The following is a 72,089-nucleotide window of genomic DNA, read 5'->3' as shown; positions in this document are numbered from 1 at the left end:
TCATACTTATGGAGATACGGTCTTCAACTTCACATGCGTCTGAATCGTTTTTTACTTTTGAGGTTCGGTTCAACGATATATAATCTTCTTCTATGTCTAAATATGTCATTGCGTAAGAGCTATGGTCTTCAACTTCTTATATGTCTGAATCTCTCATTACTTCGGAGGTTCGGTCTTCAGCGACATACAATCTTCTTCTATGTTCGGATCTCTCATCGTCTGAAAGATACGGTCTTCGACTTCTAATGTGCCAGAATCTCTCATTACTTTGGAGGTTTGGTCTTCAACTTCTTCATTGTTATTTTCATATGCCCGGATCTCTAATTATTAAGGAGATGCGATCTTCAACTTCTTTATATAATATTTTACTTGCACTTTCAGATCTCTCGTCATTTTGGAGATACAATCTTCAACTTCTTTATATAATATTTTACTTGCACTTCCAGATCTCTCATCATTTTGGAGATACGGTCTTCAACTTTTCCATATAATATAATCTTGTATGTCTGGATCTCCTTTTATTTTAGAGATCTCGTCTTCACATAATATTTCTATACATGTTCGGATCTTTCATCATCTTGGAGATGTGGTCTTTAGATAATATTTTCTTTGTACATCTAAATCTCTCATCATTTTAGAGATCCGGTCATTGTGTAATATTTTTATATTAATTTTTTTATGGGCATGTGCCTTCCTCTATTTTGTTCTCGAATCTTGAGCTAAGAATTTCACTCTCCACCTGAGGGTCTAAATTGTGCAGATATTTATGTCTGGTTCTTCTATTCATGCGGTACTTTTTGTGGCATGTGTTTGTTCATTTTAGAGTTTTCTCTTGTGTTTGGACAGTGCCCATATGTAGCTTTTATCATTGTTCATCTTTTCTATTTTTTATATGCTCTTTTTTATAGGGATGTCTCTTGAATTCGGAGCGTTATCCGTTTTTAGCAAATGTATTTCTTCATGTGGCATTATGACTTTTTCTTGATCGGTTGTCGCTTGATTTTAGGAAGTGGCCCGTTTGTGGCATTATGCATTTATTTTGATTGGTTGTCGCTAGATTTCGGGATGTGGCCCGTTTGTGGCATTATGCCTTTTTCTTGATCGATCGATGCTTGATTTCGGGATGTGTCCCGTTTGTGTCATTATGCCTTTTTCTTGATGGATTGTCACTTGAGTCCGGGACGTGGCCCGTTTGTGGCATTATTCTTTTTTCTTAATCGGTTGTCGCTTGATTTCGGGATGTGACCCATTTGTGGCATTATGACTTTTTCTTGATCGGTTGTCGCTTGATTTTAGGAAGTGGCCCGTTTGTGGCATTATGCATTTATTTTGATTGGTTGTCGCTAGATTTCGGGATGTGGCCCGTTTGTGGCATTATGCCTTTTTCTTGATCGGTTGTCGCTTGATTTTGGGAAGTGACCCGTTTGTGTTATTATGCCTTTTCTTGATCGATTTTCGCTTAATTTCGGGATGTGGCCCGATTATGGCATTATGCCTTTTTTTATCGATTGTCGCATGATTTCGAGATGTGGCCCGTTTGTGGCATTATGCCTTTTTCTTGATCGATTTTCACTTGTATGTTGGTTGTTGCCCTTTGTTGTATATTTCTTATTAAGAAATATTTCTCAATAAGTTTGGTTGTTTTTTTTTTTTAGAAATGTTTCTCAATATGTTTGGACGTTTCTTTTGAGAAATATTTCTTAATAAATTACGAACGTTACCCGTTTGAAGAATTTTTATTTTTCTTCGTCGAGTGCCTCTTGTAAACGGGAGGTTGCCTGTTTGTAGAATTTATTTTTCTTCGCCGAGTGTCGCTTGTATACTGGACGTTGTCCGTTTGTAGATTTTTTCTTTTTCTTCGTTGAGTGTCGCTTGTATACAGGATGTTGCCCGTTTGTAGAATTTTTATTTTTTTCATGGAGTGTCGCTTGTATAGGGACATTGTCCGTTTGTATAATTGTTTTTTTCTTTATCGAGTGTCTCTCGTATACTTGATGTTGCCCATTTGTAAAAGTTTTCTTTTTTTTTATTGAGTGTTGCTTGTGAGAGGCGGCTTACTTTCCTTTCCAGTGTTATTTTGTATTTAATTTAATGAGTAATCGGAACTATGATTGGTCAACCTCTGCTTCATAAATGATTAGTTTGTGCAAAAATTCATGATATAACATTAAATAGTATTTGCAATTCTCAAAATGATCATCACAGACACATAACTCTAAAACAAGAATAATATATTCTTTAGGGTTAATGTAAAAAAAATCACAAATTTTACATGTTTTTTCATTTTAATCACGCAGTTCACATTTTGTCATTTTCATGCACGAACTACCACTTTTTTCCGAATTTATACACGACGCGGAAGTGACACTCATTCATTGGTGTAAAATGACCTCCACCTCAGCACTCTGAAGCTTGATTCAGTTTGGCCTAATGGTCAAAAAAACCCAAATCTTTACGATTTGTTGCAATTATATCCAAAACTTTTAATTTTTGCAATAATATCCAAATTGCATTTTTTTGTAGCAATAATAGTCAAATTGATGGATAAACTTGTTGTTTTCAATTAAGATATTACGCTATTATTATGTTTTGATATATAATAATATAGTAAAAGTCCCAAAAAATGACAAACCTCAAAAAAATTCACATAAAAAGTGCAATTTGGATATTATTGCAACAAAATAATGCAATTTGGATATTATTGCAAAAATTAAAAAGTTTGGATATAATTGCAACAAATTGTAAAGGTTTGAATTTTTTTTACCATTAAGTCATTCAGTTTTTATCTCCATATAAGAAAGTGCTATATAAAAGAGGTAATAAAGTTTAACTTGCTGTAGTAATAAGTTTATTTGCCTTTATATAGACTTGTTGAATGAGCTTTTTTTATAAACTAGCTATATGAGATTTTGGTATGAAGTGGTCATGTGAGGTTTTGTCTTATTTCATTATATGAGATTTTGTTTATTCCATCAAGACATAAAACGTCGCCGCTTCATTTTTACTAAAACAACGACGATTTTTGTAATTCCGTTTGTAAAAGGACTATAAGTATATAAAATAAAGAGTTAAAGGATTGTTTAAATGCACAATACAATTAACAATTAAGTGAAATAAAACTAATAGTATAAATATTTTACAATGGTTTTAGCCTTATATTTATTATTGTCATTTGTCACATAATGAGTCAATGGTTTATAATTACATGTGGCGAACTAGATTCATGTAAAAGTTTTTATTTTTATCAAAGAACAATAACGTCGTCTAATTTAGTAAATATAATACGCATGTTAAGTTATAAAATAAACATTTATGTGTAGTTAATTTAACATTAAAATACTTTTTACTAAAATTTAAAAAATTAGATTTAAAATATTTTCTATTACAGTAAGAATACAAAATAAAGACTAAAGGTACCTAATTGGTACACAAATTGTCCCTCATTTAAAAGCTGACAAAGTTATACGCATCGGATGATAATGCTCTTATGTACAAGTGACCTCGTGGCTCATGTTTCTTTTATATAACTTTATATTATTAAAATCATAAGAAGTGATAAAGTTTAAGGAACAAAGTTTCATTTCACCCTCTCAATTTGACAAGAAATATTAAAAAAAAGCTTAAATTCGTGAAAGTATGTTGATTTTATGTTGATCTTTGGTTGACATTTTATTAATTTTAACATTGGTAAAAAAGATAATATTATATGTGAAATAAAATTAATAATTAAAATTAATTTTAAGTTAATTTTTGGTTGATATATTTGGTTGATTTTAGCATTGGCGAAAAAAACGATGTTGTACATAAAATAAACTAAAATAATTAAAATGAAGTTGAGACAAAATAATGATATATCAATTTGTTTTATTGATCCTTGTCTCATACTTGGTTGACATTTGGTTGATTTCTTATTAGTTTTAAGTTAATTTTTTTATCTTTAAATTTATAAAAAAGACAGCAGTGCACATGAAAAAAATTAAGATAAAACATATGATAAATAGCAAATAAAAATTAAATATGAACAAAAAATAAACAAATAATGATTAAAAAAATGTGAAAATTAGTATAAAAATTTTAAACTATCCATTTTTGTTTATGAATAATATTTGAATTAACTCGCCCACAAATAGCGGATGGAAAAGAAACTAATACAATCAAGATTGGAAAAAGAAATCCAAACTACGGAAAACTTTCAAACTAGACAAAGGGAAAGTCGGGTGAAGCAACTTGTAGAAAAACATTGCCTTACTAATGCTATGAAAAATAAGGCTATCAATCCTACTAGTTTTGAACTGGAAAATCCGTCTATTTCTCGCTTTACGTAGAGTCTAAATGATGAGAAACAAAACAAATTCCAAAGAACTCTATACCGTTTCTTGCAAAGACTCGACCATTGATTGAACATGCTCTAAGGAATACGGCATAACTCAAATGATGTTACAGCTACCTTAAAAATGCGACCGAGTTCTCCAAGTAAAATGGCAATGAAAAATAAAATGCAAGGATGTATCTTCTTCCAAATACAAAAGGCAACCACTATTTTCTTGAAGAATAATGCCTCTCCGAACCAAAACCGAATTATAAGAAATATAATCTCAAACCAAAAGCCTTAAAAAGAATTGAATGCGAGGAGGAAGTTTAGTCCCCTAAATCATATGAATGGCAATAATTCTACCCAGCTGCAAATTATTTGAAGTTACTCAATGCTCTTTAAGAAGCCCAGACAAAAAATCTAATATAAAAGACTTGTTATGCTGCAAGAAGCAATCATCGTTCTGATTAGAAGGATGATGGAAGTCAGCTAGCAAATGTTGAAGACGCGGCAACTCAATAGCTTCAAAAACACAGGGCTGCCTGTTCCAGTAGTTTCTGGAAATAATCTGCAATTCAAGTCAATAAACTCAGTGGTAAAACATTTTGTAATGGTATAACCAAAAAGAAAGGGAAATTTCAGCTGGAAAGCATTAGACCCAACCATCTATCCTTCCAAAAACGGATCATATAACCATTTCCCACAGCATCAGAGATATGAGAAATAAATAAATTCCAAACTTTCGTGTTATCAAAGCAAGCTGAAATAATACCTTTCCAGAGATGGGACAGTCGAATACAGTTACCAGGAACAACATCAATACGGAAGACAATGTTTAAGCTATTAGAAATTACTGAGAACCAAAGAACGCCAATATCTGCTTTTAATAATTTCCACACCCATTTAAAAAGAAAACGGAAATTCTTCATCCCAGAAGGGGTTATGTTCAAACTACCCTTAGGAAAAGACAAACAAATATCCGACCAAGCAACATAAATAATTATCTTCTGAAGAGCCACTCCATAAAAAATGTTGCATTACTTTTTCAAGGCAAGAAACAACAGACTGGTGTATTTAAAGAGAGCACAAATAATAGATGGATAAACTGCTAAGAACCAACTTTATCGAAATGAGCCTTCCTGCAAGGGAAAGGAGGCTACCGCGCCAAGAATATAATTGAGAAGAGAAGTTATGAATGTCAGGATCCTAAATTGTTGCCTTAATATTTTTCAAAGACCAAGGAAGCCCAATCCAAGAACATTTTTGGAAGAGTCTAATCTTACAATTCAGAATAGAAGCAAGAAAAGACAGAGAAAAATATCAACATTAATTCCAATCAAAAAAGATTTTTGGAAGTTAATTTAAGGCCCTGAAACAAACTAAAAAAAAGGAGAATTCTCAAAAGATTTCTTAATTGATCCAAGTAATTTGAAACAAAAAGAAGAGTACCATCAACAAATTGCATGATAGAAACCGGAGTACCATAACCATCAATTGAAATACCAGAAAGCAAACCTTTAGAGTTTGATTTAACAAAAAAGGGCTATCAATCCTTCAATAGAGATAACAAAAAGCATTAGAGATCAAGTGTCGCCCCGTCGAAACCCCTTTTCCATTAAAAAAATTATTAGAAAGACAAACATTTACCAGAACCGACAGTTGGGAAGAGTTAAAGCAAGAAGATAAACAACCCACCATGGTTTGCCAAAGTTCATCCTGCCAAAAAACTTCAAAATGAATTCCCAAGAAATCAAATCAAAAGCTTTTTTGAAATCAAATCAAAAGCTTTTTTGAAATCAAGTTTAATCATTAAAGCTTTCTCTCAACGCCTATGAATAAGATGAATGGGCTCTAAAGCAATCATGTTGTAGTCATGAATGTTTCCGCCTCTGATAAAATCCAATTAGTTATCTGAAATGATAGAATAAAGAATATGGACTAATCTGGTTGCCAAAACCTTGAATACCAATTTGAGGATGTCATTGATCAAGCTAATGGGTCGGAAATTCAAAATATCAAAAACTCCTTGGCAATAGGACCAAAAAAATTGTATTTAAACCCCTAGAAAATTCACCACTATGATTAAAATTAGAGAATAACTCCATAATATCTTTTTTTAAATCTTCCAAGCTTTTCTATAAAAGAAAAAAAAATTGAACCCATTAAGACTCGGCGCCTTATTATCATCACGGCTTGATAAAAGCAGAGAAAACCTCATCATCTTAAAAGGGGGCGGAAAGAAAAGCAACTATTGAAGTCGATAACATCTCTATAGGCAGACAGTCAAGAGAATAAGGAGGGTTTGAACTCTTCTTAAACAGATTCTTAAAGTACAAATGCACATTGTGCTTGATTGCAGTTGGGTTACTTTATCTAACTCCATTAACCAATTATTCTAACAACATGTTTCTCCGAGAACGAATAGAAGCCAGAGAATGGAAATATTTTGTATTCTTATCCCCGAATAAGCTCCAATTCAGCCTAGATCTTTTAAGCCACGAAGATTGTAAGTGACTTGAAACCTTGATGAAATTGGCATGAAGAGAAGTAAGACGGACTAATTCCAAATCTGTCAATGATCGGATATCTAAAATAATCTCCAGCGCTACTATGCTCTGCTAGAAAGAATAACTCTTGGAGTTCAAGTCCTCAAAAATTGATTTGTTCTAAAGTTTGATATGATTGCATAGCTTCTTCAAACTAAGACTGCTCAATAAAAGAATAAAATAAGAATGCTCCTACCAAGCATTAATTGATTTAAAGGTTTCAGACCCTAATCCATTGCCACCTCGGAGCAAAAGAGAAGCGGAACATGATTAAAATAAGTTATTGAAAATGCTTTGAAGAGAAGATTATACCAAATATAAATGATAATAGTAAAAACAAATCATCTATCAAGCGTGAATTTAGAAATGTGATTATTCCATGTAAAGAAACTGTCATGAAAGTTACTTTTAATAAGATTCGAATTAGAAATGAAATTCAAAAATTGCCTTGTAGAGCTTGGAATCCAGTAGAGTTAACCTTTTAGAAGGATTTAAAATCTTTTTAAAGTCACTTGTTTTTTTTTTTTTGGATAAATGATGGGTATATTAGCACATCCACAAATGAATAGATGGTAAAAAGCTTCTAGGAGCTAAAGTTACAAAGAATCTCATCCGGATCAAGAGCCTTAGACTAGAACAATTACTAGCATAAATAATAAAGAATCTTAAATCGTGTGAAAACCAAGTGAAATGCAAACAAATCCACCTATTTGAAATCGAAATATTAGTTAGAAAAACTAAATATTTATTCCAAATACAAGCCAAGTCACCGAAACCCTTGCAAGGGGAAGTAACAATAATCGAAATCCACAAAAGGCCAACGCCTCCTAGCAATAAAATCATCCAAGACAGCTCTTTTGGTTTCCACTAAACGCAAAATAGAAATAATTTTTTTTGAGACCAACAAATGAACGTATCTCCGTTTTCGATTAAAGTAGTACAAAACACCCCGGCAATTCCAAAAAATAAAATTAAATGAACAAGACATAAAAAAGGATTTATAACCTGAGATTGAATACTCCTTAAAAGATATTCTGAATGCCTTGAGAAATAAGAGATATAATCTGATTCTCGTGCTCCTCTTCGAGAAATAAGAGATATAATATTATATTTGAATTGGAAATTTTCAATTTAAATATAAAAAAGAGATTTATTACAAGTTTAGGAATTTGATATATGAACAAATTTTCAATTTATATATATAAAAAAGAGATTTATTACAAATTTAGGAATTTGATATATGAAATTTAAAATTTAAATTTATACATCTAAACACATTCTTACGGCTTTGAATATCATGCCATTTTTTTAGAGAATGCAACTCTTTTTCAAGTTCCATATATTACATATGAATAATTTCAACTTAGTTCCAGGGTCATTGGCATCTACTAAGTTAGTTTCATGGGTGAATTAATTAATTTTGAGAAATTCTTATATAAACTCAGTCTATCACGTCATCTGTGAACTAAGCCAATCATATTATAACACCTCATTAAAATGAGGGTATTCTTTTAATTTTGTTTGTTATTTGCACACACTTTTTTTTTTTTTTTTTGGTAAGCCCATCCGGTTTCCAAAGCTTCGCCCTAACTAATCCGGATCCGACCCGCGTCGCGCACCTGGCATGGTGGGTGAATCTACCAATGGGAATTTTCTGCATTCACAAGGACTCGAACCCGAGACCTTGCTTAAGCGATATCAAGCCGCTTACCACTTGAACCAACCCCCATTGGTTTGCATAATGATATTATAAAAATACCCTCATTTTAATGAGGTGTTATGACATAATTGGCTTAGTCTACGGATAATATGGTGGACTTAGTCTACCTAAAAATTTCTTATTAATTTTTTTGCAAAATATATCATTTTGATCCCTATGTTACTGCATTTTATTGAATCAAATCCTTCTACTTTTATTTGTTAAGATTCAGTCATTATACTTATAGTAGTATAGACTTTAAGTCGTTCTGTCACAGAGATAAAGTGTGTGCACTCTACTCTCCGTTAATAAGACTTAGATAAATATATTTTTTATATTAACTTTTTCTTCGAAATGGATCTCTATACTTTTATTTTTGTTGAATATAAGTTTCTAAATTGGTTCTTTTTCAGTCAGACTTGACACTGTGAACACTTTTTATGACGGGGGATTTAGTGTCTACAAAATAAAAAAAAATATGAATATTCAATGTACACAAATTATTCGAGGTATCCAATTCAAAAAAACATAATAATGTAAGAACCCAAATATGTATGTCGCCTTTAATTTTTTTTTCATCAGCAACATCACCTTATTATTCAGAAGCACAAACCTGTAGTCTTAATTCGTAAACCTAGTAGGCTTAATTTTGTTCATGGGCTGAGCAATTAAATTTGGACAGAGAGAGATGGATAAAGAAAGATATTGCTCCTGGAACTGTGAAGTGAGCTCGTGAAATGGAACTTATTCCCATGCAATAGGCTAATAATCACCCACGGACCCTGATTTTAGCGGTACCTTACGATAAACCCCCTGATAAAAAAAACGATCAGTAAACACCCTATTCTTTGTGACGGCTGCACGTAAACCCCCTGAGCCCATTTCTCGCCGATATTTTGGCAAAATGATGACGTGGCACGATATATTCACTGACGGCTCTGCAAGTCACTCTGCATGTATGTCAGACATGTGTAAGAATGTGTAAGGCTGTGTAAGGTTGTGTCGGTTGACTTTTTTCAAAAAAAAAAAATCATTTTTACCGCTCGGTTAAAAATCACTTTCTCTCTCTAACATTTTTAACTTTTCCCTCTGTTCCCCTCATTCCCTTTTTTTGAATGAAGATTGAATGAGAAAAACCATCAGTAACGCACCTGGACATCCCAGCTAGGCTGGCACCTCCTTAGCGTCTCATCATTTGATTTCCCACCCTATAAAATAAATTAATAAAAAATTTGAATCAATTACAAAACCGATAATTTGCTATTCTATTGCCATTTAAGGCAATTACAGAAGATAAAAAATTGGGAGCTGTACTCCACCAATTTGAACTAGAAATCTCTAAAGCTTTCTTGGATAACATATCAGCAGCAACATTCCCTTCTCTATTGATATGAGTTATCACATAAGTCATGCTATCCAATTGAGTTAAACATCGATGCCAAGCTGCTTTCCATCGCAAGGGACATTGAAAATCCGGCGTCTGAAAGCTTGAACCGCCACCATTGAATCACATTCAATCCAAATTTGAAGCCAACCATTATTCCAAACTTCATCAACCGCAAAGAAAATAGCCGCCATCTCAGCTTCGTGAGCAAAGGAAATATCACATTCAATCCTGTCTTCGTCTTGTTCCTTTTTTTTCGTTCCTTGCCCTAGGTCTACTACTCCTGCACCCTTATCGCCGTCCATCGTCTTCATCTTCTTCTCTTCCATCTTGTGTGTTATTTCGCCCCTATTCAGTTCTTCGTTTTTCTTCGTTTGCTTGTGGCCCTTTCTTGTCTAAATTTTTTTCGAGCTCTCTGTTCTTTAACAGAAAATGGGATCCACAGAAATGAAAAAAATGGGAAAAGAAGACAGAAAAGGGAAGAAACGAAAAGGTATGTGTGTGTTTTTTCGCCGGAAGAAATTTTTTTTGAGTTGTGTTTGGTTCGTTGGTGATTTTTTTTGAATTTTGTTGGTATTTTATTTCTTGTTCGTCATTGCCTGTTGTTTTGGTTTGGTTTTCACTGGTTCATTAATTAAAAATTGGTCTTTGTTTATTTGTTTATTTGTTGGTTTGAGCAGCTTCTACTGAAGATTGTCTTTTTGAGGTCTTTGAAATTATTCTGAACTACAATGGACAGTTTGAAGACTTTGGTTATTTTAATGAAGATGTGGCTGTTAGAAAATTTCATATTGAGGATATAGGATTAAATAGTCTAGATAAGTGGTTACTTGAATTGAAGGTTGAGGGATTGTTAATGTATTATTGGAGGCGGGCTGGCATGTATACTGAAGAATTAATTCCCATGGAAAATGATGACCATGTCATGGACATGGCACTGACTGGGACGCAAGATGGTAGTGTTGATGTGTATGTTAGGAAGTTAAGCTGTGTTGACGTGTGCAACCTAAGGCCTGTATTTGGACACACATTATTTGAGTTGAAAGAATTTGAAGATGGGGATGATGCATTGGAGCTGCAGGGTGTTGGTGAGGCTGAACCAGTGGGGGTGCTGCAGATTGAAGGTCCTGTGGAAGCAGTGGAGGTGCTGCAGATTGAAGGTCCCGGTGAACCAGTGGAGGTCCTGCATATTGAAGGTCAAGAAGAAGGTGAACCACTGGATTTGCTGCAAATTGAAGCAGTTGAAGAACCCTCGGAGGAGCAGCAGCAGATTGGTGGGTCAGACTGAAGGCCGAGACACTAGATTGACCTATTTTTGGGCCATATGAAACAACATTTGTAACCTTTTAGGTTAATATGTATGTTGCATTTTATATTATTAGTGACAATTTGGATTTTAGATCAAAATGAATGTTGATTACAAACTTGGAATGTATTGTTTGCTTATGTTATTGCTGTTTTGTTTTTAATATTGGTTGTTATTGTTATTGAAATGGAGTAAAGTTTGTAGTTATCGTCGTTCGGTTCGTTTGAAACGACCTACGTGTTCCTTGAAACTGATAATTACATATGGACCCTATACTTTTATTTTATAATCCGCCATGGACCCTCAAGTATTCTTACTGATCATCTGTCGACCCTTCAATAAATACGCACTTTTGAAATTTATTAAAACATCATGTACGTCAATAATGAAAATTCGTCAACCATAAAGATACAACATATATCAATCAACCATAATATATAAAAATTTCCAAAAATAAAACAACTACGAATTACAACTATAATATTAATCAACCATATTACAATATTCATCAAGCAAAAAAATAAAACCTATACTAGAATATTTCAAATTACAACAGAAAACCAGAAAACATCTTGACTAAGGGCAGCGTTAAACATCATCTGCAGAACCAAGCTCCAACGATCGATATACCGAAATTTCCATCTTGATCAACCCGTCAGCAAAAAACTCTTGGTCGCTACTATCAAGAAGGAATCCTGTCAATGAACGGTAATACTTGTTGGTGTCTTGAAAATTCTTGGTAGAAGAATGAAACCTGTGCATTGACGATTCATCAAACTTCACTTTGATGTCATAAGGGCATCTTCCGTTTGACAATGGCCCGAGACAAAACACTGTTATAATATTCCCATAAGAGCACTTTGTGTTGTTCAGAACAAACACAATGTCTGATTGTTCTTCTTGGAGAAGCAAACCCCTATCATTCATGTCCACAGAAACTGCAAATTTACGTCCAAAGTTAAATGGTGTGAGAATATCTTTATGGTTTATCGCCTTTATCCCACCCGGTATTCGATTCCCTTCGGACACCAATGGTAATCAACAATGGCTTTTCCGCCGTATAGCCTCCTACACCATTTGTCAAGGTCGGACATTTCAATCTCACCAATATGGTATATCCTACTTTGAACTTCCCCACCATAATAGGCCAAGTCACCAAGATCCCCATGGTGATGTAAATTAATCTGGAATAATTTACCCCCTCCTGGTGAAACTGCAAAAAGAGAAAATAACCAATGCATTCATTTCTGAAGCAAACCAACAAACCACACAATTGGATACACCCACCAACATAACAACGACAATAAATTCTCTATATCCTAAACAACCAACACAGCAACAATATTTAATTTTAAACAGGAACAGACCAACAATAAACTATTCATAAAGCCAACACACCACAATAAAGTATTCACAAAGCCAACACAAAATCTAAATTTTCACCAAAAGCAAGCATATAAAGAAATATTATCACAAATGGACCCACAAAAATCATACTTCATTTTCAGCACACCAGTTCAACATAAGTGGTCCTAGAGGTTATGAGGTCAACATTTACAAAAGTTTCATACCTTCGACTACTTCGTCACTGCTTTCACTATCAGTATCATGGCACTGTAAAGGGTTATCTCGACTATTTGACCCCCTTTCCCATCTCTTGTCTCTTTCACTTTGCCTTTCCCGCTCCCTTCGCTCTCGTTTTCTTTTCCCCATTTTTTCCCTTTACACCTGCCAACCACAAGCCTGTTAAAGTTATACATTACACGAACCAACTAACATAAACACAAACCCATTTTCAAAAATTCAAAAAAATTTCCATTTTCAAGAAATTAAAAAATGTTACATACCCAGTCGCTAAGAAACGAAGAAAACCCAAAAAGACGATCAAGAAACCAAACCCTAACAGGAAGCTAAGAAGGCGACGAAGAAACGATCAAGGCGAAGAAGAAACGAAGTAGGTACACGAAAAGAACAGAAAGGACGTTTTTTTAGGACAGAAATAAAATCAAATAAAGTAAGAGAGAAGAAGATGAGAGTTAAAAATGTTAGAGAGAGAAAGTGATTATTAACCGAGCGGTAAAAATGATTTTTTTTTTGAAAAAAGTCAACCGACACAACCTTACACAGCCTTACACATTCTTACACATGTCTGACATGCATGCAGAGTGACTTGCAGAGCCGTCAGTGAATATATCGTGCCACGTCATCATTTTGCCAAAATATCGGCGAAAAATGGGCTCAGGGGGTTTACGTGCAGCCGTCACAAAGAATAGGGGGTTTTACTGATCGTTTTTTTTATCAGGGGGTTTATCGTAAGGTACCCCTAAAGTCAGGGTCCGTGGGTGATTATTAGCCCATGCAATATTCAACATTTATTTCCAACCAACCACCTCACTTGATATGGAATTATTTATTTCTATTAAAATTTTATTCTATATTAATTAATATTTTAAATATTCTTATTCCCTAAACAATAATTTGGAATTACAAAAATTCCTTTAAACTTTGAAAAACCACTCAAGCTAAACTACTTAAAGAAACAGAAAAACGACATTTCACGCCCATGTGCACTACTTCTGCCACTCTGCATGAAATTATATGAGATTCAGACCTCGCAAACCAATTAACCTGTCCAACTCATAACCCTAATGCAGACAAATCTCAACCAATCAACTTTAAACTCTCTTACACAGATTTGTACTAGTTCGTAGAAACCAATGCAAGCAATCCCAGTTTCCTCATCAGACCAATCTTTACTACTACCATAGCCATTTCTATCACATGCATGATCCATCGTAATGGACAAAAAAATCCACATGAAAAATGGCTTCAATTTCATTAAAAACAACTTGAGTTCTTGGCCTTTAATGGAAGTTTTTTGTTGGGTATGACTTAAATTCCTTCTGTATGTTCATAAGTTCACTCTCAGTTTCCCTGAAACTTGATTAAAGTCAAGGGCATGTTCTTTCAAATTTCCCATTAATGGAAGTTGATAAAATGACCGTGCCTTTTCCTTTATGATAATTCTTTGTAGGTTTTCCTTCTAGGTAATAGAGTCTAGGGTTAGGGTTTTGACAAGCGGGCTCAAAGTTTAATTGTTAATTGATACTCTCTATCTTTGTGCATTTTTTTTATTTATCCATCCATTATTAGATCACTGATATTCATATTTCTTGGAAAATAATTAGACATTTTTAATTTCTATTTTACGTATTATTTAGCTAATAATATAGACTAATTCCAATTTGAGTCGGACATGATTGCATGTGTGGTAGCAGTGGCGTAATCGAGATTTGTTTTCAGCCCAAACTAAATTTTATCTGATCATTTACCTTATTTATTCTCGGTAGTCGGGCTTAACTCTCATCTTGTCTTAGTTTCATTTTAAAATATATCTCCTTTTCTTTGAAAATTTTAAAAATAATTGGAAACTTCCAAAATCTCGAACAGCAGTCCAGACTGAAGCCTACTCCAGACTTAAGGTGGATATATGTTATTGTATACCCAGGACTGTAATTTGAAATCTCTAGTAAAACTAGAAAAACTATTTCCAAGTTAATCTAAGCGCTTCATAGTTATCTTTTGTGTTTATTTTAATAGTACTATATAATATGATTAATAAATTCCTTAATTATTTTGGCATACGGGGATATGTTATCAAGAGGATATATATATCTATAAACTATTCATAATGAGAAGAAAAAACCAAAAGATGCATAAACAATGTCCATGAATCATGATGAGATTATATTCTCTTTGTCAATAAAAAAATGCCTGAAATAATACAATATGCAATACTTAAATGAAGTGATTCTCGGAGTAGGTATACAAATTTTGGAGGGATTATGAAGAATTGGGAGAGAGAGTGTGAGTCACAAAAAGTGATTAAGTAGAACACAAGCAAGTGGAGTTATGTGGGGAATGAAACTGAATTGAAACTACACTGAAACAGATCTGATTGATAATAATATTAAAAATAATAGTACAAACAGAAAAGGGAATCGATGTTGTAATGTATCTGACTTAATCTGTGTGTGTTTTGTGGGTTAGTTTAGTTGAATAATTCTGATAGAATGTCAGTGAAAGTAGTACTGAGATGGGAAATAGTGCTGTTTTTCTACTCTTTTCCATGCAAATTTTATAGTCAGTTTCTTCAGTTTTAACCTAAAAGACATTAATGATCTCTCTCTCTATTTCTCTCACATGCAACTTATTACACAAGCGGACATATATTCCGTCAAGTTCTACCAGCAGGCCGAATAAAAAAAACATGTCCAATAAGAGTTCTTTTATTGAGAAACAAGCAGAATTTTCAAAGAAAATTCTAATTAGGTTAAAAATGAAAACCAGTTTGCTCCATAACAAAAATAAATGCCCTAGTTTTTCCATTTCATATATATTAAACCTTCAATTTTTATAAAGCTTTATTATATAAATAAACAAAAAACAAGCAGAAGAGAATAAAATAAAATTGGCAAAATTAGATCAATTTCGGAAAATTGAATAGATTTCTAACGAATTGGTCAAATTGCCATATATTTACAACTTTTAAAAGATTTGAATCGAGTTCTAAAAACTATAAATTTTTGGCTTTTTAACTCCATTAAACTACATAAATTTGTCGGCAACCCTTTTAGCTGTTAAGTGTGCATAATTTTAGAAATGATCGATGGAACCAATATGATGTATATATGTAGAAGTACTAATCTGAGCAAGTTATATGTTTTTTTTTTTGTCATTACATGCACGTTTTGTAGGAATTCGTAAGCACTCAAAAGAAAGATTTCAACATTAACAGCATTGAAAAGAGAATTGTAAGCAATATACGGCAATAATAATAATAATACCCATATGATAACTTCGAAGTACTCTGCAACTATTTTACCTTTGGCCTGTCGCCAAGCCTGAGTTCAAGATCCAATTCCTCTATAGAGAAAGGACTAATTCCGAATAACTCTGACCCGACATGATGTTTATCAGTTGATAAATTTGACTTCATGAAGAAGGGCACTGATGAAGTACTGATTCTCCTTCTTTTGCAGCTTATAGCGCCCTCATCGTCGTGTTCGTCATGACCGTTAGATATCGTTGGTCGAGTTCTTCGAACAACTAAGTTTAAACTCACAGATAGATCCGTCTTGACATAATTATCCACTTTAGCCCTACATCCTGATTCTAGAATTGTCAAATTCTTCTCTTTTTCACTCTCAGGATCCGAAACAACGTCGTAGTATCGATCCATAGTCGGAGATCTATAAGAGCTCTTATGGTTTTCTTCTTTAGTAGTAGAAGCAGAAAAACTAGGGAAGAAATTCATTTCATGGCAATTATCTTGAATAGGGGAGATTGATGAAACCTTACTAAAAGTAGGATCAGAATTAGGGTTAGGGTTACAAACCAAAGAACAAATCTGATGAGATGGGTATGGAAAACCCAAAGAAGTATAAGGATTTTGAAACAAATTGCTATGATTTTGAAGAGGAAGAATTTCATTTTCAGGTGGAGATTGTTTAAGTCTTGCTCTATCTCTTCTATGGACATTCATATGACCACCAAGAGCTTGAGCAGACCTAAATTCTCTCTTACAAAAGCTGCAAGAATAAGATCTTGGTGGCCATATACAACCTCCTAAAGGACCAGCTGCATCTTCTGCAAAAGCTTGTTCTTCCCATGAATCTTCATATGATGATGCTTGAAGATGAGAACTGCTCAATCTATTAGGGTTTTGCTTAGTCCACATCCAGCATCTTGCTTGCTCCATTAATACATGGAAAGATTGAGATTTGATTTGATAGTAGAAGGAGAGAATTTGATGAAGAAGAGAAAGACAAGAGAAAGTCTTATTTAGAAGATTGCTTAGAAAATGGTGAATGGTGGGTACTCTAACTTGTTTGTCTTTCTGTAACTACTTCATGGTAGGGCTAGCGTAGTCCACAGTAGTAAACGAAATTAACAGGTTAAGAATTTTAAATCAATTTTTTTGGTAAGCCCATCCGGTTTCCAAGATTTCGCCCTGACTAATCCGGATCTGACCCGTGTCGCGCACCTGGCATGGTGGGTGAGTCTTCCAGTGGGAATTTTCTGCATTCACAAGGACTCAAACCCGAGACCTTACTTAAGCGATAACAAGCCGCTTACCACTTGGACCAACTCCCATTGGTAATTTTAAATTAATTGTTAAAAGGCAAAATATATCTATCAACAATTTTAGCATGTCTGCCATATATACTATCATCTTTTCGACCGTTGTCAAATAAACTCACAACTCATTTACGGGTAACGCAGTATGAAATTATTCGTCTACATATATAAAACAATCTTATATGGCATATACAACATCAAATCGCATCAATTCTAAACAATGGTGCGTATATTGGCAAAAGTTGAAAAGATAATGATAATATACGGAAAGATTTAAGAATTATAGTATATTTAACAAACAAACTAAAATTATGAGTAAATACTAAATACATACATTTTAAAAACAAAGCTTCAAACAAAGAGGTGGGAGTTTTAACTGTTTTTCAAAGCCGGTTGTCTTTTCAAGTGTTGTAGTAGGGATTTCTTGGATGTGCCACTTTAAGAATTCTTATTGTATTTTATTTTTTTAATTGTGATCTTTTAGCCTTTTATCTTAGTCGTAATATCTAGTGTGCCATTATGAGTGTGTCTTATTTTGTGCGAAAATTATGAGTTAAGATTTTTTTTGTCACAACTTGAGAGTTTTAATATATATTTTATTCACTAAAAAAACTTTTCAAATGCAATTCTGAAGAAAAAAATTTAAAATTTACATGTTAGCATCTCCCAAGAAGGACAACAAAATATCCTCTTCCTCAAAAATTAATATGCGGTTTACCACAAAACTAAGACAAAATTATTTATTTATCCACCACTCTAATTTTAATCCGTTTGCCAAATAAATAATATTTAAAAAAAAAAATATATTTCATCGACTTTTTAACCTTTATCAAATATACAGATATTAAATTTACTAGGTTACTGAGTTATTTGTAAATTACAAAAAAAAATATTGAATTAATTTTTGTTAAAAACATGATATTTACCTATGATTTTATGACAACTGAAAATCACAGTCGTAAAAAAAACACCGAATTTACCGTGAATTATAAAAAGGGTACTAAGTGTACTATATTTTAAATATGTACAATATATCATATTCATGCGCATGAAATCTAGTTTTAGTGAACTATATTTTAAATATGTACAATATATCATATTCATGCGGTGTATATAATATATTGTACATCACTTTCAAACTGATTGTGGATATATTTGGTAAAAATATGAAAAGATAATCTATATATATATATATATATATAAGATTTTAAAATATGGAGTAATATATTTGGCAAACATATAAAATTATGAATAGGTAAATAAATTTTCCCTAAATTACACCCTAATTAACCTACCTGATTAAACCAAAAAATAAATTTTCCCTAAAAATGAATATTAATAGATTTTATTTGTTTAATTAAAATGAGTTACTTAATTAAAACAAACTATAATTATTCTTATTTAATCAAGTAGAAATTTGTGTTTTAGTGAGTTCTTACAGATATTTTTATTGATTGAGTAATAAGTATGGATATATAAAATTATTTTTCAAAGAAATAAAAATTACTAATGGCTATAATCAAATATATCAAATTCAAATTCTCGATATATAATAGCATTAAAATTTAATAAAGTTTCATTTCTACATAGTTTTATTTTGCTTGATTTAATTCAGTTTAGTGGACATAAATGTTAAGCTAGCTAAATAGATGATTAAAAAAATAATTGTCTTTATTCATAACTCATTAATAAAAATAATTCTAAATAAAATCTATTTTGCTCTTAATTTATTTTATGATAAATTAGTTCGAAGAAAATATCATATAATTTTATAAGATTATTTATTTTAGGGTTAATTACATATAAAATCATCACCTTTACACGAATTTTCAAAAATAGCACGACCTTTAAAACGTGTCAATTCAGGGCATCACCTTTTATTTTTTTTCAAAAACAACATGGACACGTTTTTTGATAAAATTTTGCTGACTTGTACACCCAATGAGAATGCCACGTGTCACGCCACGTCAGCAAAAATGCCACTAAAAATGTGCCTGTGTTATTTTTGAAAAGAAATGAAAGGTGGTGCCCTGAATTGACACGTTTTAAAGGTCGTGTTATTTTTGCAATTTCGTGTAAATGTGGTGATTTTATATGTAATTAACCCTTTATTTTATTTAATGAAAATTTATACATTATTATCAAAATATTTATGCTATTATAAAAACAATATTTCTCCAAATAGGTGCTAATTATTATAAAAATAATTTAAGGTACAAAATTGTATTTTATTTTTATGGCTAAATAACTAAAAAGGTTAAACCTTTTATAAAAATTTCATAAAAGTTTAAATCTTTCAATTTTATCCAATTTGTCCTGAAACACGTGATTTCATTTCAATTTTTTCCAACTACATAATTTTTCTTATATGGCGCTGATGTGTGACATTGCCACAACAACGCCACGTAGGCGCCACATGAGCAAAATTACATGATTGGGCAAAACTGAAACGAAATCATGCGTTTCAGGACAAATTGGATAAAATTAAAAGGTTTGAACTTTTGTGGAACTCTCATTAAATGTTTGACCTTTTTTTTGTCATTTGGCCTATTTTTATTAATAAAACACTTCATTTATTTCGTTTGATTCTTGAAAGTAATAGTTAGAACTCGGAAAATTGACATATCAAACACTTAAAATTAGTTTTTGGCGATATATTTGTATGTTTTATAAAAAAAAATAGATAAATTATTGTGCACAGATTATTTACAGCAATGTAGTAGTGAGCGATTGCTGAATGAATTTTTGACTGCTAATAAAACAATTTTATTAATTTATTATTAACTCTTTGTTAATATTTTTTAGAACTACTGACAACTGCAATTTCTTATCATATTTATACTATAGTAATAGTTTATGATTTTGTATTAAATTGTTATTGCATTTGTCACATTATATAGTAGTATACATTGTTGAGTAATTAAAAAGAAGGGACGATGACAAAAGTATCTAAAATTTTAAAAATATTTACAAAAGTACTTGTAAATTTTTTTTATTTATAAAAATACGACTGATTTAAAATTAATTATAAAAGTATCAAAAAATGAAAATTAATTACAAAAGTACGATTTGTATAATGCCGCTATAATTATGGTATAATTTTGGAATACTAAAACTATAAATCAGATAATTTAAAAATAATATTTAGTTTATTATTAGTATAATTTCAGTATATTTTCGATATATCGATTATAAATTTTTATATATATTTTCTAGTTGATAACATGTATTTTTTTTATATGTACTTTTCACTATAGTTGGTAATGAACTAGAGAATTTGTATATCGTTGGTATAATTTTAGTATATTGTTAGGTTAATATTTAGTATGCGATGTGATGTAATGTTGATATAATAATAAAATTTCAGTATATTTTGATGTGTACACTTTTGGTATAATTTTGGTATATTATTAATTCAGTTTTTAGTATACGATTTGATGTAATTTTGGTAAATTTTTATTTAATATTAAAAAAAAAATTAATATGTATAATGTCGGTATAATTTTTGTATAATGTTGATAATGTTAGTTTATTAGTATACTGACATTATACCCACAGTATACACCGTATATTTGATATTATTTTTTATTTTTTTATACTTTTGTAAATATTATTAATATTTTTGTAAATGAAAAAATTCAACATGTAGCTTTGTAATAATTTTTTTTTTTTGATAAATAATTTCCTCTAAAAAGAATTAAAAATGAAAACTTGAAGGACCCATTACTCATAAACCACATGTTTAGTATTTTTCAAGATAAAACAGAATAGTCATAAACGACCAAAATATGTCTATAAATTAAAGCGAACCCTACTGATAACATATGACAGACATAACCCTTGTTTAAAGAAAGTCATAAATAAATAATTATTTGAAAATGTTACTATGTACAAAATTAATGAAATGAAGCTTAATGCATAAATTATTTTTGTAATTGAACATCAAAACAAAGTAGGAAAGCCTTCAACTGACGATACTAGCATTGAAATATTAAAGGAGATTTCTGCTTATATAGATATTTTCAACGTTGTTAAAAGCGACCCGGTTATTGACCGGGGAACACAGAGGGTAAAAGATCAGAGGTTTAACCGGGGTTGAGCAGGGGTTAAACCGGAATTTAAAAATAATAAACTATTTAATAATTATTAATATAATTTTATGCGAAACAAATACTTTATATAGTAAGATATATAAAAAAAATATAAAACCAAATATATATATATATATATATATATATATAGTATAAATGAAGCCTAAAAATATAGAATCTACTAGTTTGGTGTTACTAAATGTAGTATTCTCCACAATGGAGCTGGGTTCTAGCCATAGCGCGGCTGTGTTATTTTTTTTTATTAAGAGCATGCGAAGATTTTTGTTTTCTGATCGAACCGGACCTCGGTTTTCCGGTTTAATCGTTGAAAATAATCCGGCCGGTTCGATAAGAAACAACGACTCTATAAATATAGGGATAATTAGTGCAACCCTAACCGCTGACCTAATCGGTTCCCGGTTTTTCCGAGCGAACCGGCCGGTCCGGAGGTTTGACAACTGTGTATATTTTAGTTCTTCATACATGGAAAAATTTGGTTAACTCAGATTTTTCAAAGCATATTTCAGATAATATAAGTACAAATAGTGACAAATATTTTGATACAGTTTTTTTTGGATAAATGATTAATGAATTAGCACAACCACAAAGCCGTGGAAGGCAAAAAGTCTTTACAAGAAAGACCGGCTACAAGAAATTACAGAAAAAAGATAAATTTCTATAAACATCATTAGCCGAATAATCAAATCCTTTGTTGTTATCTTTGTAGAAAATCACAGCTTTGCAAATAGTTTGGTAAACCAATGTGTCGTTGTCCATATAATCTTGGCTGAAAACTCGCTTGTTCCTCACTTTCCACAACTCCCAAATGAAGAAAAACCAAATGGTTTGCCAAAGATATCGAAACCGCCTGTTACATAAGGAACTCCAGAAATCGAAAAACTGATGAATTGAGTTAGGAGCTGACCATGTAATATTACAACGCTTCAAGACTGGATTCCAAGTGTGCCAAGCAAACCGACAATGGAGAATTATATGAATGCTTGTCTCATCTTCCGAACAAAACGTGCAGCTAGCATTTATAAGCGAGACACCCCTATGAATCAACATAATATTTGAAGAAATCCGATCTCTAGCTAGAAGCCACATGAAAAAATTGATTCGCGGAGGGAGCTTAAACTTCCAGAATCTCCCATAACATGAAACCTGATGCCGAGAAGCATTAAACCAAGCTGAGTTAAAAGCTGCCGAAGAGAAGCTTTTCCCTTGCCAATTAAAGACATCCGTTGTGCCTGAAGAAGAAGGAGTGCGGTCAGAAATCAAATTATGCAGGGATTGGAATTGCTCTTGTTCGCCAAGACGAAGACCACGCTGCTAAGAAAATTGGTATGAATTCCGGCTTGAATCAAAGCAGTCCGCTACAGAAAGCTGCGGACCCCTACTCAGCTGAAATAAATCTGGAAATAAATGAAGAAGAGCTGAAGCATCAGCCCATGAATCATGCCAAAAGCGAGTATTACTCCCTGAACAAATTCTGCTGCCAAGATGGGAAAGAAACAGGTCCCGGACCTGAGAGTTTTTAAAGCAAACTGAAACTATCCCTTTCCATAAATGCGATAATCTCTGCGCTGCTATCTCTTCCAAATCAAACCAGTTTTTGAACCCGGAGCTACAAGAAATAACAAGAAACCAGAATGAATTTTTATCCGCAGTAATTAGCTTCCAAATCCACTCTAGAAGCAAACTTTGATTTTTTGTTCTCAAAGGAGTTATATTCAATCCACCTTCAGTAAACGGCAAACAAACATCAATCCAAGAAACTTTACTAAACCACGCTGAAGAGACAGACTCGTTCCAAAGAAAGCGACGCATCAATCGCTCTAGAGATAGAACAACTGAATTGGGAATGTTAAAAGTACAGAGATAGTACACAGGAAGACTACAGAGAGCAGATTTAATCAAAGTTAAGCGACCAGCCGAAGACAATAAATTACCCTTCCACCCCGCTCGTTGAGAAGAAAAGTTCTAATTACAGGATCCCACTTCTTAGCTTTAACCGGCTTCAATGAGAGCGGTAACCCAAGATATGTGATCGACAATTTTTCTATTTTGCAGTTTAGGATGCGAGAAGCTTCATCAAGAGAATTATCATCTACATTAATACCAATGATAGATGATATCTAATAATTAATTTGAAGCCCAGAAACCAATTCAAAGCATCTAAGAATCCGAAGTAAATTTTTGACCATCTTCAAATCTTTAGGAACAAATAAATGCGTATCATCTGCAAACTGCAGGATAGAAATAGGCACTGCATAGCCATCCACATGAATTCCATCTAAAAGACCCAAGTCAATAGCCTTTTCGAAAAGCGCTTTTAAGCCTTCAACTGCAAGAACAAAGAACATAGGAAAAATAGGATCGCCTTGTCTGACCCCTCTATGCATAGTGGAATTCTTACTAGGACTTCCATTCACAAGAACTGATAACTGGGAAGACTTAAAAAAAGAAACAATCCAATTAATCTAAGTAACATCAAATTCATTCTAGTCATCATTTTAAGGATGAAATCCCAGGAAATCGAATCAAAAGCTTTCCTGAAGTCAAGTTTTAGGAGAAAAACCGACTCCTTCCGAATATGAACAAGATGAATCAAATCCGATGCAAGCATGTGACAATCATGGATATTTCTACCCTTAATAAAAACGAATTGATTTTCTGAGATGAGAAGAGGAAGTAAAGGAGATAACCTGTTAGCCAGAACCTTTGAAAGCAATTTAAAAACTCCGTTAATCAAGCTAATTGGCCAAAAATCCTTGATGTCTGTAGCGCCCTTCCTATTCGGAATAAGGACCAAAAAAGCAGTGTTCAGATCAGCAGGGAAAGCACCTGTATGATGAAAGTTATTAAACAGTTCGAGAATGTCATGTTTAATGATCTTCCATGCTTTTTTATAGAAAAAATAATTGAATCCATCAGGCCCTGGAGCTTTGTTATACTCACAACCCAGCAAAGTAAGAAAGATCTCCTCCTCCGAAAATTGCGCTGAAAGACTAGCAGCTTGCTCAACAGTCAATCTTTGAATAGGCAAAGAATCAAGGGAAAAGTCTATTTTAACAGGAGATTTAAAAAGATCCTTGTAGTAAAGATGAACATTAAGTTTGATGGTCTCTGGAGTCGTAAAACGTTGATTCTCTACTACTATCTCAGAAACAAGGTTATTGCTAGAATGAACCGATGCAACGGTGTGAAAGAATTTGGAATTCCTATCGCCAAAAAAATTCCAATTCAATCTAGACTTTTGGTACCAAAGCGACTTTTGTTGCTTAGAAACTGAATTTAGCTCTCCACGTAAACTCATAAGCTCAGCCACTTCCTGGTCAGAAAGAGGGCGGGAATCTGCAGATGTTTCTAAGTTATCAATCGACGTCTGGGTTTCCTCATATCTAGTGTTTAGGTTGCCGAAACAATTGACATTCCAAGTTTTGATTAACTGGCGCAGCAATCTCAGCTTAGAAGCCAATCCATCAATTCCAGGGGATGCCGAAATATCTCTCCAAGAGTTAGCCACAAATTCATGAAAAGAAGAATTAGACCACCAAGCATTAATCGATTTGAACGGCTTTGGACCCTAGTCAATACTCGCAGCCGAACGAAATAAAAGAGGATAGTGGTCTGAGAAGTTTCTTGCCAAAGTGGATAAGGAAAGATTAAGCCATAAGATGAAAGCGTTAGCTGAAAGAAAACATCTATCGATCTTGGAACGAGAGTGATTGTTGTTCCACGTAAAAAGATGACCCTGAAGATTTACTTCGATAAGATTAGAAGCTTGAATAAAATCACCAAATTGTATCATACCAGTAGAATAGCTAGAACAGTTAAGCCTTTCTGTCGGAAGCAGAATTTCATTGAAGTCCCCTACCAAGAAGCAAAGTAAATCAGTCTGAAGTTCAGGAAGAATGGCTGACCAACGAGCAACTCTATCTGCTGCGGTAGAACACCCGTAAACCAAAATATAGCGAAAAGGAACTCCTGAACAAATAAAATCAATACAAATCCACCTTGGAAAAATAACAGAATGAGAAACGGAGAAGAAATTCTTGTCCTAAATGCACAGTAAACCTCTAGAGGCTCCTGTTGAAGGGGGAAAACAGTAGATGTATTCGCAGTTAGGCCAACAACGACTGACAGTGAAGTCATCAATTGATTCTCGTTTAGTCTCACTTAAGCCAACTAAAGATAAATGATGCTGTGAAATAAAAGAACGGATAGCTCTCTGTTTACGAGCAAAAGTAACATCCCCACGACAATTCCAAGAAATAAAATTGAATGGAAACGACATAAAAATATATCAAAACCTTGAGGAAAAAAACTAACAGATTAAATCTGTTGAAGCTTCCTGCTGCCTTGGATTTGTTGGGAGAAGAAAGTAACAATATCACTCTCTTTATCTGCTGCAAACAGGCCTAAGCTCAAACCTGCTTCCCATGTTTTTCTTGCTTCCTCTTCTAGTCCATCATTCTGTAAGGAAAGTCTAATACGATTAGTACAATCTTGAATAATGTTTTCAGATTCTGAATGGAATTCCCTTGAACCTTTAGAACATGTAGAAACTGAACCGGTATTATGTAATGCCTTGGTTTTTTTTCGCTGAGAGAAATATATCAGGTCTGGGTAAGGGAATGTAGCCTTTGAGTTGATAGAGTTTAGATCCTCCGATGATTCAGGAACAACATCTGGATTCCTGCTACTGGTTGAGATGTTTGCAGTTGAAGCAGTAGCGTGAGCATCTGAAAACTCAGGACGAGAGGCGCTAGTTTCATCTTCATGAGCTGATGAGAATTTTGAATCTGATTGAGATGACTCCACTGAGTTATCCATTACAAATGGGATCTCCGTTTCATAAACATTAATGATAAAATCTGAGCCATTGACCAAGATAGGAATCTCACATTCAATGCGAGAAGGAGATGTTGAAATTAGAACCGAACCAGATTCCATACGCTCCTTAGAGAGTATCGGTGGATGAACACTGATTGTGTTTCCTAGTTTGTTGCCAATAATCTTGAATAATTCTTCCTCCCAAGCCATTAGTGGAATACCTGAGATGGTAATCCATACAAACCGCTCCCCCGAAGTAAAAGAACCATTCCACGGAGATAGGGAGCCAAAAAGTGGTGACAGAGAAGCGAAAAGCTTGTAAAACTGTTCCTTATCATCTTTATTGTAAAAGTTAATCAGGATATGCTTTCCTCCAAGCAGTAAAAAGGATTCGTAATTAATGCCTCTATTCTGAAGATAAGCCGCAATATTCAGCAAATCAGCATAATCTGAGATAGTAACAATGACAGAACAAAGATCATGCTTGGAGGGGTCCTGCGTTGGATTGAAAACAATAGGGTCCTTGTTAACAACCTGGGCGTTTGATCTTGAATCCCTGATGGACGGTTTGAAAACCCTAGCCTTAGCCGGGATTAAAGGTTTCAAAGAAGATTACATGGGTGATGGATTAGGGTTAGGAAATTTTGCCACAAAAACCCTAATATTCAGCGCCCCAATATGAACGTGATTCATACGATAAAGCGTATCTCTGAAATCTTGATCCGGCTCAAGATGAAGGAATCCAAATCTTCGGTTCGAACGATTAAGTTTACGTGCAATAGTAACCCTACCACGAATTAGGTATTTAGCAAAAGCTCTCTGCAAATCTGAATAAAACCAGTTAACTGGGAAGTTCTCAAAGTAGATGACTGTAGGACGAGGCGGCGTTTGAGCGACGGCAGCAGGTCGCAGTGGCTGGCCAGCGTGAGGCGGAGGAGGTGCAGTTTGGTGTTTGGGGATTAGGGGAAGGGGTTGCGACATCTTCGAAGCGCCAGAATTTCAAACTCTTATTTTTTTTTTCTTTATTTTGATACAGTTGGTTTTCAGAATTAGTCAAATAACATACAAAAAGAAGAATATTGGACTACGGTTTAAAGAAAAACAAGACACATTAGAAAAAATTTCAGCTAAATCTTTCTATTTTTTTTTTAAAAAATCAATAAAGCTAAATTTATGAAGAGCGAAAAAATTCGAGCAAGATGAGCCGATGATGAAATTTATTATTAAATTGTTTAGTTTTTATTTTGTATTCAAATATTTTCATTTTATATTTGATAGCGAGAAATCTGATTTTTCGACTTCAGCCTTTTACTTAAAAAAAAACTTAATGTAGGATATCTTTTGGGGGTAAAAAATGAAGTTTTATGTTCTTTTGGTCTAAGTGAAACGAATGGTACGAGGATCTAATGAAGAACAAACTTTGAAGAGGGACTAAACAGTAAATATTGAAAGTTCATGGCCCAATTAAATTTTCAAGAGTTGATGGATGAATAGATAATCAGAGGTGTGGGTCCTTTGAGCCTAACTTGTGCAATTTTATGAGTGCTTAAAGACAAACTCAGATTACCGTCTGACTGAAATATCTTAAAAAGGTGAAGTGTTCTGTAATATGTGCACATTTTCGGGATATATATTGGCTTAATGCCTTAAAAAAAAAGGCTTAATTCCTTAAAAAAAACCTCACCTTGCATTTTTTTTTCGTTTATATCCTGACCTTGTAAAAACACCATTTATACCCAATTTTGAGTTTTTATGTTTCATCTCTACCCAAAAGCATTAAATTATACTCTTTTCATTTGAAAAAGAGTTTAAAACAATCCTTCATTTTTAACTTATATACTAATTAGATATTAAAATTATTAATAGTACAAAAATACCATCTTCTTCAAAAAATTAAAAATAATAATAATTTTTTTTTAATTTTTTTTAAAAATAATTCCGTATTTTTTGTTTATTTTTTTATTTTTTTTATTTTTTTAAAAAATATTTCTAACAAAAAAATTAAAAATAATAATAATTTTTTTTTATTTTATATAATTAAAAAAATTAATTAATTATTTGGATATATTTGATCATTTTTTAAGTTTAAGGATTTATTTGTATTTTTAAAAATAGAAAAAAGTATGTTTTAACTCTTTTCTAAATGAAAAGAGTACAATTTAATGCTTTTGGGTAGGGATGAAACATAAAAATCCAAAATTGGGTACAAATGGTGTTTTTACAAGGTCAGGGTATAAACGAAAAAAAAGTGTAAGGTGGGGGTTTTTTAAGAAATTAAGCCTAAAAAAAATTTGATTTTTTATTTCCTTTGCACTTGTACTGTGCCGCTAAAAATTTGTATAATTTTACTTCATTTTATATTTTTTATTTTAATTGTACCCTGAAGCGTAAAATTAATTTTAAATTTTTTTAAAAATTGTCGAGTTAATATAAAAAGTTAATCTAATGCAAAAAATGAACAATGTAGAGAATTTTTTTGAACTTTTGTTAAATAAAAAAATGTCATTTTTTTCTTCAGGATACTATTGAAATGAAAAAATATAAAATAGGGTAAAATTGACTGATTTTCAACGTCAGAATAGGATTTAAAAGTAGATGAAAGGTCGGGGTGTTTTAATACATTAGGCCCCATATATATATATATATATATATATATATATATATATATATATATATATGATATTATTAATGCAAGAATGAAATAAAAAAATAGAAGAAGAAAATGTAAGCTAATATTATACTAGAAAGTTTTAGGTGAATAACGGTATCGCTTTAGGTATAAAACGTTGCCGTTTTAGGTCAAAAACGGTGCCGTTTTATGTCAAAAACGGTGCCTGTGCTATATATGCAAAAAATTGATAGTTTGTGTATTTATGTGCCAAAATTAAAAATTTGTGTTAAATACCAAAAACACGCGGAAGTTGGTGATTTTTGGAGTAATTAAGCTTAAGAAAAATACTATACTATTTTTACATAATAATAAACATAATAATCTATTTAACCGTCGACAACCTTTGGTCGTGGATACATCGATCATAGGTTTTTTGGAGATGAAAGATAGAGTAGTTTTTTTATCGAAAAGATAGAGTAGTGAAAATAAATATTTGTTTTATATTTTTAAAATAAAACAATATATGGTCGATCCTCTAATAAGTAATATATATAGTGAATCAAATTAATTATTAAAATTATTAATTTATTGAATTTGTGTAGAAAAATTATAAAAAATATAGAATATATTTTAATGTATATGCATTCGTAAACCTAATATTAATATTATACTGCACAATCACTCAATTTAAAGAAAATAATTTTATATTCAGTTCAAAAAATATCAACTTGATATTAAGCTAAAATATTATTATCAGAAAACTATATTTATAAAATAAAATAATTTATAATATTTTTTTATAATAGAAATGTTTTACTTGCTTTTACTTGCTCATTTAATAATTTCTCTTAAAATTTTATCAAATGAACAATAAAATTATAATTTGATGGTATTTCAGCTTCCACCTTATGGATTAAGATTAGTGTTTTCCTAAATAAATCATCAATTCTTATATATATTTTTAGAAAAATATCTCTAATAATTAATATTCATATAGAACATATTTTAAATTATATTAATTATTAAATAATAGAATTATTAATTATCCGACGTGGAATAAAGTTGATTCCCTCAATTTTTTTATTAGTTATTAAAATTATTAATTTATTGAACATTAATTATTAGAGAGTTTATTGCAAGTGACCTCAAATTCACAATAACATCAGCATGTCATTAAATAAATTTGTAAAACTGATAACCCTCTAAGAATATAGTCCTATGTTTGGCTAGCTTTTCACAACAGAGTCCCTTCCCTTTCCTCCATTTTTGGCATCTTCAGGGTGGCAACATCTCAAATTATTCAGTTTATGGAATCGAAAATTACTCGTTTGCGATTATGGTTTGGAATTTTCTTTAACAGAATTGGGAATAATGTAGACCATACCATATTCTTTTGAGAGCTTCTATGTGCAATGGATCGGTTTAATGAATGCTTTACGGGATCACCTTGTGAAATAGCGGAAGTCACGACTAAGATCCGGATAATTTAAATGATATTGATTGCATATAATACTAAAAAATAACTTCCAAAACCCATTGATCTAGTAATAAGAATTCTAAAATTTAGGCGTCAAACGTTCATTGATTCAATAGAATACTAAAATTTGGAAAATAAAAATATCTATCTCAAAACAACATAAAATATCGTCCTACAACTCATAACATTGTTTAAATACTAAAATAAAATGAAAATCCTAAACCGGGTGTAAAAGGATATAAAAATAAAAAGTGAAATCACAAAAATGTCATTTTAAAGGCCCAAATGATGGAATTCGGGCCAAATCGACGTTGGTCAAGAGCAAAGCTTATTCAACCATTGGCCCTTTTCCAATGAAGTTAGGCTCGGAAACCTCCAAAATCGCACACCTCCAACTTTGGCATAATTACAAAACTACCACTGCGCCACTTTGCGCTCTCTTTTCTCGATGAACTCAAAATCCGTCTTCACAACCGCACAATTTCCACCAAGGTAGAAAACATTTGACCTCGAATTTGCAACAGTCTTATTATCAGAAAAATCACCATGAAAAAGGATCAAATTTATGACATTGAACATATCATTCGTTCGAATATGGCTAGGCATCTTTAGACGGTAAGCATTGGGGTTAATTTTCTCAATGATCTCTAGTGGTCCAATCTTCTTGGCAAACATATCTTGTTGAAGTCACCAACTGAAAATTGATACCTGGTTAGAACAACCCAGAGATAATCACTCACTTTATACTCAACAAAATGTCGCTTCCCATCCAACCTGCAGCTTGTATTGGGAGTTTGCTTGCTAAAAGTCGATATGAACCGCCTGATGAACTTCCTGTAAACCATTCAAAAGTCTGTCGTCTATGAATGCACCTTGAAATTGCTCGGTAACAACATCAGACCCGACGGGCCTTTGGGGGCAATCGAATACACCACCTGAAAAGGACTAAATCTGGTACTCCAGTTGACCGCATGCTTATGAGAAAATTCTTCTTTACTCAATTTCTGATCCTAACTTTTCACCTGTGTGCCGACTAAACACCACAAAATATTGCCAACGACCGGTTTACAACTTTAGTTTGACCATCAGTCTAGGTGTGGTAGGCACTGCTAAAATTAAGTTGCGTGTTCACCATTTCCCACAAGTTGTGCCAACAATGACTGAGGAACAGAGTATCTCTATCCAAAATGAAAGAACAGTTGTGATAACTAAAAGAGCATCTTACAAAGAATAAAGTAGACCTTTGTAGAAAAACGATCAACCAAAACATAAATAGAATCATACCCGCGCTAAGTGTATGGTAATCCCAACACAAATTAATGCTAACATAAGCTCATGGCTGCGATGGTACAGGCAGTGGCATGTACAAACCCGCATTAGTTGTTGCTACTTTTGAAACTTGACAAACACGACACCTCTACACGTACTTCTCCACCTAGAATGGTAGGAAAAAAATGAGATGATTGAACCAGCTGTAAGGTCCTGTCGCACCCAACATGCCCCTATCCATGCAGCTCACGAATAATATACATCCACAAACTACTCTTCGGTATGCACATTTGATTCCCTTTGAACCAAAACATGTTATGCAGCAAAAACTCTGTCTGTTCTCCTGATTGCACTTGTCTCATGACCACAAAATCTTATGGAGTGGTCTCAAGCGAATAAGTATACGAGTCTAGATCGGGTACATCAACACGCAATGAAACTAGAAAGTTGTTGTGACGACTCAATGTATCTGACATTCAATTTGTAATCCCAAACTTATGCTTGACCACAAAAGTAAATCGTTGCAGATAAGCCATCCAAGTAGAATGACGCGGTGACACTTTATCCTAGAAATTCATATGCTTAAATGTCTCATGGTCAGTATACACAACAAACTCTTTGTGGTACAAGTAATGCCACCGATCGATGCTTGACTGCTTGCACCACCGCATAAAATTCCACGTCCTATGTGATGTAATTCATCTTCGCTCTATTCAATATCTCATTGAAATATGCCACAGCTCCGCTGTTTTGACTCAGAACAACCTCAATCCCCAACTTTGAAGCATCACTATGCAACTCAAATGGTTATGAAAAATCTGGCAGCACTAAAATAGGAGTAGTCGCCAACCGCCTCTTGACCTTCTGATATGATGACTTGGCCTCCTCTATCCACTCAAACTTTGCACCTTTCATATAGTTAGCCACATGAACCATAATGCTTCTGAAATGAGGTATGGACCGCCTATAGAAAGAAGTCAGTCCATGAAAACTCTAAACCTCTGTAATGGCACTCAACTGAGGCTAATGTTTCACCACCTCAATTTTTGAATCATCCACTTGCAGCCCTTCGCATACACAATGTATCTCATAAATAAAAAAAATTCGAGTCAAAAAAAGCACACTTATTTGTTGGAGAAAATAGGTTGTCCCTATGAAGCACACATAAAACCTCTCGTAAGTTCTGAAGATGCAGCTCAGGATTAGCGCTATATATAAAAAAACACAAGAAATAAATTTACCGATAAATGGTCTCAGTGCTTGGCTCATCACATGCATAAACGTAACGGCATCACTAACAACTCACATAGCCACTTACCGTTTTGAAAGCCGTTTTACACTCATCCCCAACTCTGATGCAAATCGGGTGGTATTCGCTCTTCAAATCCAGTTTGGTAAAAACCGTCACCCCAATAATCTGATTAAGTAAATTATCCAGCTGTGGATTAGGAAAACAGTACCAAAATATGATCTTGTTAATCTCCCAAAACTATCTACAGACATACGCATAGTCCCATCCTTTTTGGGTGTGAGAAGGGTTGAAACTGCACATGGAATCATACTTTATGCGATTGCTCCAAGGACGTAAGTAATTACTGAACATCATTAATGTATTGTGTTTTTATGTGTTATTGATTTCTTATCTTCTATATTTCATGTTTTATTCTTGTTCAAAATATATTTTACTAATTGTTTTTATTTTTTTCGCACCTTATTATCATTCAAATGTTTCACTGTACACTGCGTGTAGATTTTACAATATGAACAAATCAACGTGGCTTAAATAAGTCATTATCAGAAGAAGACGAAGAAGAAGATAGTCTAGTGGAGATTAGAACCATCATTATCAGCCGTAAAATCTGAACCCTGAACCAACAATATGAAAGAGTACTTTTTTACCTTTACTCACTACAAGAAATATTAGAATTAGCAGCAAATATTAAATTGTTACTATTAACATATAGTAATAAAAATAAATTGTGGCATGTTGCTGCTAATAAAACGTTGTTTTAAGTAATTAGTAATAAAATTTGCTATAAAATATTGCTTATAATTTAACTAATGGCATCAACTATTAAAATTATTCCTTCAAAATGTCTTTTAGCAAAAAAAAAATTAACCGCAAAATTATTGTTACCAAATATAGTATTTTTGTAGTGAGTTTTTACTTTTTCATGATCAGACTAATTATATATAAAGCAAATTACTTTAAAGACCCTCACATTTGTCATAATTCACACTATGATCTCTGTTTTTTGAAAATCATACGATGTACTGCCTCGCTTTTGATTCTGTCAACAATTTAGTCAATCCGTCTATTTTTGGTGTTGGTCAACCAAGTTAAAAGATTTAGGGGTAAATTAATTTTAAACTTAAGAGACGAAATCGTAAATAAAAATAAAAGTGGAGGACCAAATTATTTTTTTAATTAATTTTTTTTTGTGATATAGTCCTTTGACTCGGTTGACTAACACTATAAATGAACGGAAGAATTAAATCGTTAACGGAAACAAAATTGAGAGACTAAACCATTTTATTTTTAAATAAAAGGGAGCAAAGTGTGAATTATGATATATATGGGAGCTTTAAAATAATTTTCTCTTATATATATATATTATGAGGACGACTTAGAATTTAAGTTTTCATTTAAAAACACAAAAAATATTGTCTTGTGCTGTGCTATTAGATTCCACAATTTATAATATATATAACTTCATACAGAGCTTGTTTTCAATGGTAAATTTGAACTGAGAATGAAGACAGTTACTGTTGTTAAATTAGAATTATTGAGGACACAAATAATGCTAAGGTTAGGAATTAATTATATATTATAGAAAGTGACACTGAATAACCAATAATAAAAGAACAAATGAACCCACAACCTACTATTAATTTAGGTTATATTATTAGAAATCTCTACATTTTCTCATTTAAAAAATAATAATTAAAATGTTACTGTCATTATATGTCCAGACAACAATCTCCTAGGAGCTATCACTTTTTGAAATTTCTATAACATTTTTGGTTTAAAATTGCAACTCAGAGATATATATCAATTATTTTTTGTTATTTTATTCATTTCTTATTAATTTTTTATAACGCAAAAAATTGTCTGCATGCATAAAGTCATTATCATCAAATTTCTTGTTATCTTCTGTTCTAGGATACATTTTAGTTTTAAATTTAGTATGGACAAATATAGGTGCAACTAGCACTCAAAATTTACATTACAAGTTTCACAAGTATATTCATAGTTTTGTTTTTATTTTTATTAATGACAAATCTATATTACCGATCAAGTCAACTTTTTTATAATTTTAATTTGTATTAAGACGCTCACCACAAGAAGCTAAAAAACTAAAATACTTCTACTACTCAAAATACTTTTACACATTAAACTATATAACGTTGAAGAAGGTAGAAAGTAAATTAATAACTACATCATTTGATTAGTCAAATATTTATATTTCAGCCCACCGATTAATTTTTTGATTAAATAACATTGATATAAACAGCAGAACAATAAATATTTTGGTGTCTATACATATTTATCTTTATCAAAGAATAGATTACTAGTCTGAATTGTAAAGAAAAATAGTCTGTTTATTAAATAAATATATTAAAATTATAAAACGTGTTAAAATTCATGATTTGTTTTGTAATTAACATATATTTAGATAACTATTTGCTAAATATTGTAGTTTTCTTCACTTTGAAACACTTAAAATGATTCGCGTCAAAGTCGGAAAGTTTTATGGTAATTGATGGAGTTTGCCTTCTGATCCGGTGAATTAGACCTGCAAAACAGGGTAAAAGCTAACCGGACGGTGGTTGTCCAATTAACTCTCTGATGCTAAAATCAGTTTAGAGCTTTGAGTAGCGTTTTAAGTATATTAATGTAGTTGTGTGTTTAGGCATACCTCATGCTTTTTTTATAGTAGATGATTGCATACCTAGTAGCGTTGTAGTAGAAAAGTGAATCTTACTTTGTAAGGATTGACCATGATTATGAATGATCTACCTTATTCAGACATGAGTCGTATTTAGGAACGTCTTCCTAAATAGTCTCGTCTTCCTAAGTTAGAGCTTATCTTCTTAAGTTGGAGTTAGTATTCAAATAGAAGAGATACTTTGAGATTATGTAGTCGATCTGGTAATCTATCCGAATCCAGGGGTCGACGTGCTTTGTCCGAATTCTCAGAAATTCGGTCTTTATCTTATTGAATGGTATCGTGGCGGATCCTGTGGAATCGGTCATCTTCCTTATATGTTTGGTTCTTCTGGTGGGAGTCTGATATCGTTTGAGAGTGGATTTCCTGCGACTCGGCTCCATTATAGTTAAGATAGGATTCGATATCCATCAGTAAATATATTATAAAAATAGCTATTTTTATTTAATTATGAGATAGCCTAATTTTACCAACCGGTATGTCGTTAACATGGTAGTTTAGTATAAATGGATAAGAGCATCTTTAATGATCCTCTTTATTTTAAGAAGAAATTTTAGTAAAATGAAGAGCATCTTTATAATTGATATTTCTATTTTTACTCCAATGAACTCTTTAAATTTAATTTATAGAAATATTAAGTATTAATAACATTAATTTAATAAATTTTCTAAAATAAATTTTTTTATTTAATTTATTTTTTATAAAATATAATATTAACAATATAAATTTATTTCTATTTTTAAATTATTTATTTATTCGGTTTTTGTATTAAAAATAATTAATATTATATTTTAAAATAAAACTAACCAACTTATTATTTAAAATTTTATCTTTTAAGATTTGAAATAGAGAGTGAAAATGGCTCTCTACATGTGGAGAGCCATTTTCACTCTCCTCTCTAAATTTGATATATTTTTGCATAATTTTGAGGTGATTTGATCTAATTTTACGAATTTGAACTTATGTGATACTTCATGCTAAATTTCGGAGAGTTTTTGATTATTTGCTCATTGTATTTTCAGCTAGTCAGAGTTAATTATTTTTTGTTATAATAAAAAGGAAACATTCGAATCAAATCGAATTACAATATTTTACTCTAAATTATGCTCTTGGAAGTCGATGGCTGGGAGAAAGTGAGTCCTTAAAAGAGACATTCTTTCATTATATAAGAAACAATCAAATAGACCCATAATCTTATATCATGAAAATTATTTAGCTAAAATTTAATTTTTTGTGGATTAGACTATAATTAATATTTAAATCTAAATAAATATACTTTATTAGTAAAACTATTAGTAAAATATACACTTTTAGAAATTTTATGATTTTAATTTATTATAATAAGCAATAATTGTTATTACAAATAAAAATCATTAAAAATGTATTAAAAATTTAAATCGATGAAATATTTACTAAAAACAGAATAATAGTTTATAAATAAATTATCAATATTAAGATATATTAAATAAATACATAAAAGTTATTACGAACTAATATTAATTTAAAAGACAACATTTAAAAAATTTAAAATTATTTTAAAACAATTCTTAAATTTTAAGAATGTTTTAAATTTAATATTTATAATTAATATTATGCTAAATCATTATGTTGAAAAATATATTTTACATTTCATTTGAAACTTTTATTAAATTTGATAATCTAAATTTTGTATATACTTTGTTAAACTAGTAAAAAAATAGAATTTATGATATAATTAACAATGATTGTTTTTAAAATATTATATAAAATAATTATATTTAACTTATATGGAAATTATATTATAACTTAAATATGATAACTTAAATTCAAATCCTCATGCCACAGACTCAGCCAGCAATCTGGGATTTCCTCAATCCAAATGTTTTCATCTCCGACGCGCACTACTAAAAAAACAGCTATTTTGTGACGGAAATTTGTGACGGACAAATCCGTCACAAATTTGTGACGGATTTGTGACAGACTAGTGTAGGATTTATATTTTTGTGACGGAATTATTGACGGATAAAACTTTTGGTTGCAAATTTTTTCGGAAAGAAAATAGTTACGGATTTGTGACGTATTTATGACGGATATTAATGACGGATTTATTTTCCGTCACAAATACTTATTATTGTGACGGAATAGTGAAGGATATATCTGTCACAAATCTTTGTGACGGACTCGGCCGTCACAATTATGGAATTGTGATTGTCCGTCACAATTCCGTCACAAAATTGTGACGGAATTGTGACGGATATATTTTATTAACTGCAAAACACAAATAGGTGTTGCCGTTTTCTTTCGATTAATCAAAACACAATATTTCCTTCTTCACAAATCCATGGCAAAAACCTAACTCAACACTCCTCAATCGACCTCATTCTCTAAGATATCATTCCACCACCTCAACACTCCTCAATCGACCCACTTCTTCATTCTCTCGCCTCTCTTCTCCAGCACCACCAGCAAAAACCTAACTCAACACCCAATTTTCACTCTAATACCAAACCTAACGCCCATAAAAATCATCACCAAATATCACATTTTCAGTCGCCACGAATCAGTACGCTTGAGGCTTCTCTTCACCATTTTTCTGCTTCTAATAAGCGTTTTCAGGGCTCGTTTTCTTTGAGAGAAGCAGCTGCTAAGGTTATTCAAGAACCCTAAGTCAGCTCCAGGAGCTTGCTTTTATCAAATCCACCTTTAACGCTCTCAAATCTTCCGCTTTGAATAAAACCCATTTTAATTATGGCAAAAACCCTAATTTCAGTTTGAGTAAGGGACAGTATGAGTGATTCCATTTCAGTCTCTACCTGAGTACAGTGTGAGTGATTCCCTAACTCAACAAATCCTTCACTCCTTCAAGTTCAGGTGAGTACATTCTCTTTTTTGTTAAGGAATTTCAGTTTCCCCTATTTTTCTCAACAAATCACTAACTCAACAAATCCCTAATTTCAGTCTCTACCGTTGACTACGAGTACTGTACTATTTGAACGATTTTAATCCCAGAGAATGATGCTACTTGAACCGTTTCAACTGAGACGCTGCTATCGGTAAGCATTCCAAAGCTCTATTTCCTTTTCGATTAATTTTTTGGAGATGGAATGATTTTAAAGAATACATGGAAATTTCAATATTTGTGTATGTGCAGTTAAGTTGTAGAAACTGACAGCAAATTTATATATATTTCTGTTTGATGACCTGCTATGATATTTTAGCCAATTGTTTCTTTTGCACTAGTGCTAGAATCATCAATGCCACCGCCACCACAGCCAGTACTACAAGAAGCATCAATACAATCACCACCACTACGGCGACGATTAGATACATCATTACACGTACCAACACGACCAGAATCATCATCACGACAACGGCCACCACAAGTATTAATACCACCTGTGCCACCTATACAAGACTCACTCACTTCGCCAATAAACGGTGATGATCATTTAGAGAATCCACCTACACCACAGTCATGTAGTACACCTATTCCTAATCATTCTACTGGATCCAACACGAACTACCGGCATTCATCGGACATTTCTTACATATATGTCGAGAATAAAAAGTAAGATAATTTATCAACTTATTTTACTTGTATCAGTTTATTGTAGTACAATTTTGTTAATATTTTTTTGTTGATGTTTTTGTTCCTTTTAAAGATTTCTACCTGACGGTAATTCTATAGCTCGAAACATTAGCTCCGTATTTAGTGAGAAACAAGATCCAACGGGATATACCTGGAGTGTTGTAAATGCAGATATGAAAACATTTTACTGGCAGGATTTTGAGGTCACTACTAACCTAACTAATGTTAAATATTTCTTTTATGTTTATCTTGTCTTTGATCAATAATGTATTTTGTTGCTTTATAATTTCAGAGAATATACTCCTGGAATCCTAGTGATGCAAAGGTTATTAAAGCCACATGGAACAGAGTTGCATCAACTCACTATAACCAAACTCTTGCTAAGTGGAGAAGTTCGTGGAAAAGGAAGAAAAGCATACCTGAAGGTGTTAAAGAAGAAATTTGGAATTCTTGGCTTAAAAAATGGGAATCAGAGGATTGGAAAAAGAAATCCGAGCAGGCTTCAAAAAATAGAAATTCAGAACCGTGTGGTCCCGGTACCGGTGTCGCTAAGCATACAGGAGGATCCAAAAGTGCGTTAGAGCACGCGAAAACGATGGTAAATATGTTTATAGATTAAACTTTTATTTACTTTAGAGCATTGCATAATCTTTTTTACTTATAGTGTTTTCATTTCAATACCGACTTACATTTTTCTATCTTGTTCATACTGGTTGCTTCATCTTATTTGAAGCATTTAATTAATTGAGAGTACATTGGTTAGGTGAATGTCCATCTAGTTATCAATGTTTTAATTTTAAACCATACTCGGATAAATTTAATGTAATGAAGGTTTTGTTGATATATACTAGTGAAGGCAGCAGCTTCCTTGAAGGGGGTAAAAATGAATAAAAACAAAAGAAGCCATACTGATTTGTTATGTCTTAGTAGCGGTTGAAATTATAGCTTCAACAAATGTGATTAACAAAGTCTTGTGTTTCATCATGATAGATTTAGCATAAATTAGATTGGGCAAGAAAAGTTCCCCAAACAAACTAAATCTGCAAATCAATTTTTTGCTAAATGTTTGATGCCCAGAACTAACTCTGTTATAAGGTCTTAGAGAGTTTCTGTTGCATGATGCTCATCTCATGGTCTATGTTTGCCTACACCAAGGTACAATGCATGCAAGTTATAGAAAAAGCTACACAAGTTCAAAAAAGTAACTTTCTCATTAGTGTTTTCTTCAAATTTAACAAGGATATCTGTATATTTTTGAGACTGTGTGTCATTGCAAACTTGGTGCATTGCTTCTTAGTGCAGGCAAGATTTTTCTTTTTGTATTGTATTGGTTGCTGGTTAAATATGTTATAGGACCTCTCTTATTCATAGTCTCTTATGTATTTTATATCTATATCAAGTGGAATTGGGGGATAGATAAAGAAGGAAAAGTAGAAAGGATGGAACATATTACCTATTTTAAACTTCTTCAGATCTGATTTTTCATAGTGATCTGCATCACTTAGTCTGTATTTTCAAGCTAACATCAACATGGCAATGCAGTAGGATAACAAGATCAGAACCGATAAGGAAATGAGGAATTTATGGGTTATGAAATTGTTTGCCCGTAATTGTTTGCGATGCCTTACCTGCAATTACTTATTATAGGGAAATGCTCAAGTTTGTCAAATATATGAGTTATGAAATTCGATCTGCACTAAACTGATTCATTATTTTATTTTCTTATAACTTTTAGGTAATTGAAGGTGGTGTGAATGAATGGACATTTTTTCGAAAGTTCCATATGAGGAAAGATGGGGAATTTGTTGATAGCAAATCTCGTATTACTAATGTAAGTATATATTTTGAATCATAACTATTAAAAAAGTTCACATTATGTATTTAATTTATTGGTTTAATGCATATGTAGGATAAGATACAAGCCGCCGTCGATCTTGCCAGTCAACCATTAGAAGATGGAACTACACCCGTAGTTGACATTAATGCAATATATTATGATGTTGTTGGTGGTGAGAAGAAGAGGCGTGTATATGGATTGGGATCTCAAGCATCGGTCTTTTATCCTCGACATTTGCCATCTACGTCTACCCCGTCCAATTGTTCAACCTCAGATGATGTGAAAAGGATGATGGAGTCTTTGAAGGAACAACATGAGTTCTTGTCTAAGAAGGAAGAAGCTATAACAGAAAAGCTGAACTTTTTATCTGAAAAAGAAAAAACTATAGAAGAGAAGATGGAAAAATTAGAACGTATGCAACAAGATTGTTTGCGGGGTTTTCAAAGCTTAAACAATGATATGTAGGCTTTGGTGGTTGTATCTCTACCGTAGTAGTTTTTTATCGTTGTTTTTCGTAATATTCGTACTTAGACTACTTTTGATATTATTAATAACTATTATGTATTATATTTTGAATTTAATGAATAGGTACCATTAAACTTATATTGGTTTCATATTTTTTTATTTAGAAATTTTATTTATTGTTATAGTAATTATTTCTAATATTTTGTCAAAAAACTGTCACAAGTTGTGACGGATTTATGAGGAAATGTATTAGTTAACAAATGAATTTCCTTCACAAATCTGTCACTAATGTGACAAACAGGTTAGTCATAACTGAATTTCCGTTACAAATCCGTCACAATATTGTGACGGCTTTGTGACGGATTTGTGATGGAAAGTTCCATCACGAATGATATCCCGTCATAAATCCCTCACAAATATTGTGACGAATTTGTGACGGACATCTCCGTATTCCGTCACAAATCCGTCACAATTAGTAACAGATTTGTGAACGAACAATCCGTCACAAATTTGTGACGGATTTTTTAAAAATTAACCATTGACTTTAGTGACAGATATGTGAGTCACTAATCCGTCACAAATTTGTGACGGATTAGTGTTTCCGTCACAAAGTGTTTGTGACGCCTTTTTTTGCAACCGATTAAAATCCGTCACAAATCCGTCACAAACAGCTGTTTGTGACGGATTTGTGACGGATTTTGCCGTCACAAACTGGCTGTTTTTTAGTAGTGGCGGCAGCACCTGCAAACTCGTGGGGAATTTTATTGGCTTACAACAAAAATAATCTATTGTGACATTGTTATAGTAACATAATTTAGAAACGTCATTTAAAATATTAAAAATATCTTTAAATAACATTTATATAAATGACACTAAAAATAAATGTCAAATCTAACAATTATATTGTTTGTAGTAACATTTTATATAAATGTTACTTTTAAAAAAACAGAGTAGTTATTTAACCACGATCACAAAACCCATCATGATTAATATTATCCCATCATTATCTAAATTATTTAAAATACTGGCGCTAAACTGAAATTTTTTACCACCTGATTTAGGCAAAACTCCAGGCAGGATCCAATGTAGGGTAAGTGCATTCTGTATAAAGCTAGCAGTAATCTTTTGGATTGTTCTACTATTTTGTTTTTATAGTCATATAGAGTACTTTAACTCTTACTCGCTCTATCTACACATTTTTAGTGATAATATTAATAACTATCTATTACTGTTTGGGCAACAATTTAATTTAATGAGAGGCCGAGTTGTTTTGGTTAGCAACTAGCTTAATCATTTACTTGACAACAGAATAGTAATGCATTAAGACCTAAAAGTAGATGCAAGGATTTTAAGCTATTGGTCTGGGTTTCACTACTTTGATTCCTCTTTTTGGAAAGGTTTTCTGCTGATGCTTACTTGGGTCCGTTCTTCGCTGTTTTGTTTCTTCCATTGTCTATCTTATGGTAATTTTATCTTTCCTTCTTTTTTTTCTCTTAATATATATGCAGTTTTCATTAACTAAAACAAAAACTAATTCATATATCATGTAACTCTCTAATTTACTTCAAATAAAGTCTAATGACATAATAGGCTGGTGAAACATTGATCTTTGATTGCACATTTCCATTTTCTTTTTACAGATTTCTACATGTTGGATGCATAAAGCATTATTCTTGTTCGTGGTTCGGACTAACCAAATGTTTGTCTCATTTATAGATTTCATTCTATCTTTAATTGTACGTGTTAATTTTATAGTTAGATAAAGTTTCCACGCGATATACTTATTTTATTTTTATTTTATTGCAGGATATAATTACATATGACGAGATTTGTGCATCGATTTTGGCTCCATTGTTTAGTATATGTAATATTAAGGCAAAAATATTTTTTTTTTAGATTCTCTTTAGTGCTTTATTGTAATTATTCTAAATTATATTTACATGATATGTATTTGGATTATTGGATTATTGGATCAATTGATAAATGTATTTTTTTATGTTTGTGTATTTGTTATTAATTAATTTTGTTATTCCAAAATAACGTCTTTGTAGATTTAAAACAATATAATGTTTCAATAAAATTTTCTAGTAACATTTAGTAAATGTCATATTAGTATATTACAGTAACATGTCATAAATATTGTAAAATATTTATTCAATGATAAATTAGTAGTTATTGTAACATTTCGTAAATATTAGTACACATAGTATTATAATAATAATTAGTAAATGTCACAATAAATTTTTATAAATGTTACTAAAAAGGCTACAAACATTTGTATCAAATGTCATTTAAACACATAACGACACCGGCAAATGTAACATATTAGTGATATTTGTGAAAAATGTTGGTATAAACTTTAAATGACGTTTTTTTGACATTAAATAACATTTGTTCCATGTCACAATAGACCTATTTTCTTGTAGTAACATCTAACATAAATAAAATATTATGATGTTTTGTACAAAAATAATTATCAAAATACCTCAATAAACTATATAGATATAAAAATATCCATTTACTATTTCGGTATTGGCAAAACAAATTTTAAAGTTTCATTTTTTTGCGATATAAGTTTAAACGTTTAAAATATTACAAAATAAATCTTAATTTTTCTAATTTTTGCAATTTTGTTTTTGGATAAATGATAGTATTATTAAGCACAACCACAAAAAATAGAGGGCAAAAAAAAATCAACCGTTCTTTACAATATAATCAATACATCTAAACATATCATTTCCGAAATAAGAAAAATGAGGATGTAAATAAGTGTAAAACATAACCGCCCTACAAATAACCAAATAGACCAAAGACTTTGTAGTACATGTAACGCCATTAAAAACTCAGTTGTTCCTTGCTTTCCAAAGTTCCCAACACCCAAAGAACCAAATAAGCCGCCATAAGTCTTTGAAATAGGAGATCGGATCCGACATCCAAAAGCTGAAAAAAAATCATCGATAGAAGAAGGAGCAACCCAACTAATATCACAAAGCCTCAATATATAACTCCAAAAACTCCAAAAAAATTGACAATGTAGAACAATATGAATACTCGATTCAATTACGTCGCAACAAGAGCAGCCAATAAGATCAATATTCAGAAATCCTCTAGTCACAAGAGTTTGGTTTGAGAAAATCTTGTCTTGAATTAAAAGCCATACAAAGAATTGAATTTTAGGAGGCAAATTCCATCTCCAAATGCCTTTAATCAGAACACCATCATGTAATTGAAAATCTGCTGAGAACCTCTGTTGAAATAGCCGAGAAACTGATCGAGGACTAAAATCAGAATGACGATCCTGTCAAAATAAAGTATCTGACATGTTCAAGTTTATTACCGCTCCTGAAATAGCTGTCAGAAGTTGATCCCATTCCCTTTGTTCTCCGACACGGAGACGACGCTGGCAAGAGAAGGAAGTAGGCGAGTTGTTGAGGATATCAAAGACTGATGAGCTGTTGTTTCTATTTAGTTTAAACAGCCGGCTAAACTGATGACAGAGAGGAGCTGAAGATCTCGACTGCGACAGCCAGTAGTCAGTCCATAACCTAACTGAAGTTTGTAAATTCTTAATACAAGAACTGAGAATACCCCTCCAAAGGTGAGATAAATGCAAAACATTACAATTCTCTAAATCATGCCAAGAATTAATCGAGCAACTACTAAACCACATGATACCGAATAGAATTTCAATCGGTCATGAGTTTTCAAATCTACTTCAACAAAAAACTTTGATTTTTAATTCGGAAAGGAATTAAATTTAGCCCACCTTTATCGAATGGAAGACAAAATTTAGTCCAGAAAACTTTACTAATACTTCTAGCGTCAGGAGAATCGCACCAAATAAATCTCTTCATGTATCGATCAAGGACTGAAATAATAGATTGAGGAATAGAGAGAAATCCCATGTAATAAACAGGAAGACTACTCAAAACCGCTTTAATCAGAATTAATCTTCTTGCAAGAGACAGACGATTACCCTTCCAAAGAGATAACTGAGACCGAAAATTTTAAACTAAAGGCTGCCAAGATGAAGCTCGGATAGGTTTAAGCGAAAGCGGTAAACCCAGATAAGTAATCGAAAATTGGCTAATAGAACAATTTAAAATTGACGAAGCTCCAAGAATAGAGTCGTGATCAACATTTATACCCACAATAGAACTTTTTTGATAATTGGTTGACACGCCCGAGACCACCTCAAAACATCGAAGAAACCGAAGAAGATTCTTAATCATGTCCAAATTATTAGGCACAAAAATCAAAATGTCGTCTGCAAACTACAGGATAGAAATTGGATCTACAAAACCCTCCACATGAACCCCATCAAAAAGATTTTTCCGAATTGCTTTATCAAATCAGGCCTTAAGACCTTCGACCGCCAAAACAAAAAGAGTAGGCGAAAGAGGGTCTCCTTGTCTAACTCCTTTACCCATCGAATTTTTTTTAGTAGGGCTTCCATTCACTAGAGTCGATAACTGAGCAGGAGAAAAGAAGGAAGATATCCACTGAATCCAAGTGGAATCAAAATTCATATTCATTAACATCTTAAGAATAAAATCCCAAAAAATACTGTCAAACGCTTTTCTGAAGTCCAACTTAAGAAGAAAAATCTGCTCCTTACACCTCGAGGCTAAATGAATCACTTCAGAAGGAATCATATGACAATCATGAATATTTTGACTTTTGATAAATCCAAATTGATTTTCCGAAATAATCAGAGGAAGCAGAGGTGAGAGTCTGTTAGCTAACACCCTGGAAATCAATTTGAATACACTATTAATCAAGCTGATAGGACGAAAACCTGAAATATTAGTGGCCCCTTTCACTTTCGGTAAAAGAACAAGAAAAGCAGTGTTGATACCTGGAGGGAAGTATCCTGTACGACGGAAAGTGTAAAAAAGCTCCATGATATCAACTTTCAGCACATCCCAAGCTTTCTTGTAAAAAAAAATAATTAAAGTCGTCCGGACCCGAGCTTTATTATCTTCACTGCCCATGACTGTATGATAAATTTCCTCTTCAGAAAACTCAACTGAAAGAGAACCTGTTTGTAAATCCGAGAGTCTATGCAAAACCAAATCAACCAGAGAATAAGGAATAAGCAAATTCTTTTTATACATATTCTTGTATAAAAGATAGACCTGCTCCTTGACATCATTAGGAGAACTGTAGCTGACACTATTAACGGTACCGTGATCTAAGATATCAAATTATTTCTAGAGTGCACTGATGCAATAGAATGAAAGAATTTTGTGTTCCGGTCCCCATTTAAATTCCAATTCATCCTAGAATTTTGATGCCATAAAGATTCTAACTGCTTGCAAATAGAATAACTTTCAGAGTGAAGGGAAGAAAGAGAAGACATGTCCGACTCCGAAAGATCATGGAAATCTGAAATATCCTCGAGATGATGAATTGATTGCTGAAAAAAAATCTAATTTGTGATTAAGATCCCCAAAAACAGAAGAATTCCAAGCCTTAATCAAAATCCTCAACTTACGCAGCTTTGAAACAAGGCAACCAGATTGAAATTTCAAACAAATTTGAGCCCAAGAGTCCGAAACAAAGGATTCAAAATCCTTATGATCCAACCAAGAATTTATCGACTTGAAAGTCTTAGGCCCCCAATCAATTATCACCTAAGATCTGAACAAGAGCGGAGCGTGATCAGAAAAGCTCCTAGAAAGCGCCGACGGATAAGAATTTGACCAAAAGGTTGCCAGATTCGCAAAAATAAAACACATGTCCAACTTCGATTTAGAAGAAGTGTTTTGCCAAGTAAAAAATCGGCCCTGAAGAGGAGATTCGATCAAATCCGACCCAGAGATAAAATCAGAAAATTGATACATCAAAGTCGAAAACCTGTTACAATTAAGCCTTTCTGACGGAAGAAGAATTTCATTAAAATCCCCCAACAAAAGACATAAATAATTGGGATTAAGGAGTGAGCTGATAACACCCCAAAAATTAGCTCTCTCGATTGAGAAATTACTTGCATAAATAATAATAAATCTGACAGGAGAAGACTACCATAAAAGTCCAAACAAATCCATCTACTGCCAATAGAAATGTTTGAAGGGATAATCACATCCTTATTCCAAATACATAACAACCCTCCAGAAGCTCTCACAGAAGGAGAAAAACAATAATCAAAATCAAAATTTTGCCATAGTCTACGAATAGAAAAATATTCAAAAGACTCTTTCTTAGTTTCGATTAGACCCAATTGCAATATTATTTTTAAGAACCGTAGAACGAACAATGCGTTGTTTCCTAGAATAAGATAATCCACCACGACAATTCCAAGAAATACAATTAAATGTATGAGACATAAGGAAATATTAATCTGGAGGAGAATAGTTCAATCATGATTTATCCGTAGCATCCTTGAAAAAACTCTGAGATAACAATTTCAGAATTTCCTTTTTATTTCCAGCTGCAAAAAGGCCAAGTTGCAAGCCTATATTCCATGTATTTTTCAATTATGTAACTGAGTCCACAACATCCAAGTCAGCAGTAGAATGGGAAATAGATAAAATCTTGTTCCTATTCGCAATAAATTCTGGTTGAATAGAAGAAGTAGCCGACGATAACGAACCAGAAGGGGAATTAATGCTTCCATTCGGATTGATTGATTTAATTTTCCTTCTATGAGTAACAAAAGGAGAATCAAATTTAGGAAAAGTTGCCTTCGAATTTACCGAGTTAGTATCATCATCTGAAACCTGATCATCTGCAGCCTGCGAGTGATTATGTGGCAGCCATCTTATTGGCATATTAAATCCCAACATTTAAAAAATTTACAAATAAAATCCCAACGTTTAACATTTTGGCATGTAGTAGGGGTGTGCACGGATCCTGTATATCTCCAAAACCAAAAACGAAAACCGGACCGAAAATATTCAGGACCGAAAAATATGTGTTGACCATTGACTGTCCCCGAACCGAATCGTACCGAAAATTTTATTGCTACGGTTATAAATAATTATACTGAGAATCGAACCAAACCGTACCAAACCAAAATACCGAACTTATAGCCAAAGAACCAAAATTATATATATATATATATATATATATATTTATATATATATATATATATTTGTAATTTGATTAGTATATTCGTACTAACTTTGAATTACTAAACATTAAAATTGTTTTATAAAATTAAATAATATATATTAAAAATATTAGTCTATGTATATATAAATTATCAATTTACATAAAAACAAATTTTTTTTATATTTCAATGGAAATTATATGAATTTGTCAAATATTTAATAATTATTAAAAGTATTTTTAAAAAATTGATATGAACAATTTACATATTTATTATTTTCTATCATTAACCAAATTAAATAGTTTTAACAAAAAAGATATAGTGTTAGACTTGGAAATAGATAAAAGTACCCTTATCAAATAATCAAAAATTTAATATTAAATCGAACGATAATATACATACTTTTTATTTGATTGATGATTAGTTATTTGTGATAGTTAAAAAAAAGGATGAGTGGCTAATTAATTTTAAAAGTCAAAATAATAAATTATAATAGAGTAGATATCATATTTTAAATAAAACAATATCCGCGATTCTAGTTGTATCCGTACCGAAGCATTATAACTGAATTCCCATACCGAACTGTACCAAAAAATAAAATTCTCGAACCGAGCTGATTATTGGTACGGGTCCGGAGATCCAATTATTGATTTCTCCAATTTTTGCTTGGTTCTTGAGATTTTCCAATTTTCAGATTCTCCCGAACCGTGCTCATCCCTACTTTTTAGTCAAAGAATGAGGCTACAAATTGCAAAAAATGAAAATGTTAAAATTTGTTTTTTAAAGTTTTAAAAGTTAGACTTAAATTACTAAAAAAATGAAATGTTTTTGTTATTCTGTTTTTAATAAAATAACATATAAAAACATAGGCTAAGCATAATTAGGGGTCTCTCTCTCCTTTTTCCTCTCAAATAGAAAACCCAACCTGTCAAGAGTTTTTTCTTTTGCTTCGGATGCCATTTGTATTTTTTCTGTTGATGGTAGCTATTCTTTTTTTTATTTCTTTATTTGTATAAAATAAAATAAATAACCGATTCTTTTTTATCTTTTTTATTTTCTTGGTAAATTTATCTACGAGATACATCACATCAATAAATATTGAATCGAAATTCAGAGATAAATCAAGACCATTTTAAAACTGAAGGTGAAATTATTTAGATTTATATTAGCTTTTTTTGTTTTTGATACTTTTTTATGGTGATTATCTTTCTTTTTTGAAAGTTTTGTTATCCTTTATATATCGAAAGGTTTGTTGTCTTTTTTATATCGAAAGATTTGTTTGTTGCTTTTTAATGAAGTTTTGGTGAGTTTTCTGTTAAACAGCAAAGAATTGGATTTTTATTATTGTAGAGTAGTTATATAATTTTAATTCTAATTTTATTAGGCGATATGCAAACGATAATTAGCTTCTATTTTATGTCAGATTATTAAAAATATTTGTATCTTTTTTAAATTTTACACTTATAACTGCTTGATATAAATAAAAAAAATTATTATGATTGTCAAAGAAAAAAAGACATATAAAAACATATAAACCATTCTCCAATTTCATTTCTTTTCATTTCTACTTTCTAGTCATTTTCCTAATTATATATTTTTTTTAACCCTAACTTACAAAAACAATTTAGCGATGACTTTTGATTCAACACCATTTGACTGGTTTGGAATTATCAACCTAATCTAGCCACTAATTTTCAGAGATTGATCAATAGAAAATCTAGGAGGGAAATTTGGTTACATGTCAGTATCTCCTTAAGAAAATATTAACTAGAAATAATATGTATGAGAACATAGAAGACAAATTAGGTTGCTTAATTATGTACGTAATTTTGGTTGATATTGATTGATAATAAATAAAATGAAAGATGACATTAAAGAAAAGGCAAAACACATATTTCGAATTCCTATATTATTATATATTTTTAAATTGTTCATTTATATTTGATAAAATTAAGTTGCAATATTTTACTTTTTAAGAAATTAGGTCATTTCATCATGATAATAAAGTGTGTATTTCAAGCGTCGTTAGTGCGACTGGAAAAAATTTTTATTCTTTTTTTATATTAATATTTTTAATTTGGTCCATGTATTTTATTTTTATTGGAAAAAATTCTTTAATATTGTTTTTTTCCCCGATCTAACTTGAATCCATTAATTTTTTTGTGACGGATGAACTTATTGTCTATAATATTAAAAATGTAAGAATTCAATTTATATAAATGGTAGTGGATGGATCAAATTTAAAAATTATAATTATACAGGGACCATTATATATATTTTGCCCATGGAAATAGGAGAACTGTCATCCGAATTTCATGGCCTATTCTTGATGTCAAATTCTAGACAATATAGTTTATAGAAAGGAAAAAACTTAATCAATGTTAACTAACTTTACTACAAAGTACAAATATTATTCAGAAGTAAATAAAATTAATGATACTTTGATAAAATTATAATATTACATTAGGATTTTAGGAGAAACTTCAAAATTTGAATAAAGTCCTTTAATTTCTTTTGACATAAAAAATAGGCTAATTCCCTAAAAAACCTCACCTTCTAACCCTCTTTCGTTTGCACCCTCAGCTTTTAAAATTGTCAATTTTACTCAAATTACCACCTTTCAATATCAACTGCACCCTTGAAGTATTAAATTGACCTCTTTTCACTGTAAAAAGTTCAAATCAATATTTATATTTTAACATATATTTTAAATAGTCCTCAATGTTTAATTTTCAACAATGAAACCATCTCCTAAAAAACTTAACGGGTTAATTACATACAAAATCACGACCTTTACATGTAGTTTTATTTTAATCAAAATTTTAAAAAATTGGCATTTATATGCACGACCTTTCATTTTGTTTCAAAATCTATCAACAAAGTAAAATTCAGTGTATTTTTTATGACTAAAAATTCATAATCCTACATACTATAACCAAAAGATAATAAAAATTGGTGTCGATTTATAATTTGAATCTTTAATTAATGGTTTAGTGAAAAATTTAGTCAACAAAAATACATTAAAATGATGAATTTGAAAAAAAATTGAAAGGTGGTGCCTTTAAATGCCACCTTTTAAAAATCATGATTAAAGTGAAACTATATGCAAAAGTCGTAATTTTTTATATAATTAACCCAAAATTAATTAAACTAAGTTTTTTTAACAATTTTTTTTAAAAAAAAATAGAATTTTAGCCCAAATTTGGGTTGTCCAAACAGCCCAGATTTGGGATGAAGAACAGTCGGAGCTGTTCTTCTCAAGGAAGAACAGATCGGCTGTTCTTCTTTGAGATTCTTCTTCTCAAAGAAGAACAGCTCCGGTTGTTCTCAAAAAAGAATTAAGTTTGAAGTTAACTTAGAAATTTTTTTTTGTCAGTTCTCTAAACTCTTAAATCCTTTTAAATTTTTATTTCTGTTTTAAAAAATTTTAATGCTCCGATTCACAACTCAATACAGTATTTTAATTTTGTAGTTCAATCAAACTAAAAGATAGGTATTCCTACTATTTTGGAGACAATTTAGTTATTTTTTACATACTAAAAACTAAATTGAAGATAATTTAGCTACCTATTCTAATTAGAACTTTAATTACATTAATAATGATTAATTAAATAACTAATTAGTTAATGACTATAAAACCTTTATTTAATAATAAACTGAAAAGGTTTATTCAGTAAATTTGTCTGTTAGTGATTAATTAAATAACTAATTAGTTAATGATTATAAAATTTTTATTTAATAATAAACTGAAAAGGTTTATTCAGTAAATTTGTCTGTTCCCCTCCCTCCCCCCCCCCATCTGTGCTTTTATATATAGTATAGATATAGATATAGATATGTTTACTATTAATAGAGTGAGAAATTATGAAAAGATGGATAAATTTATTGTAAATATATGTAAATTTGTTGTAAATATATGTTAAAATGAGATATTTTAAAATAATCTTTTATTTTAGGTAAATTTCTCAAAAAGTTTTGATTTTGTAGAAGGCCTAAAAAGACGGACATTCTTTAGTTTTGGCTAATTTTTAATTTGAAGGGCCTTCAAGTTGATAGATTATTTTCCGGTTGGACTTTAATCCAAAAACTCAACCTTAATCAGACTGGATCAAACTGGGACGAAACCTGCACTGTCCTTACTTCTTGGTTTGGACTTTCTAATGAGCTTGCAAGTTTATTGGAGGAATTTATATTTCATCTTTTTATATTTTTATAAATTTGTGATATTGTGATATTGTTAATATAAAAGTACACTTTTTTATTTTTATTTTTAAAATAAACCTTCTTAAAAATCTACCAAAAACTACTAACATATACTTTTAAAAATAAAAGTTAAAGAAACATATTTTTATAAACACATAACCATTTGTAATAAATTCGATGCATTTATAAAGCACGCCCATGGTATAGGCCACTAAGGCCTACGCCTGGGGTCCCAAAGTTTGGACCGTCCAATATATAAGGATGAGTCCTTTAAAAATTATATAGTTAAATTTTAGTCTAATATCTTCAAAAAACCTCAATCTTTCACCCCTTTTTCAATTCTAACCTGACGTAGCAAATCAGTCAATTATATCCTATTTTGTATTTTTTTTTTCATTTTAATTGTACCCTGAAGCATAAAATTGAACTTTTTTTATTTGACAAAAGTTTAAAAAAATTCTTTAAATTGACCCTTTTTGCATTAGATTAACTAAATATATTAAATTGATCATTTTTAAAGAAATTTTTTGAATTTTTATTAAATAAAAAAAGGACAATTTTATGTTTTAGGGTACAATTGAAATGAAAAATGCAAATTAGGGTAAAATTGACAAATTTTCAATGTCAGGGTAGGATTGAAAAGGGGACGAAAGGTCGGGGGTTTTTAAGGCGTTAAACCTTAAATTTTTTAAATAGATTCTTATTAGACATTTTAATGATACTAGTTTCGTATTACGTGCTATGCATGTGGCTCGTAATGTGACTTGTCAATTTATATATTAATTATATTTCACTACTACTATAACAATATATTTTATCTATCATTGATATTATATTAGTTAGAGTTTTTGATAGAAATAAAGACAATACTTCAATTGATTAATTTTAGATTAATATATGTTTAATTAATTTAATAAATAGTTATTTGTAAGAGATTAAAAAAACAAATTTTATACAAACTACAGACCATTTTTTATAAATAAATTATTATGGCAGTAATAATAATAGTTCTTATTAAATAAAATGCTAAATTTATTAATAGTGTGATTTTGTAATTAATAAAAAAATTACATTTGAAAATAGAAATTTGCAAACCAGATTTGCATTGATGGTTTTATGTCATAAAAATATAATATTTTTAAGCTTTTCGTTTTGATGTGTTTATATTAGTTACTGATGGATAATGATTTCTATCATAAGTACTATGCAGCCGAGTCGCAGGAGATCCATCTTTGTACGATATCAGACTCCCGCCTAAAAAAGGTTTAACTAGACGAAACCGACGGTCGAATCTATGAGATCTGCCTCGACTAGAATATAACCTCAATCCGCAAGGATAATACCGAATCCCCCGAGTATTCGGACAAAGCGCGTCGACCTGGAGATTCGGCTAGATAACCAGATATGCAAAGATTTTCAAGGATCCTTCCTATTTGGATACAAACTCCTACTCAGGAAAATAAGTTCCAACTTAGAAAGACGAGACTATTTAGTAAGATATTCCCAAATAGAACTCTTGTCTGAATAAGGAATCATACTCCTAATCAGGGTCAAACCCTACTAAATAGGATTCACTTTCCTATTTCAAATCTGCAAGGTATACATTCAACTATTATATAAAGAGTTTTGAGGTATGTCTAAGCACACAATTGCATTCATATACTCAAAACGCTGCTTAAAGCTCAAGATTTACTTTAGAATCGGAGAGTTAATCGGACAACCACTATCTGGTTAGCTTCTATCCTGTTTTGCAGGTTAATTCACCGAATCAGAAGACATACTTCATCAATTGGCGCATCAGTGGAAAAAGCTTAAAAAAACTTGAAGGAGCTAGTCTGAACTCAAACAAATTCATTGAATAAGATGACTTCTGATGGATCAAACTTCAAAGATAAACAGCCGATGGATCCCAATCCCATCAACAGACACCTGAGGTCATAACCATTGCCGACAACGGTGTTCGCAGCTGCTGGAGGGAGTAACACTAGAGGAACATCTTTCTGCACCCTCAGGGGAAGCAACCCAATTGTGTTCCCTGATTTTAGAACCAACAATGAGCAAACACCATGCATGATAGCACCAGAAATATACAACGAGATCCTGAGATGGGACTAGGAGTGTAGTCTCCACGATATGAGAATCTCTGTTCCCACGGGACCCTGATTTATATACATGTATATTATTAATTATATAAGACTAATTTAATTTATATTAGTAAAATTTTAATCATAAGAATATAATATTCTACCTATATAAATATATAATGATAAAAATATAAATATGTACGTTTGTTTAGTGCTTAGTTGTACTTTTTTAAATTTTAAAATTAAAACTTTTTTTGTATTTTAAATATAAAATAATTAAATTTTATGACTACAAATACGGTTTTTCTTTTCCAACTATTTAGGACAATTTTCTTAATAATATTAACTTAAACACTTTAAACGTTTAACTGATACGCATATTTTATATAGGGTTTTTCCAGGTATTTGATATAGTTTTATTGCATATTTTGAGGATATTGTGCTTGGACATGTGTTTATTTTGTAGGTTTATGCGTATGGAGTGAAGCGAAGCAATTTAGAGCAAATTGGAGAAAAGCTGAAAAAGTGCCTAATTCCTCAAAAGTGTCTAGTTCCTAGGAACCAGGCACTATTGAGGAACTGGCCTGGATTACTTCTGCGAATCCTTTGTGGCCAATTCCTCAAAAGTGCCGAGTTCCTAAGAACCAGGCACTATTGAGGAACTGGCTCGGATTTACCTACGAACCTTAAACGTGAAAATCCTTTTTCTACGCGGATTTGGATCCGATTTCAACTACAACTCTTTCAACACATCAAGGACTTCTCCACTATATAAAGACATCTCAAGATCATACATTCTATCTAGTTTTTCATTATTTTCTATTCTAGAAATAATTTGTCTTAAATTATTTCGTTTTAGTCCTTAGTTTATTTTTAAGACTTAAATCTTCGAAGTTTTGATTCGAAAACTTGTGTTCCGAATAATTCCAGGTTTTTAATTCAAGTATTTTCTTTCATATTATTTAATTATGTTCATTACTTTTGAGTTATTGATTTCTTCAACTATGTCTAGCTAAATTTATTAAATCTAGGATATTGTGAGTATTATGGGTTTAATTCTATCTTTCATTATTCTTACAATTCTTGTTATTGAGTTTAATGCTTATAATTGGGTAGCTAACAATTATATGATGCTAAATTGGTTTTTGAGTAAACGTCATTAAAGCAAATTAATTGGAAGAGACAACAAGAACGTAATTACTATAAAAAAAAAACAAGAACGTAATTACAAAACATGAGTCCGTCCACTATTTTTGCGTTGCATGGCATGTGTCGATAACTATTTTTAATGCTTTGTTTATAATTGTCGGGTTATTTTCTATTATCCTCTAAGCCGTGACAGTAAGGACGATTCGGGTTAATCGGGTTATAAACAATAGGTTAGCATCGTCTACGAAATAGGGGGTTAACGAAGTTAGATCTATCCCCATTGCAAAGAATAATTAAAGTTAGAATTGATAGAGATTAGAATAAAGATTTGAAGGATTGCCCATATGAAAACAATATATTTCCTTATTTTATTTTCAGTTTTAGTTTAATTAATTAAAAATCAAATCAATCAAATTCGTTAGTTCAAATAATAATTAGTTAACTACTTTGATACTAAATTTAATTCCTCGTGGATTCGACTTTTACTTATCATTATATTACTTAATTTATCGACATCGTACACTTGCGATTTTGTGTATCATTAACCTAATTTCGAAAAAAAAAGTGTCAAATTTGAAAGTTAAACGGGGTGGAGATCCCCATGGAAATGGAGATGAATTTATCTCCATTAATGTAATTGGGAGCTTCCCCGCCTCATTGTCATCCGTATTCCTGGTAAGTGGTTCTCTATGTTTAAATTTCATGGCCGATTCAATGGCCTTCAATCTTCCATATTCTCATTTTCCAACTCTGTCACCGTAACATTTCCACTTAGAGACATCACATTCGGCAGTGGTACAGTACACTACTAAATAATTGCGCCGGCCACAGAACAAAAGGACGGTTTTGCCAACTGTGCAATGCTCAAGACAATCAAAAAAGGACGATTAGGCCGGCGTTTGAACATTGACCGATCGGGTCATAAGATGCTTGTTTTCTCAACTGAGTCGCGGTAATGGTACAAGCGTTTTGCAGTAAACTGTTAAGTTGTGGGTTCAAATTTTTCCATAAACGTCCTCTTTTTTTTTCAATTATTAAAAAAAAAACTCCCAAAAAATCAAAAATTAGGCAAATTATATAACAATAAATAACTATATAGAAATGTTACTGAAAATAATTTTTGATAATCTAATTTTTGATAATAACATTCAAAAAGCGAATAGAAAAAATGAAAAATCAAATTAAGAAAATAAAATAAAATTCGAAAACTTAAATTAGTCCTATGTTTAAAGAAATATTTATACAATTTTCACAAGAATAAGTTTATACTCTAAAAAATATTTTTATTTATTACTTGGATAAAATTGTTAAAACTTATAAAATTGATGAATTATATTGTCCCAAAATATTTATTAAAAATATTTATGATAATTTTGTCATTATTAATAATAAATGATTATGAACTTAACTTCAATCCCTTACTAAAGTTTATAATTTCATCAATATTTCAAAGATATTTAATTTTTTTCTCATATGTGATTATAAATTATTGACTTACAATATGAACTCTGGCGTAATAGATTAACATTCTAATTTAATAGACGTTACATCAATTGTTTGAGTTAATGTATTGATTGAAAATTAGGCATACCAACGAGCTACAGCTCAAATGGTATAAGCGCTGGCAGCAAACTGTTAGGTCGTGGGTTCGATTCCTCCCACAAGCGCTCCCCTCCCCAATTATCAAAAAAAAAAAAAAGCATTAATCAAATATATGAACATATTACACTTTTAATAAAGACAAGGCAAAATTGATTTATTTATACACAATTTATTATTCTTGTCAAATACATCAAGATTTTTAAATTTAATTAGTTTGGTCTATTATCTTTTCAGTTTTTATCAAATATATCAATGACTTGTTTTGAGCTGATATGGCACAATATTGTTCGTTTTCAAGTACAAAATTTATTTTACGTGGCGTTTCCAACTTTGCGCCATGTCAGCTCCAAATGAATTATGAAAATATTTAATAATATTTAAAAGATAATGAATCAAACTGACAAACTTGATATATCATAATATATAAGGTAAAAATGTAAAAATTATGGGCGGATAAATTTATTTTGCCTAAAAACAATTTGTATCTATATTTGTTTTCTCACCTAGTATTGATAAGGCAGGCTACAATTGGCATTGAAAAATGTAAAAAAAAAAAGATGAATTTGGAGGCACATGCAACTGATTTTAAGAGGATGAGTTTGTGTGCGATTGCTCGTTTTTAATAGCTAGAGCTTGCTTCTTCATCTCGCACCAAACATGACTACATAAACACAGATTTGTCGCAGGAATCAAAGATGGTCTCTCGAGGGCATGACGGCACTCGTCACCGGTGGAACCAGAGGCATCGGGTTACTTCATCTTCTTCCCTTTCTATTGCTTTTCTTTTCTGTTCATCACTTCCACTACAATTAGGGTTCCAACTTTATTTCAGGCATTATACAATACACACGTCTAATACTATTTATATCTAATTTGCAATTTTTTATTTACTTTAAGATTATCAAAATGAATACCAACTTTTAAAAAATATGAAAAAGTAAAAAAACGAGCATTTTTTCATCGGCTACGTAAATAATTTTTCGACTGATATTCATTTAATGACGTCTCACTATCGATAAAATGATGTTTTAGCTACTAAAATATAAGATATTTAAAAGTCAGATAACCAATTATGTAACCATGTTTTTGAACTCTATCTATTGCTTTTTCCCTTTGTACTATGTTTGAATGATATTATATAATTACTTGAAAATTGATTTAGTAAGATTGTTGTAATTAGATATGCCATTGTAGAAGAACTAGCAGGATTTGGAGCAAGAGTGCATATATGTTCCCGTAACGAGACGAAGATTAATAAAAGGATTAAAGAATGGGAGAGCAAAGGGTTTAAAATTAGCGGCTCCGCTTGTGACCTCAGTTCTAGAGCACAAAGAGAGAAGCTCATGGACCATGTTTCCTCCATTTTTGATGGAAAGCTCAATATACTTGTAATTAAACTACTTTATCCTTCAATTATATATTTTTCAAATATTATATTTCGACCCAGATATTTTCGGAATATCCTTGATAAATAGGAAAAATTATTTTAAATCCCAAGACGGATTATTGATTCTGTGGGTTACAGTAGTTTTCTATTATTGCAATTTGGTTATTGAATCTCAAATTATAACAAATTGGTTAACGTACTATGTTTTTGGCATTCTGATTAGTTTCTAATGAAATCCGGCCAATTTATGTCTATGTGGCAGTCAGATTCATTATGAAATTTCATATTTGATATAATGGAAAAGCTGACATGATAAAGGGGTGTATGGTCGATGTGGAGGCGAAAGGAAATTTAAGCAAAAATAGGCTGTTAAGTAGGAATAAATTGATCAAATTTCATTAGAAATCTGTCGGAATTACTAAAAGCATAATACGGTAATCAATTTGTTACTTTTAAAGTTCACTAATTCATATGCATAATTGGAAAAGTACGATAACTTTCAGAATCAATTATATGTCCGAGGCATTAGAAAATCAAGAATAACAACATTTAAAATTGAATTTTAATTTTTGTTGCATTAGGTGAACAATGCAGGAATAATCACAATGAAAGAATGTGTAAGCTATAATGAGGAAGATTACTCAAGTATAATGAGCACCAACCTTGAGGCTCCTTATCATCCGAGTCAATTAGCACATCCACTATTTAAAGCATCAGGAAATGGAAGTATAGTTTTCATATCGTCTGTGGCTGGCATAGTTGCGTTACCTATGCTATCTCTTTATTCGGCAACTAAAGGTAAAATGTGAATTACAAATCAAAATATATATACTATATGATTCAGAACTCACAAATAGTTTAATTAGAGACAAAATGATTTTACATATTCATAACTATGATCAATTGAAAATAATATCTTTTAAAAAATAAATTTCGCAATCTTCGCCAATTTTTCAATTCTGAAAATTATATGCAAGCAATAAATTGCAAGATAAAGCATTTAATTGATAAAAATAAAATACATTTAAAATTTTAGTATATTTTTAACATAAATTTGCTAATAAAAAAAAGGAAAAAATGACAATCTTTTAAGAAATTATACATCTAATTTTATTAAAGAAAACAATTATTTTGTAAGATTTTATTAAAAAAATTCTTTAAAAATGGATTGATTTATCATGAAAATAATATAAAATCTTAAATTTTATTTTAATTTTACTAATTAGATTTTTCATCTTTTTTTATTTTCTTTTTGTACATTTTTATTAAAATAATTTTATTTTGTATCAAATTTTACTTTTTTCGACTAATTTATTATAAAATTAACATAATGGAATGATTGTATATCAATATATTTTTTTATTTATTTTTTAAATATAATTGTGAGGTTTCATAAAATTAATGAATCACATTGTCAAAAATATTTTTATTAGTTTAATCATAATTACAGATAAATAAAATTATTTTGCTTTAAATGTGTCTTTTATGTCTCACAAAAGAAAAATTGTACAATTTCAGGAGCTATCAACCAATTGACCAAAAACTTGGCTTGTGAATGGGCAAAAGACCACATTCGGACTAATACTGTTGCGCCGGGCGGAACAAGAACCTCCATCACAACAACGCTAGTAATATTCGAACCCTTCACTTTTACCATGTTTATCAACATTGTCCGCTAACACAATATGCTATTTCTCTACATAGCAAAAATAAAAATAAGTACTGAATATCCAATTATAAAAAAATACCAAATAAATAAATTGCATAAAGTACAAACAAACTTTTCAAATAATTTAGAGAAATTGTTTTTGCTATTTGAGTTCTCAATATTTTGAATAGCATAAATACATTTTCACGCTTGAAAAAATATCACATAAATAATTTAAAAAAAAATGAGGGGCTAAGTGGCAAAAAATAAAAATAAAAATAAAAGGCGTAAGTGATCTTTTAAAAACACTTAGGAGCCGTTTGATTCGCCACAAAAAGGAGGAAATGGAAATGGGTATGAGAATGATTCTCATTGTTTGTGTTTGTTTTGTTAAATTGTACTAGGAAATGAGAATGTGATTATCCCCTCAATCGGAATCACTCATTCCCCCCTTACCTCATGTGAATGGATTTTTGGAAATGGGAATCAAACTTTTACAAAATATTTTAATAATAAATAATAAATATATAATTATTAAAAAAACTATTTTTAAATATTTATTTTAAAAAATATACTTAAAATAATAATAAAAAAATTTAAATAATTTTTTAATTTTGTTTAAAAAATTTATTATTTTTTTAAAAAATAATTTTTTAATTTTTTTAAAAATAATTTTTTAATTTTTTCGAAAATAATTTTTTAAATTTTTTCGAAAATATTTTTTTAAATATGTTTTTAAATTTTGTTAAAATAATTTTTTTAATTTTTTTTTTAAAATAATTTTATTTTTTTATATAAAAAAATATTTAAAAAAATAAAAAAAAAGTATTTTTAATAAATAATAAATAATTATTTTCAAAAAAAAAATAATAATTTTTGTATTAAACTTTATCCATTCCTATTCCTAAACTAATTATGAACCAAACAAAAAATAAAAACAATCATTCCCATTCTCATTCCGGTTTCCATTCTGATTCTCATTCCTAAAATTGAACCAAAGGGCCCCTTAAAAGGTTTGTTGCAACGTTTAAATGTGAGCGTCCCAAGTGACAAAAAAAACTAAAAGAATTTATTTTCTTCAAAAAAAAAACTAAACGAATTTATATTTTTTTTATGAAAAAATTCAAGATTATTGTTTGCCTCTAACGTAAATAAAATTTAATTTAATTTATCTCTCCAATTTGCAGTTAATTAGGCTATAATGGTAAGAATTGTAGTCGTACTCTTAATTGAATTTGTAACCATCGAGGGAAGATTGTATTAAAGAATGTTCAAACTAGTTGAATTCAGAATTGTTTTTCTAAAATAACTGTTGCTCAGGAACCGGGTGTTACAAAGAAATACGATGGACATCTAGCTCAAATTCCGATCGGCCGATTGGCAGATCCTGACGAGGTTTCGCCGATAGTGACATTCCTTTGCCTTCCTGTAGCTTCATATATCACTGGCCAAGTTATTTATGTAGATGGAGGATTTACAATCAGCGGCTCAATTTTTCCATCTTTCTAACGGCCTTTTTGATTCAGCTGTTTCTTATAACTGGTGGCTGTTAATTATTACTGATAGCTGTTAGCTGTTAGCTGATAGAATATAAGTGTTTGGTGAGATTTAATTAGTTGAAGCTGTTTATATACAAAATGACCGTAAATGGCATAATTTTTATTTTTATTTATTAAATTATAAATATATTATATCATATATTATTTAATGAAAATATTAATAATTATATTTTTATAAAAACAATATTTAGTTTGAATTTAATTAGATATTTTATTTGATAAATTTATAATAAATTTTTCAAAAAAATTAGTAAATTATAGTTGTTTTAATATAAATAAAATAATTCTATATAATTTATAAATAATTAGAGTATCTAAAAATAATTTAAATAATTTTATATATTAAAAATACGATATATTCTAATAGGGGTAATTTTGTCAAAATAATTAAAAATATTAAAACAGCCATCAGCTGTTGGCAAAAAACTCCAAAATGGAGCTTTTCAAACAGCAGCTGTTGGAGGTTCAAAAAGCTCCGAAAACCTTTAGAAAAAATCTCACCAGACACTTTAGTAGAGCTTTTTGAAAAGTAAAAGCTAAAAACTCTTCCAAAAAATTGAACCAAACACCCCCTAAATTCAATGTTGTTGAAAGCTTTGCTTGCTTTTGATCTCTTCCCTTTTACAATAACAAAACAAAGAAAAACACTCAAAAAACAAACAAAGGCTATGAATCTCGACCTATTGCAACTTTCTTACATTTTTGTATGTTTGTGGCTTGTAATAAAAACATTATTGATATGGACGTCATAATATACGTTATCATGTCACTTTTCGGGTGTCTACATAAGTATTATTTTTTATTAAAAAATTGATAGATGTTTTGGTTTGCAAAAAATTGATAATGTTTTAAATTGTCAAAGTTGAATGTTCGTGTTAAAAATTACAAAACACGCTAAAGTTGATGTTTTATTTTTTAATTATCCATTTAAATGAAGGCTTAATAGTAAAAAAATCCAAATCTTTATTACTTGTTGCAATTTAAATCAAACTTTTTAATTTTTGCAATAATTGTCAAATTGCATTCTTTTTGTTGCAATAATAGCCAAATTGCACTTTTTATGTAAAAAATTTTGAGTTTTTTTTTTTTGACTTTCTGTCACTTCTTATGACTTCTAATATATTATTATTCATCAATAAATAATAATAGCCTAATATCTTGAACACAACAAGTTTGGCCACAAATTTGGCTATTATTGCAACAAAAAAATGCAATTTGGCTATTATTGTAAAAATTAAAAAATTTGATTTAAATTGCAACAAGTCGCAAAAGTTTGGCTTTTTTCAATATTAAGCCTTAAATGAATAAATAGTTGAAAATTGATCTAATTTATTTCTAAAGAGTCGTTTCGAGAAAATCTCAGGAAGGCTGAAACCCAAGCCATACACGCACGATTCGGTTTGCACCGCAACCTAGCTGCTGGTTTTAATTTCGTCTGAAAACAGAGTGAGCAGTCTATAAATCTTATGTGCTCGGATTTGTTTAAATTTATGGTAAGATAATGACTTGGACTAGAATGGAGTCACTGTCTAGTAGTAATGGGAGCTCCTTATCTGTTGAAAAGATAACAGAATTTGCCGAAGAATTTGATTTTCCCGAGTCTTTTTTAATTATAAAACCTAGATCAAAATGCCGGGCGAATCATAGTACTGATTCAGCCATTAAGATTGTTGTTTTCCATGAGCAGTGTGTAGCTGGTTTGCGTTTTCCTCTTAAGTCTTTGTTTGTAGACATTTGTACAAACTTAGGTATTCCCCTTGGTCAACTTCATCCTAATGCGATTCGCATTATTTGTTCCTTTATCGAGTCATGTAGGTCTTGTAGTCAGGAGCCTTCAATAAGTTTATTTAACTATTTTTATACTTTCTCCCGTCGAAAGGACGAGGAGTTTATTTTTGCTGGCGGTCGGCCGAATCGGTCTCCTTTTGTTCTTCCTTCCTCTTTGAAAGGTTCGACTCTAAAGTTCTTTCTGGTTCAACATTCTTCTTTTTCGCGGAGCTTTACTCAAAGTGAAGTTTTCTTCTCTTCTGTTCCAGCATTGTCAGACTACCGAACGGATAAGCCCAAATACAACGTTATTTTAGAGCAGTATTTAAATCTTCGTGATTTACTTCTGGCGGATCTTCCTTTTGAAGGTGTTTTTCTAACTTTTTATTTTATCATTTTGTAGGATGTCGACTTCCCTTGATCATCTGCTTGACAATTTTAACATGGGCATGTCTGTAGATATGGGCGAGGTGACTAGCGGGATTCTTCCCCCTGCTGATGTTGATCCGAGCCCGAGCTCGACGGCTACTCCGAGCCGTAATACTGACAAGGTTCCAGGCGTGGGATCGAAGGCTGTCTTGCCTCAATCTAAGGATCCTGAGATTTTTCAGGAGGCTTCGCCGTCTTGCGGCCAGAAGAGACTTGTCAGGGCCAGACTGGTCCTTCTTCAAAGAAGTTGAAGAAAAGGAAGACCTCGAAAGAGGCTTCTACTGGCGAAGCGCCTCGCTTCGCAGAATGGGGGATGTGCAGGTATCTAACGCCAATATTCTTCGTGCTTGTATGAAGAACATTATGCTGAAAGAGGACATCGAGTCCATAAATCAGGACCATGGCGTTGGTCTCGCGGAGTTCGCCACCCTTGGCGGTTTTTCGGTTAGTTCCTTTTCCTATTTTCCCTTTAGGTTATAGTATCTCTGTATCTTTGCTTATTGCTTATTTTCATCTTTGTAGGTGGTCCAGTCGATCATCGTTCTAGAGAAACGTCCCCGGGATGCAGTTGGTCAACTGAAGCGGCTTTAGAAAGATTGCGAGTCCTGGCAATTCGAGAAGGAGAAGATGGAGCAATCTTTGAATGAGGCCGATTGTCTCAACCATCAGTTGCGTTCCTCCAAGTCTTCTAAAGAGATGGAGATTGCTGCTTTAGAGACTTGGATTCGGACTTCGTCCGAAGAGATCGAGTCTCTAAAGACCTCTTCATATGCCCTCACCAAGGAACGGGATCTGCTGAAGAAGCAGGAGGAACGACTTCGCTGCCGCTTGTCCGAGTCGAGGACTTTTTATTCCCAAGTGATGACCTAGTAGTGGCTGGTGATTGGGGCAAAGCTGCGGGAAAAGAATCCTGATGTTGATTTTTTCGGGGTGAATCAGTTGGATCCAGCCTCACTTGCTAAGGAGGTTAAGGCGAAACTTGGCAAGCAAAAATTCGAAGCCTTGATGTGTTTATTTTTTGTTTTGTAATGGATTTTAGTAAATCCCTTGTAATAATGTTTTATTTAATAGAAGAATTTTCCGATCTTTGCTTGTCCTCGTTTGCTTATTTTTCCGAGTTAATCTAAACTCGTATGTCCATTGCATTTTATTTTCTTGAAGTTAATTTAAACTCCATGATTGTATTTTTGCGAATCTAGTTGAGATTCAGATGTATTTCATTGTTTATAGGTCCAAACAAACCCGTCATAATTTTCTTTTAGACTCAAACGAGTCTGCTGTTTTTACCTGAGCTCAAGCGAGCTTGTTAAATTTCATATATATATATTTCCGGCGATTCTGAATTTTTATTTCATAAATAAAACTTAGTACATGCTACGAGATAGTTTATTGGTAGTACTTTCCTATATGTTCTACATTCAAGTATCTCGGAACGATAGATCTGATCATTGTTTTGTGCTTGTATGCGCCTTTTCCTGTAGTTTCTTCAATTATATAGGGTCCTTTCCTGTTTGGCTGCATTTTCTTTACTCCAGCGTTTCCTCTACCGATATCTGTGTTTTATAGAACGAGATCGCCTTTTTAAAATTCCCTCGATTTGACCCTTTTGTTATGGTATTTAGCAGCCTGTTTCTTGTAGGCCGCGGCTCGGATTCCTGCTTGGTTTCTTCGTTCTTCCAGCAGGTCAAGGCATAGCCTTATTTTCGATTCATTTGTCTCTTCTTCCAAGTAGTTCAATCTGATGCCTTGTATTCCGATCTCTACTGGTATCACTACTTCAGTACCTTAGGCGAGTCTAAAGGGCGTTTTGCCCATTCCCTTTCTTGCTGTTGTTCTACAGGCCCATAGAACGCTATAGAGTTCATCCACCCAGTTCTCTTTGTATTAGGATAATCTCTTCATCCCTTGCGCTATGGTTCGGTTAGTCACTCTGGTCATGTCGTTGGTCTGGGGGTGCGCTACTGATGTAAACTTCAGGTTTATCATCAGATCTTCGCAAAACTTCTTGAATCACTTACAATCGAATTGTTTCCCGTTATCCGCTACTATGGTGTGAGGTATACCGAATCGGAATATTACTTTATTCTTGAAGAATTCTTCCACTCTAGCTGCTGTTATGGTTGATAGTGGTGCTACTTCGACCCATTTTGTAAAGTGTTCGACGGCTACGATTAAGAACTTCATTTGGTTTCTACCCGTTTTGAACGGTCCGACTATGTCAATTCCCCATGTGGCGAATGGCCAAGGACTTTCTAGAGACCCTTGGGGTACTGCGGTCGGTGGCTAACTTTGCCGTTCCTCTGACATTTATCACATATTTTTACGAGTGCTTTTGCATCCTCCTTTATGGTTGGCCATTAGTATCCTTGAAGCATCATTTTTCTTGTGATTGTGACTGCACCTTCATGTACGCTCCGCATATTCCTTCGTGGATTTCCTTTAGAATTAGGTTTCCGCTCTCGGATGAAACACATCTCGCCCATGGATGGGTTATAGAGGGTCGGTAAGAATTCCATTGTATTACTAGTAATTAGCTGATTTCCGGATGATTCGGATAGCTTCGACATTATCTAGTGGCAGTTCTCCTTAGTCTACATTTTTTAATATCGGGGTCATCCAAGAGTCAGCTTTATCAACTATCATAATTTTTTCTTCATTGATGCTTGGCTGCTCGAGTGTTTCTTTTAGTTGCATTTTCATGAAGAGGTCTCCAAGCTCGAATGCCGTTTTAGCAATGCCGTCGGCATCAATGTTTTGTTCTCGTGGCATATGTATGATGTCATACTGTCCTCCTTGTGCTTCCAATCTTTGGAGCAACTTCATGACTTTCGCCAAATATTCTACCATTCTTGTTTATTTAGCTTGGTATTCGCCTTTGACTTGCTTCACTACTAGCTGAGAGTCACTGTAGATCTTCAAGATTTCTAGTTTTACTTCCAAAGCCTAGCCAAGTCCGGAGATTAGGGCTTCATATTCGGCAGCATTGTTGCTAGCGACGAATCCGATTTTTACCCATATTCAATTTTCACTTTACCGAGTCCCTTGACGATAGCTCCAGCTCCCGATCCTTTTTCATTTGATGCTTAATCTACATGAAATTCCCATAGGAGTTTGGACATGAATTCTTCTTGTTCGTCGGGAGTGATCTCGGCTAAGAAATCCGCCAAAGCTTGTGCTTTGAGTGTTGGGCAAGGTTCGTATCGGATTTCGTGCTCACTTAGTTGGATAGACCAATGGACGAGTCGTCCAGAGGTCTCGGATCTTTGTATCTCCTTTCGTAGGGGCTGGTTGGTTCTTACCACCACATTGTGGCTTTTGAAGTAATATTTCAACTTTTTTGCTGTGGTCACCACGGCGAGCGCCATTTTCTCTATCTCTGAATATCTTGTTTCTGCACCTTTTAGAACTTGGCTGATGTAATAAATTGGCTTTAATTCTCCATCTTCTTCTCTTACTAGCACTGTTCCCATAGTTTCCTTTCTTGCGCAGATATATAAGAAGAGTGTTTTCCCTTTTAATGGTCGACTCAGCAATGGTGGTGCGGTTAGAAATTTCATAAGTTCCTCAAACACCTCTTTGCAATCTTCATTCCACTCGAATTTTTGCGTCCCATTTAAGGCTTTGAAGTACGGTAGACATCATTTTGCCAAGCAGGACATGTATTGTGTATTTCCTTACTGGCTATATGTATTTTGTATTTGTCTTATATATCTGATTTTTTGAAACTATATTTTAAAAGAGCGATAGCATTGTCAAGAACTTGAAGATGGTTGATAAGATAGAATCGGAGAAGGATGAGCAAGAGGTAAAAGAATATTGTCGTGAAAAAAATGAGAAAGATGACGGTGGCGAAGATGATGGTAAGGATGATAAGGACTATAAGGACGATGGTGATGCTGGTGGTAATGCTGGTGAGATTGGTGGTGTTAATGGAAAAGAGGACGATGACGGTGGGGATGATATTGCTGGTATTCATGGCAGTGATATTCCTTCTGTGAAATCTAATGTATGTATAATTTATGTATTTCATTTTTTATATATATATTTATTTTTAAATTTGTTTGTAAGATGTGTCTGATAAGGTAAATGCTGGTACATCCACAGATGCTGGGAATAATGAAAATACACCTCAGGACAGTTTGAGGATAACGAGGCCAAGTCATTTATTACAATCTTCATTTTTGGCGCAATTCAGTTTCGGAGATGCTGAAGTTAAGGAGGTTGGAGATGTTTTTATAGGGAGTAGGCTATTCTTTTTCGATAGCAATATTGGAGATGTGTTTATGTCTACTGAATTGGTTGAATATGAGGAGTAGATTAATGATGAAAATTAAAGTTTTTTTAGAGTAAGTATTTGTATTTTTAATATAGTATGTTTCAGAGAGATGTGAGGTGAACAGAAAAGGAAAAGTAAAGGTGAAACATGCTTCTAAACATATCAAGGGGAAAGTAAAGGCGAAATGAAGAATTAATATTTAGTTATTATAGGAAGAATCAGCAATTTTATATTTTTTTAGTTAATGATACAGTTTATGATTAGATTTTTTTAGCAAATTGTTATGTTGTTTATATGTGAAGCTGTTATCTGTTTTTAATCAGATATGACATTTTAATTTCAATTTTTATCAATATATTTTTAATCAGTTATGACATTTTAATTTTAATTTTAATTTTTATCAATACATTGTTTATGTATTTGTTATGTATAAAAGATGTATCTTGAGATTTTATATACTTTTAAAATATCAAAAACATCTCAGATGTACCTGTAATAAACAATCAAGATGTATGAAAGATGTATAATTTATGTATTTAACATAAACACATATTCAATGAAGTGATCACAGTGTTGAAAGATATATTTGGCATAAAACATCCAAGTAACAAATATATCATTTATGTATATAGCTTAAACATATAAAAAGAATTTAATGATAACAGAGCCAAACACTAAATTGAAACAAAACTATTTAATAGGAAAATATATTTTCTGTCTACAATCTGTATTTAGTATTTTTTTGGCACGTTTCTACATGTTTTTCGATTGTTTCCACCTTCGCCACACCGAGTACACTTCCCATTTTTCATTTTTTTCCCAAGGAGATTTAAACCTTTGCGTCTCTGGCCTTCCGCTTTTTGTTTTATGTTGCGGCGGTAATACAATAAAGTCTTTTACTTGTTGTGGTACATCCCATTCATCTTCTTTCTCCATTGGAAATCCTGTTTCACTATACGTTGCTAGCATAGTTTCTTTCATGTAGTAGATTCAACAATACTGATATGGATCTCGGTTCATTTCATTGATAATTGCTACAGCATGTTGACACGATATTTCATTAATTTCAAATCTCTTGCAAGTGCATGTTCTATCTTTCATGTCGACTGTGTATTTGATGCCACCATTTAACACTGTGATCACTTCAGTTGTAGAATGTTTTACCTGTAAATAGTTTTTGAAGATAAAATATGGCTATCTGATACATAACAGATACAGTTTTGATACAGTGTTTTTAATAACAGTAGATACATGTTTTGGCAGTTGAGATTTTACTTGTTAAAGATACATATTGTTGAGCAAAAAGCGCAACTTGTAATAATCCGGAAGTCGGAATCGATCCCACGAGGAGTGAATCTAGAGCGATTAATGAGAATGAACTTTAGTTGCGATTCAATTCGTTTAGCAAATAGACAATTGGAATTTGAATTCAAGTATCAATTTAACAAAAGCAATTAACTAAAACAAAACTTTCAATTAACAATTAATCAACAATTCTAGAAGACTAAAGCGCTTAAACAATTACGGATAACTCAATTAATAAAGGGGTTTGGAGGTCGAAACTACGCTTAGGTCATGCAATCAATAGTTCGGGTCTAGGGCTTCAACAAGTGAACCGAGCGTTCCTAAGGCATAACTCCCGCTCTCTCGAGCCTCAAGGAGTTATAAAATCACAAACAAGCCAACTAACCAAGCCTAATCCACTCTCGTGGCACTAAACACGATTAACAAGCCAATTGGCGATTAACAATCCACTCTAAGGTTTCCTAATTTCTAACCCACTCTCATGGTGTCATTAATTAGGATCCTAATTGATCTATCCAATTAATTAACCTTCTCTCAAAGTGTTAACCAACCTAGACTCATGCTTTAGATAGCTAATCTAAAACAAGCATTAGGGAAATCAATTAGAACAACAACAATAAGCCCAAACCCTAACCCAAATCATACATTTCTAAACTTCATTTCAACCCCCAAACAAAGGGGTTTTAGCCAACCATGGTGAAGATAACAAGAATTACTAATTTATCAACAACCATTAAACATCTATTGCTATTCATAATGAGTAAAAGACAATTACCTTAAATAGAGCTTGTGTGTAAATAAGAGTATTCACTGGATAATGAAGCTTGAAATAATAATAATAAGACTTGTAGTAGAAGAAAAATCATAAAGAAAACTAAAATCTGGAAATTACTTCTCAAGAACAATAAGAACAATTGTAGATCTCTACAAAAGGAAATAAAAGTACTATATTAGGATTGAGGCTAAAAATGTAGAATATTTTACCCTAAAAACATAAAAGGCCTTATATAGCCAAGCCAAAAGTGGCTAAATGACAAATCCACTAGTACAAAGGTTTGGCCAAAAGGGGAAAATGGGCCCACTAGCACACGGACCCAAAAAGATTTTACTCCAGGTTTTTCTTCATGTCTCGATCGAGAAGCCTTTGTAAGGAAGCTTCTCGATCGAGACCCTATTTTTAGCATGCTCTCGGCTTCTTTTGGAGACCCCGGTCTCGATCGAGAAGCTTAGTACAAGAGCCTTCTCGATCGAGACCTGCCTAAAAACTGGCTTCCCGATTTGTAATCCTTTGTCTCGATAGAGACCTTGGTAAACCTTGGGTCTCTTTCATCTTGCATTCTAGCTTCCGTCTTTTAGATTTCTTTGATACTTCGCCCTTTATTGACCAAAAACCTTCATATTCGCTCCGATTACCTGAAATTGCACATACACGTAATAAGGCATACAATTGCTTTAAAAACGCATATAAAACGTTCGAAGCGATGCTAAAAAGACTCGAACCGATAGGAGTATTTCACTCCTATCAAACCTCCTCACACTAAGCTCTTGCTTGTCCTCAAGTAAGAAGAATTTCTCACTTAACAACTACGGAACACAATCTTAGCAAAAAAAATTGGACTACTCATCAACAACTATACTCCCAATTTATGAACACGCAAATGCAACATCTAGTGTCAACAACTCACGAATCATGCAAACAAATGAGGAATGCAATAGCCAAGACATGAGGAATATGGCACTTTGAACAATTCAAAAAGTTAATAAATCTTTCAATTGGCACTTACGAGAGCACTATCATTTAAGGGACATGCGATACTTTGGTCAACTTAGAACATGAACACCATGTCAATCACCCAAGAGCATTAAACACGAGCACAATATTTCTCACATGATTTCTCTCTTTCGCACAAGTGTTTAAGGTAAGGAAATGCAACACACAATCACGGAATTCCCATAGGTTTGCTCATAGTCCTAGACTCCACTACTAGCTCGGTAATTGATAATTATCATATGGACTTGTAAGGGTTGTAACGTGGCCAAGGTTCGGGGACGGTTTAAGTTGATATGTAGGCTAAAAACTTGACTTGAAACAAGGTGATACTCTATCATCGACCTTAGGTTAGCTTGGAAT

The 72,089-nt window shown here is 31.9% G+C and overlaps 4 protein-coding genes across 5 annotated transcripts; 2 read left to right on the top strand and 2 right to left on the bottom strand.

Moving 5' to 3' along the window:
- Window positions 1-11,665: 11,665 nt before the first annotated feature.
- On the bottom strand, window positions 11,666-17,172 carry LOC126679650 (zinc finger protein 10). Of its 2 annotated transcripts, XR_007640951.2 has the most exons (3): window positions 16,133-17,172; window positions 12,819-12,975; window positions 11,666-12,460 (listed from the first exon to the last, which is right to left on the bottom strand). XR_007640951.2 is itself a non-coding variant. In XM_050374682.2 (1 exon), exon 1 carries the CDS (start codon window positions 17,006-17,008, stop codon window positions 16,124-16,126), a length of 885 nt encoding a protein of 294 aa, XP_050230639.1. In that variant the 5' UTR covers window positions 17,009-17,172; the 3' UTR covers window positions 16,012-16,123. The 2 variants fall into 2 exon arrangements, 1 of the variants encoding a protein (XP_050230639.1); XM_050374682.2 differs by lacking the exons at window positions 11,666-12,460; window positions 12,819-12,975 and having other exon boundaries at window positions 16,012-17,172.
- A 4,952-nt stretch (window positions 17,173-22,124) lies between these two features.
- On the bottom strand, window positions 22,125-25,637 carry LOC126660308 (uncharacterized). Its single transcript, XM_050353773.1, has 7 exons — window positions 25,499-25,637; window positions 25,129-25,424; window positions 24,061-25,068; window positions 23,684-23,935; window positions 23,440-23,617; window positions 22,860-23,332; window positions 22,125-22,811 (listed from the first exon to the last, which is right to left on the bottom strand). The coding sequence occupies exons 1-7, from the start codon at window positions 25,635-25,637 to the stop codon at window positions 22,125-22,127; spliced, it is 3,033 nt and encodes a 1,010-aa protein (XP_050209730.1).
- A 13,218-nt stretch (window positions 25,638-38,855) lies between these two features.
- LOC126660244 (uncharacterized) lies at window positions 38,856-41,602 on the top strand. The gene is made up of 5 exons (XM_050353651.2): window positions 38,856-39,172; window positions 39,267-39,396; window positions 39,486-39,791; window positions 40,929-41,024; window positions 41,103-41,602. Exons 1-5 carry the CDS (start codon window positions 38,859-38,861, stop codon window positions 41,493-41,495), a joined length of 1,239 nt encoding a protein of 412 aa, XP_050209608.1. The 5' UTR covers window positions 38,856-38,858; the 3' UTR covers window positions 41,496-41,602.
- A 16,513-nt stretch (window positions 41,603-58,115) lies between these two features.
- Window positions 58,116-62,131, top strand: LOC126660171 (tropinone reductase 1-like). The gene is made up of 5 exons (XM_050353550.2): window positions 58,116-58,336; window positions 58,768-58,975; window positions 59,556-59,772; window positions 60,493-60,602; window positions 61,943-62,131. Exons 1-5 carry the CDS (start codon window positions 58,299-58,301, stop codon window positions 62,129-62,131), a joined length of 762 nt encoding a protein of 253 aa, XP_050209507.1. The 5' UTR covers window positions 58,116-58,298.
- The last annotated feature ends 9,958 nt before the right edge of the window (window positions 62,132-72,089 follow it).

This window comes from Mercurialis annua, linkage group LG1-X (assembly GCF_937616625.2).
Source record: "Mercurialis annua linkage group LG1-X, ddMerAnnu1.2, whole genome shotgun sequence".
Classification (NCBI taxonomy): Eukaryota; Viridiplantae; Streptophyta; class Magnoliopsida; order Malpighiales; family Euphorbiaceae; genus Mercurialis; species Mercurialis annua.
The sequence above is the reverse complement of the archived record's forward strand: the minus strand, read 5'-3'. Positions and strand labels throughout refer to the sequence as shown.

Bases quoted from the DNA above. Each gene is read 5' to 3' on its own strand.
- LOC126679650 (XM_050374682.2), bottom strand. From the start codon at position 17,008: ATGGAGCAAGCAAGATGCTGGATGTGGACTAAGCAAAACCCTAATAGA.
- LOC126660308 (XM_050353773.1), bottom strand. From the start codon at position 25,637: ATGACTTCACTGTCAGTCGTTGTTGGCCTAACTGCGAATACATCTACT. The intron at 25,425-25,498 runs GTGGATTTGTAT...GTTCTACCGCAG, and splicing joins CATTCTGTTATTTTTCCAAG to CAGATAGAGTTGCTCGTTGG. The intron at 23,618-23,683 runs GTCAAAAATTTA...ATTAATTATTAG, and splicing joins TTCCTAAAGATTTGAAGATG to ATATCATCTATCATTGGTAT.
- LOC126660244 (XM_050353651.2), top strand. From the start codon at position 38,859: ATGCCACCGCCACCACAGCCAGTACTACAAGAAGCATCAATACAATCA. The intron at 39,792-40,928 runs GTAAATATGTTT...TATAACTTTTAG, and splicing joins TAGAGCACGCGAAAACGATG to GTAATTGAAGGTGGTGTGAA. The intron at 41,025-41,102 runs GTAAGTATATAT...ATGCATATGTAG, and splicing joins GCAAATCTCGTATTACTAAT to GATAAGATACAAGCCGCCGT.
- LOC126660171 (XM_050353550.2), top strand. From the start codon at position 58,299: ATGACGGCACTCGTCACCGGTGGAACCAGAGGCATCGG. The intron at 58,337-58,767 runs GTTACTTCATCT...TGTTGTAATTAG, and splicing joins GGTGGAACCAGAGGCATCGG to ATATGCCATTGTAGAAGAAC. The intron at 60,603-61,942 runs GTAATATTCGAA...ACTGTTGCTCAG, and splicing joins CCTCCATCACAACAACGCTA to GAACCGGGTGTTACAAAGAA.